Raw genomic sequence first — 72,089 nt, 5'->3', positions numbered from 1 at the left:
CGTTATTTTCTGCAGATTGATGTATCTTGATGACCACTGAAGTCAATCCACAAAAATAATGATTCTTCCACCATCACACAGACACTAGGCATGTATCCTGCAGTTTGTGATGCTAGCAATCAACCAACCAGTGGGTCAGATAGACACCAATCAGCCATGGACTCCATCTCACCCAGCATGACTGCCCATATCAGAGATGGCCGGTACCACCCACAGTGTGCCATCTGCTCTACATTTCATCTCAAAGTGCCTTTACCATCTATCTGCTCGTCTGGTTCACACTTGGGGGATTTTCGGGAGTCAGAGCTGCCGTTTGATTGGGACGCTCAGTGGCTTTGGTGTGGGGGAAATATTTTTGTGTTGCTTATGCCGATCTAAAGGTGTTATGGATTGAAGATGTTTTCTCAAAACTACCTTTTTCTTTTGAGCATTTCGCATCTTATAACTGTTAAAAAAGGACTATGTAATAACTGACATGGTCAAAAAATAATCAAAATAATCACTAAATAAAGGTTAGTATGATAATCTGTTCTTTTCTTGTCAAAAAAGCCTTTAAAAAGGCAAAAACACTGGCAAAACACTGTTTTGGCACGGTGTTTCTATAATAGGACTATATTATATCATTGTTAAGAGACATAACAGTTCCATAAAATACAGTAAATAAAGTGTAGGATTTAGCAAACATCACTTAAATGGGAAAATACTGCATTTTCTGGGGACTATTTTTATTTGTGGATTAATAAACATTTGGTTATCTTTTGATGAGTATGTAGAGTTGCAAGACAGTGTAAGTGGCACTGACTAAGACTAATACCCATGTTCAGCATAATGAAGGTACAGTTTAACAGTGTGGGTCAATAATAGCGTTGGGTTAATAGGATAGATGGATAGAGGGATAATTCCCATTGTCCACCTCAGTGGAAATTTATTTGGCTCCTAAGCTATATACAAACACAGAAGACAATATATCATTAAAACATACTAATATGCAATACAGTCATTCAAAGACTGACATTTTTTGTGTTTTGATTTTGTTTCTGTTGAATTTTAATGATTTGTGTTTTGAGTTAATCAATTTAACTAGTGTAAGTCTTAGTTTGCTGAAAGAAACTTTAATTCAGAAGGTGTACAGTTTTATTTCTCTGTTTAATGAGGGAAATGAGTTTGAGCATACGAAATTTCTTCACCTAATGTGAGTTTACACTGTTTACTTATCAGACTGAGAAGGTGTGAAAAACAGATACCATCTAAGCCTGGTCATAAATGTGCATACGCTGCTGGTTTGGTGCTTTTCGTGGTATTGGTTGACAATAAGAGAGACCCTTGAACAATACACATGGACCCACTAGATGGTTTTTATCAGAGCCTTGTCTCATCTGTTTGATGGGTGAGGCTTGGATGTATATGGACAAAATGACATTGAAGAGGAAAGAGATGTATTGTCTTTGTGCTAAGCACCGTTGTGAGAACTGCACTTCAATATTCAGCCTTTTACTTTTTAGCTACAAGCCTGATTGATTCTGTTGTGGCCTGGTACTGACATCATTTAACTTTTTTTTGGAGATTTCAAACATCTGCGCTCTCGTTTGAGTGTCCCATCACTGAAAAGCTCAAACCAGAGTCAGTTATCAAGCTCAAGCAAACTTCAAAGACTGCGTCTACAAACTGTGTTCACCTAGAAAAGAAAAATAACAGGGATTGGATCTAAAATCAATTTTCTTGTGCCATATTGTACACTTCAGGCTTCCAGCTTTTTAAGATGTAGCTTATGAAAACGTATTTCAAACCACATAGTAGTAACAGCATGTAAATAACATCAGATGAGGCACGTGTTCGTGTGTTTTTGTGTATGCTCCCATGCTCGAGGAAGATCATTGATTTTTCCTGTGACTGCAGCTTCGACACAACATACATTACAGTGACATTCATTCTCATCTTTCTCATACCAACTGAGGATTATGCTGTGTAAAGCAGATCCAATCAGCATGGAAAAACAATAGTAACATTGTCTGCCGCTATCCATTGTGCTGAAGATTACATTGTCCCTCGCCAAACCTACAGCAATACAGGAATACCTCAGAGTCTGCTGGCGGCCTTGACACAGGAAACCTTAGATCCATCATGCCATATCTTTGTCTTAGGGTGCTTTGTTACATTTTAGAGGCCTGCTCTCGGGTGAAGATAAATGCTGTAAACACTGCTTTATGAATGAATAAATTCCCCCAGTGCCGACACTGCTCCATGGCCCACCGTTAATAAACTGATTCATGGCGTAATCCACTCTCTCAAGCGTTCAGAGCCCCTTTTTATACCCCTATTTATGTTTGCTGTTATTTCAGAGAGTCAGCTGAAAGGAACCACAAGAGGAAGAAGATAAATCACATTTCCCTGGTTTAATTTATGGAGGTGAGCGGGTGTTATATGAGCAAAGTCTACCCCACAAAACACCACTGGTGAAGAGCAGTGGAGGGAAGCCTGAAAGGGAAGTCCAAGTCATGCACAGCATCTTTCTCAATAACCTGCAAGCACGAGAAGTGACTGGGTTCATTACAAATGCCATTGTCCGTAACCATGAAAGAAAAGAAAAGTTAGTCCAAAGGGGAGAATATATTGCACTTCAGCCTCTAGTAAGAGCACGTCTTTCATCATTGTTATCCACAGTCATGAAATATTGAAGGCCTTTTTTCATAGAAGTGAAATCATTTTGCAAAAATGCTGACAGAAGCATCGTCACTTTTAGAGCCGGTTCCCTGGGAAATATTTATGGCTTTAACAAATTTGTCAGAACAAATGATCGTTCTGTTAAACCTCTTACTTTGGGCAAATGCATTATATCAGTTACATTTATCATTTCACTGTGGATTGAAAAATGCAGTTAGTGATGAGATTAATCTTGCTTGACCAGAGGAGTACAGCTTATTTTGAGACAATTTTGCCATTTCTTCTTCCAAGCTCGGAGAGCATGCCAAACATTTAGTAGAGAACAAGATGACCTGCCCACTTTGTATTGATGCCCCGGAAACCTTGGAAAGGCAGAGATTTGTGATATCTTTACTGGATGGTGGAGTCAGGTTGATTTCTGGTTTTGCTGGCCTGTACAAGCTTAAACTGGTTTGATTTTATGCAAACCGGCTTAATTGGCATTTGCTATTATGACACTTATGGCGATAAAAAAGAAAAAAGTAGCCTACATCAGCAACGGCGCTAAATCCAACTTGAATTGCATTAGTAATAAACAATATCACAATGTGATGAATGGGGCTGAGCAGCCACACTCTGTTTACTAAAGAGTTCATGTGTTTTTTGGGGATAATGAGATGAGACGTGACAGATTTTGTCTCTGAAAAAAATGAAAGCCGCACCAATATGACAACACTTTGGATTTGACGCTGACAAAAGAGGCGTCCTATCTGGCTACAGGCGCTGTTTTAAGTTTAACTTTAAGCAGACAGTGTTTCTTTTTAGGTCTCTTTTTAGGAAAAATGGAAAAGACAACAACTTATTCCACCACAAAAAAAAAGCCCAAAAAACTGAATAATGTGGCAGCTGGCTGGAGGGATATTGCCATGGAGATGGACATTTTTGTTAAGCTAAATGACCATTGCTAATAAGAAGCTAGCTACTTGCTGTTGGCTATGTTGTATGTAATTTTTCAGCGAATGTAACATTATAAAACATGTCTTCTGTTTTAAAATGTAACATTACAAATGTAGGAACACAGCAAGTAGGTTACTGACCCATTTTTTCAGTGGTTACCAGTTCAGTCAGTTATCCAGAGCACAGCTGTTAATTAGGTGGTTTATTTACATGAAGTAACAGAAGAGCATAATTAATGGATTCAGTGTGGACAGAGAATTTCGATGTAACGCGATGGTACTTGATATTCCGATGCCTATTTTCTGTTAGGACACAGATGTCATTATGTTCTACTCAGGTGCAGCTGCTGAGTCGAGTGGTAAAATTTGGTAAACCAGTTTGGCCCAGAGTGCCTCCTGTGGGGATTTTTTTTTCAATTAACATTTAGTATAACACTGTATTTAAATATATGACACTTTATACCTGCACACAAAATATACCAACTGCTCTTTGAGCATGAGTGAAACAGGTGAGTGCACACTGAGCGACTCCTGCTCAGAGAGTGATTTGATATGCAAATAATGTTGACCCGTGGTCCAGGTCTGACAGAGTGGCCATCTGTTAGCAAGCCGCAGAGTGGCTGGTGGACGAGACCTCCAACAGTAATCCCCTCTGCATTCAGCCCTCTAAAAATAACCTACCTTCCATGTTTGTTGTTCTATTAAGGCAGCAGTAATAATGCAAATGTGCTTTGCACACTGCATTTTTTGTTTTCCATACACGTGGAGAGTCGGCAATACATACATCAGCACATGTCCAGAGGGCAGTTTCAGGAGTATACATGTATTGATTGGGATAGAGATTTTTGACTCTTGATGTATATGCACTACAGTATGTGGCTCTCTGCAGAATCTGAATTGTGTGTTTTTTTTTTTTTTTTTTTTTCTAACGATGAAAGATGAATTCAGGGCACATCAGCACATTAATGCGTGTAAATCGTTAACATTGTTATTGTGTTTTGTCCCACTGAAGAAATGGAAATAAAAACATTTTATGTACTTGACCCTTGCAGAACAAAACCTGCAGCCAACAACAATTAATAATTCATTATCATCATTACAGCGACCACCACTTCTGGAGAATGTCTCATTATGAAACTTAAAAGTCAGTGAACACACTGAAAAGTGCTTGCTGAATATTTTCAAAAATGGCAGGATGATGTGTATTTTTCATGAAAACACTGGAAACTGGCCTTGAAGTCTTTCTAGGATGAACCGCTGTGCTTTATTATTTAAATATAATATGCGCTTAGATGTGCAGAATACACCTGATATAAGATCATGGAGTTTAAAAAGCAGAGGCAGCTGAAAAAGAAGCAAAGGTATCAAGGTAGCTCAGAAAACCGCATTTTTAATCAGATTTTACACCACGGTCTAAATGCATACTGCAGAATATGCGCAAATGTAAAAACACTTTGAACAAAACCTGTAAAAAGTTAATTGGGTGATAATTTTAGAGTGAGTAACTGTGTGTATGAAGAGTTACGGTACAACAGTTAGATGCAATCGTAAAAACCTGGAACATGAAAAACAATAATTATGCCATAGACCAACGTCAGGTCAGCTGCATGGATATTGATTACAGACTCGGAGCTGCACAGCTGAACACAATCAGGCTAATTAGCCATTCTATTACAGCTGCTGATTGGCCACGTCTCCAGGACTCGAGCAGAGTGCCAACTTGGTTGAAATGAGGACTTAACCATGTCTGACCATCGACTGTAGCTGTCAAATTAGAAAAAAAAAAAAAAAACATTTCAGAAGAGAGGATTAAAGCATCAGGGAAGCTTTGTTAAAATGAACCCACAGAGCTGCCACGGGCCAAAACATTTGAAAAGCCATCGTTATAAATTGGACCTAACATCATGTTTGAAACAACCAAGTAAAAAACTGGCATCTGTTGGGTGCTTAAGCATCAAATGGGGAGTTGAGATTCAAAGCACATGATATTACTAAGAGGTCATAACCAGGACAAATGGAAATTTTCATTCAAGGGCTGAATTAACCTTTAGTCCAATAGTTGCTGTTTGTTTCTCTTTCTTTAAGTCTGTAAAACTATTCCAAAGATACAAATTACTGCGTACTATATAGAAAGCAAGGAGTTTTTGCTTGAGGTTATGTTTGAGGTTACTGGATGTATAGTATAAAAATCAGAGAGCTTTGGGTTGTAGTGGGTGTCTGCCTCTGAGATGCACAGCTGAAGTGAAAGCAGTGAATGCTTACTCCACCAGATCTTTCCGTAGCATACAGTAACTTGATATGAGAGTTGAGCTCAGGGTTGCGAAAAAAAAAAATGGAAAAGAAATGAAATTAAATGTTTTCCATCTACTCCGCCACCAAAGAAAAACCTTGTGCCCCTCATTTTCCGCATTGTGAAAGGCAGAAATAATGATTTCCTATTTGGTATGCATTTTTCTGCCTCTCTGGTGGAATGTTGATTCATGGGGAGCAGAAAGGCACTGCGGTGCCCGTGCCTTATTAAAAGTCAGCTCTGTGTTCGGTATCTTATCAAATACAGAGACAAAAATTACGAAAACAACCCACTATGTTAGATTGTCTGGCTGAATGGTAAATATCAGGTGAATAATTAGCTTTCCCTGTCGCTGTTTCCCTCTTTTGTAATGTAAAGTGGTTGAGCACCTCTGAGAGAAGGGTACTGTGTTGCTTCTGTAAACATCATTTCCTCCATTGCTCACGTCCCTGGGACATCCAGTATCTCGGCGGCATAAAAAGTAAACTGCATCTTCAATAAACCCAATTATGGGGAAAGTTCGATCAGCTGATCCTGGCCTTCTTGAATAACCCATGCATCTTATTCCCAGAGACAGAAATAGACTGCAGTTACTATAGAGCAGATTAGGCTATGTGCCGCCGTCTTGTTGCCTCTGGATAATTACAGTCTAACTTCATCAGTTACACTTTAATTAACGTGTATCAGCCTTGACAAACCTTAAATGAACCACTGATGATCAAATAAAAACATGTGCAAGAAGCAAATGGAGAACATTATATATATATTTGTAACTGTGTTGTACATTAGTGGAAGTGACAGTTAAAAATTTACATTGATTTATAATTCAATACGAAGCCGTTCATTTTTCATACTGATTTATAATTGAAGAACTTGATTAATAAATCTTGTCCAGCAATATCTAATGTTGATATATACAGTCAGTGTTTGCCAAGTTAATTAAACAATACTGAATTTAAATATATGTATATATATACTGTATATTTGTGTGGATGTGATATGTATATTTATTAGTTCTTGCACTGTTTCTACCTTGCAGTTGAAGCTTTTAGTCAGAAGTGTACTCGGCAGACTGAATCAGTTGTTGTTGAGCTACAATTGTATGATTATTAGCACCAAACAAAGCCTATACAGGAATTGTGGGTTACTGTTTGTAAGCAGTGTTCGCAGCAAAGTGAAGGCCAGTTACAGCTTTCTGTAAATTTGGCTTTATTTGCAATTTTTCATGGCTGTGGCCACAATTTTCATAGCTTCCTCTTGGATGTGAACTGCTTATGGTCTGGCACGTGTTTGCCATTTTATAAAGTCCCGAACTCACCTGTCTGCTGTGCACAAAGCTAAAAGAGAAGGAAATACAGGCAGGGGGCAGAAAAATACCCGTAAAATGATCAAATTCACATAGTGATGGCAGCAGGACACCATAAGGACAGCAAGAGCTGTAACAAACAGGAACCTCCAAGACAGATCACAAGCAATAACAAGAAACAGTAGAACAACAGTACCAAACAATAACACAGCAACATAAAGCATTTCTATAATGATGTTTGTTAGCTTTTCAAACATTTAAGAAGTGACACATAACACTTACCACTTTCTATCCATGTGGTCTTTCAGCAGCAGCACTCCATTGACCTGGTAACCTTAGATTTAAAATTTTTATTTTTATCGATCCAGTGCTTTTGATACCATCAACCATGGCATTCTTTGGGATACCATTTTTCACCCCCTGGATTTTGAGAGTACACATAGTAGTATGTTCCAAAACAGACTCAGTTTCATTAGTGTTAATCTGTTTACAGTCTTCCTAAAGTCTAAATTTATGTCAATGATTGCCTCTCTAAACAGAGGGATATTCCCTGTCTCCTTTATTCCACTCTCCTCACCATGCTCAGTTGCCTACCATCCTCACACGGGTATATATTAGCTCATTCCTCTGCTTTCTTTTGTTGTTGTGATTTGTGGTTTTGTGGTTCTGGCTGTCTGTGTATCTGTTCCTTTTTGACTTTTTTTCTGTTTAAATGAATAATCCAGAGAACCTCGCATTTGATTTGATACTATTTTATTTTGTCGATATTATTTTGCCCCCTATTTGTGCTGTTTGATTACTTATTAACCCCTTTAATTCATTTAATGCTTAAAAACTGACATCACCTCTGCAGTTTGCAGTCTAGACTGCAATAATCTGATACAGAATGTAGCTGCTCATATGGTCAGAGGTTTCTTCCTCTTTTTTGAATAGCACTGTATTTCTTAATAATTGTGATGCCGGCGGGGGAAGTAAAAGTAAACAGCTGTGCTGAAATGAAAACTGAAGTCAAATTTTACTCTGGCATTGAAAGTATGCCAAAATACAGACTGCTGTTTGGATTTGTCAGTAGATTGTTCATAAATGTTGTGATGACTTTGTCCTGCTGTTGATAGACCAGTCTTCGAAAAAAAAAAAACAGTATGTCAGTGTTGTGGTTTAACTATGTTGTGGGTAATTCTTGCATAAATCCAATAATTCTTTCCAAAGACAAAGTTCTGTCCATCGTGTAGAGGATGCTGTTTTCTAAAATGGTTCAAAGTAACATTAGCTGCAACCTGTCTATACCACACCTATATTAATGTTCAGTTGCTCTGTGTGTACTGCTTATATTTAAACTCAGGGCCTGTTTGATATCCCCTGAAATTAGTCAATCAATGTCACAGTCATCACCAACTTCCTAAGATTTCAAAGAAAACATACCCAGCTGTCACAGCGATATGAAAAGTGAAGTTGCACTGAGGATTTTCAGACCATGATTTGCGTTTTCTTTGAAATGTCAGTGACAGGACTCCATCTGTTACAGAACTACAGTATATATATCTAATGCTGCGCCTGAGTGCTTTGATGGATCCTGCCATAGATCCTAAAATCCCTCCAAGTCCTGTTAGAGTGTATGACAAGGACCATCTTGGTTCTTCTTCAAGGAAAAGAAAAGATGTACCATCAATCAGTTAGTAACCTTAAAAATCACAGTGCGTTTTAAAATGATAATGTGACATTACTGCTCTAGTGTGGCAGCTTGGCCCATATAAAGCAAGAGGGTATATTAAAGGTCCAGTGACATTCATAAGAAGCAGGTCCTTGTCCACAGAGTTCCCCAGGGTGGACCCTCATGTTGGAAAACCAAACAATGGCTAGTAGACCATTTGCTTTTTTGCATTTCTGCATCAGCCACCATTGTAATTTTGCCCGTCCATGTGACATATTCTCATCCCAACTCGTCAAATATCACTGCTTGGTCAGTGGACTTTTACATCGACAATAGATGCATGAGGTATCCTCCTGCTTGTTGGTGCACACAGTCTTTATTCAAAAATAGTATTTCCTTGTGCAACAAAAGCACATCATAAGATTTAGGCAACAAAGCTACGTGTTTCGAAAAAAAAACATCATGGTTTGGCTTAAAATTTATATGAGAAGCAAACAGCAGGCACCCAGATGAAAGTCCAGGGTTTATTGGACCCATCTACCTCCTCTACAGGGACTTTTCAGCTTCTGAACTGAAGCTTTTAAAAAAGGCCCCATCTGGCACCGTATCATACTGCTGTGAAAGTTGCCTTTTTGTGTTGGTGTTTGACGTTTAAATCACTGATCAAGTAGCGGTATTTGACAAGTTTGGAATGAAATCAGGCTGCCCTGCAACAATGTCGGAAAACAAAGATTTTTTATTTTAAAAAATCTGCTTTTTTGAGTGTTTTTACTGGTATAATGGGTGCGTTCGTTTAGGAAACGAAGACGCCTCTGTGGACAATTCGGATCTTTCAGAGAACAAAGGTGCGCTAAATCAGCAGGTGCTACGTTAGTGGCCAATCTCCAGCAAGCCAACCAGCATTGAAGAAACAGTGATTTGGAACATGAAAATGTTTTATTCATTTTTGTACCAGATTTAATCCCCAGGTTCATTTGTTTTAATGAGGAAGAGACCTCTGCAAAAAATTTGCTTTCTGGTAAAAATCTCCGGAACAATGAACATTGAAGGATGTCTAACTGGGAAAAGTTTCAGCTTGTTGCAGTCCTCACTGCTAGACCTTATACAATGCTCCTTTAAGTTTGTGATTACATTATTAAATAATATAAAAAATATTAATCTAAATCAGATTAACTGATATATGTATGTGCAAACATAACTGCATTTGTAGCAGACACTGACAAATGTTATAATAAAGAATTATAATATGAAATATTACTGCCCTTGCTGTGTAAGTGTTTACGTCATAAAAAAGCTGATACATTGTGAAAAGGCCTCATAAATACAGCAGTAAATACTTATCGGCGTAAAAGGGTTTACTTCTAAATGTATTCATAGTCCATAATTGGAGTAGCCTTTAGTTTATGTCATTGTGCTGTGGTTGTTAAATGAAGATGGTACTTTACATCAAAGGTCCTTCTCCTCTGGTCATGATGATGGTTTTCTTTTTTTTTTTTGTGAAGGCCAACCACCTGAACACTCATCTTACTTTGTGGCGTCACTTCATTTGGCCTTGCGGAGTTCATGTCGCAGTGATTCATTATTACCGAAAATACTTCTCACAGAAGTTTAGCATCCTTTCTTTTTATTTTCACATTTATGATTCTCCTAGGGCAGTTATGCACCTCCTGTTTTCTCTTTTTTTTAATAACACCCACTAATCTTACAAATGCATACCATTGTGCGTGTGCTTTTAGAATGTACGCTATATTCTCTTCATTAGCTGCAAAACGGATGTAATTGAAAATCTCAATTACAACAATATCAATGCGGGCCTCACATTGGCAATATGCTCCCAACACACAATAACAAGTTTATCATGGCATTTATATCCTTGGCAGCACAAGAAACCTGGTAAATTGCACAGCGAAGTCTTGTCATCTTGATAGCTTTTGTACTTGTGCATCTTTCTTGTTTGCCTCCTCTGGCTGAGATTAATTGCTCCTGCAGCCAGCACTGACAACAGCGTTTATGGAGGGAGGGCTACGGATATGGGATGCCTGTATTTCAGGTCCTCTCCCTCTCTTGCTTATTTTTTTTCGTTCTCCCTGTGCCCCTCTTATTTACCACTTTGCTGTGATTCACCAGCGGAAAAGCACAGAGGGAGCATGTAATGGGAATATGGTAGATATGGCACTACAGGCAACTGCCTGCAGGGGTAGAGAAGAGATGATGTCTCAATTTATGATCCGCCTCCCACTTTTTTCTTAAATTCATCACCCAGAGACCACCTGCTGTCCCTCTGCCACTATTGACGCCTTTGTCACCCAAGTACACTGACTGTTATACTCCAGAGAACCAGCTAGATGCTGAAATTGCAGAATTCTTAGCAAGACGAAAGCACAGATGCTGTCTTTAAGTGTCTTAGCAACCCCAGTGTGTGCACTTCCCACTCCACAAAATTCAAATAAGAGCTAAAAGGTCATAAGAACAGTTGGGCTTCTCTTGACTGTGACAGTGACCTCATCCTCTTGACAGCATGGTGGGAAATCAGATTGGTACTGTATAGACGCAATGGACAGAGACCGACGCCGACTATTCTCGGTTAATATTCATCTATCTCTCCTGCATGTGAGACTTCATCCGAGACACTGAAAGGTGTCTTTGGACCTGAATAGGTTTTATTCTCAGCTGAATTAATTCTCCTTGAGCATTGTCCTGTTGTACGGTTCTTGAGAGGGACTCACAGGGATGAAATGCTTTAAGAATTCAATGTGCTTCAACACTGGGATACTAGCCTAATGTCCTCAGTTGCTATAGAGCTGCGTGCTACCAGATAACTTAATAGACAAGGCCTTAACCCAACTGACCCTCACCGACTGTCAGTTAGACAGCCATTGACTGACTTATCAATGCACTCAAGTATTCACAACACTGGTTTTAACTGTTATTTTTTGTAATAATTTTCTAAATACAATTTGGGAAGCTCTTGAGGGTAGAAAAGAATAGTTATGATAGCAACAACAGCAATAAGGGATGCAATTAATACTTTGGATAACTGATTATTACTATATTACATAAAAAAAAGTTTTAGTCTATATCATGTTAGACAGACAGTCCTGCTGCTAGTGCATGTTAGCCCTTATGTGTGTATCGCTTTATAATTGCCACCACTCTGCACCATTTTCATTCAGTGGGGCAACAGTGTAGCAGAAACATAGCGCCCACACGCCGACTCTCGGCGAAACCGTTTGCTCTGTCAGTATTACTGCCATTGTGAGTGTCGTTTGCACTGTTAGCTGCTATACAGACTCATCCACCTCCGTGTTGAGAATCATGTGCAGTCAGCCTGAATCAGACTCTGAATCGTAGATCCGCTTTGAACCTTGTAAACAGTGAACCTCCTCAAAAAGTTTTGCTGAAAATTTGGGCTGTACCTGACCAGAGTTATGCCAGTCAAATCAGATGTGGCTGTTCACTACCAATATTCAACTATTCATTTTTTTCCATATACAGTATGACAGGGCTGAGCAGGATGACACCAGCATTCACATAATGTTGTTAACAAGCTAACTGGGCTAACGACAGATCAGAAATGTGCAACAACATTTTTTGTTGACACTATATCAAATAAAAAACGGAGACTGTGTCGTATTAAGTTGCTGTGAGCTGTAAATTGACCACTTCTAAGCAGAAAGTCTCTCTTTTGTCCTCCTCTGTGCTGCTGCCTCCATGTCTGCAGCTCCCTGTACTAAAGAGTAGCTTGAAAGTCAAGAGCACTCACTCTGCAGCAAAATCTGGGCACAAATGTCCTCACAAGTACACAGCACATTTTAAAGAAGCAATCTGTGGCTCTGTGAACTGCCATTTTTAAAATCTATTTTCAGACATTTTAGACCAAAAAAGCAATGGATAAATAGAGAAACGATTTGGCAGATTAATCTGTAATAAAACTAATTGTTAGTTTCAGCCATAGATGTATCAACTTTCTTATTTTGCTTAGCCAACAGTCCCAAAAAAAAAAGAAACTTTGGAGATTTGTGACAATGACATCAAAGAGAGACTTGCAAGAAATCCTCATTTCAGAGGCTAAAATCACCAATTGATAAATGCCACTTAATTGATTATCAAAATTGGGGATTGACTAAACACGTGATGAACTAATCCCCTCAACCCCCAAAATAACTATCATTGTATCTCGCTCTGAACGCGATTGTTGCTCATGTTTGCTTTTACCACTCACTTTGTCTATGATATGAGTCAGTCCCTGGGATTTGTAAGCTGATTCAATATTGTGAGAGCAAAGTACCTTTGGTGCCGTCATTTATCAGGCACAAAGAGCAGGATGAGAAGCAATTCCATTCCTTTGCCACCTGATGTTGTCTCTCAGGACTGCAATTTTGGTAGATAAGTGTCCTTATCCTCGGGTGATACGGGACCCACCTTGAGAAAAATCCCTCACATTCTATTGTGCCGCGGCCAACACCTAGAGCCACGGTTACTACAGACATCCATCATATCTCCCTGGACGCAAACGCAGAGAAGATAAACCAAGCCTCCTCCATGACCATTCATCTCTTCTTCTACTTGTGTAGTCTCCTCTGATCTTCTTTTAAAACAGGACGCACTGAATAACAATTCCCTTTGACAACACTTTCCAACTATTTCCCCTCTCTGCCTCTGAAAATACTGACACCAATATGTTTGACTCTCCAAGGAGAAATATGTTGCAGATTTAAGTTTATTACAAAAGATATGGGCCATTCAATTTGTTTATGAAAAGAGTGCAGAGAATAAAAGCACATCATCTTTTATGCTTTTGTCAAAGGCATCAGTGATTTCCAAATTGTCGCTGTGCCTCTTGAAAACATTTACTTATACTTTGCAGATGAAGCTCATTTCTGATCACAAATTCACTGAAGGCTCAGAAATCTGCCAGGCAGCCACATTAAGCCAGCAAATGTGCACTGCTGTTTACCCCCCGCTTCCCGCCTCCACCCACCCCGACCCGCTTTCAAGCCCCAGTGGCATTCTTCTATTCAGCTGATGAAAGAGATTGCTTGGGTCTTGCACTAATGAATTGGCATTATTATTAAATGATGTTTGTAAATTATGACCCAGTTTGCTCCCAATGAATGGCGCAGGAACTCAAAACCCACATCGTCAATTAGGAGCTCACAGCCACTGCGAGCAGTAAGTTGAGGAGTTAAACTGGAATTTGGATGCAGGTTGGAGTTTTGGAATTCCATCTGCAGCTCACTGGCGCTGCCTTGTGGTCTGAAAACAAACATCCTAATTTTTCCCCTTTAAGTAAGTGCTCTCTTAGAAGCAATACATTAAATAATAAAACATTATTATTTTTTTATTTTCATTAGAAATGATGTTTGAGTCAATAAAACAGCAGGTTATATGCAAAATAATTGATGTTCTTCACACAGAAATCATATTTCATGAGAATATTTTGTTGGCCAAAGTATCTAACAGCATGGATTAACACATTTAAAATAAGTGCTTGAAAATCTAATAGTGTCTCCTTCATTAGGACTGATTTTGTGTCCCCTCCTCAGCCACAAGGGGGAAGAAGAGTGGAACAGATGCAAGCAGAGAGCTTCTCATCTCAGTGATCAAATATTTCTTTTTCATTTGAAATTCTGCTTTGTTGTTAATGATGTTGACAACAACTTCAGTCAACTTGTGATGAATGAGCATTTGACAAATGCAAATGAGCAAATGTTAATTAGACTTTTGATCCAAATGGTTTTCAGAAGCATATTTTTTAAAACTCTGCCTGTAATGTGTTGATTATCTTGCATGAGAATGGTGGGATTTAACACTTGCCGCACATCTGCTGAGGGTCAGTGACACCTTGTGGAGGTTGGCTCACATAAGCATTGTAGTCAAATTCAAGTGCATCCAAACTTTGAACTAAATGATAAGTTGACATTTTAATCATTGTCTCAGTCTTTTTCTGCCATTGTAGTTATTTAACTTCAGAGGTTCACAAGGATGTACTTGAGAAGTGACTTCTTTTCTCATATTATTTCAATCTTAGTGTCCTTTTCCATCACAGAATATTTAGTATCTTTGGCCATGTTGTGGCTTAAATTGCCTTTTTAAGTATTCTGTTTATTTGACTCAAGATATGTTACTATTTTAATGATGAAGGTTATACACACATTTCAAACACTCTTTATGTAGAGTTTTATTTGATACAGTTAGACCCATTTTAGCCTAAAACAACTTGCATTTGGCACCTGTTCCAGGTGTCCAATTTTACGGTGTTTAGAGTACACGTGCCTCTGTGCTTTTTTTTTTTTTTTTGGGCAGTTTCCCTCCCGCAGCTTCCACAGCTGTGTTTACATTGTGTGTGACAAAAACAAATTAAGGACACTTTGGGATCAAGTGTTGTTTTAAGAAGTCTACAAATATGGCTCTTTCTATGTTGATAGAAACCACTTAGTCCAGTGGTAAACAACCTTTTTTGGACCGACATTAGGTCAAGGACCCTGACTTGATTTTGCTTCATGCATCTTCAACTGAAAAGATTTTATTATTTAGATATAAATAAATTGTGAAAATAAACTATGTTCACAATCTGCTTTCAAAATAAACTTCCAACCGAGGTTTACTTTGCTTTTAGGTTCTAGCAACAAGTTCTTGATTAGGTTTATAAAAAACTATTATGGTTTTGGTTGAAATGAGTGCGTTTGGGACAAAACCAGTGGTCTCCTGGGTGACAGTCCTGTGTTTGTTTGAAACATCTACCTCACCCTCCTCCCTTCCTATATGGACTTTCTCGCTTTGTATACTATGTCCGTTGCATTGAGCGATTATGATGCAGCCCAGTGCATTTTATACACACATTAGAGGGTGCCTCTGTGCTTTGGTTTTAGACAGTGAGGGCCACTGACAAGGCGTTGGCATTTGAAGAGTTGGCAGTGAGAACACCCTGATTATGCAACTAGGACTTGTATGTGCTGTCTCTCATAAGTCAAAACAGCATCAGCACCAATTGTAATTTTATAGATTACGAACAGACCTCCCGTGTGTACAAGGAAACGGCTGCTGCTCTTCCTTCAGGCGGTTTAAGTTGATAAATATAACATGAAAATACACTTATATAGAATTTCAACTACCATCATTATCTCTGTCTACCCTGGATTTTAGAAACACCAAAACCTCTTGGGAAGGTCTCGTCTTACAGCATTGCATGATTGGCTGCATTCCACTCCCATATTTCACTGACCAGATGTCTGTCCCACGCAGCAGGGAGAGACTATAGACTGTTTCCAGCCATAATGTATGACGTTCATCGAGCTCTCCCTCGCGCATAATTTTTTAACTTCGAGAGAAATTATCTGTCCTTATCAGCAATGAGTCACAATATCAGTGCAGGGCATGTTACTCTTGGAAAAAGATGTTGTTTGCAGGAATGTTTTGGCTTCTCTGTACGTATCTTCCTGATCCCTTCAGTGTATTTCACTCTTGGTATTCACATTCAGTTGTGCATCTTCCTCAGTATTTCATCAGATCGCAGTAAGAGCACCATTCAATTTGGCATTTAGCTTTATGCTCCATCCATGCCCGGGACATAATGGAAGAAAAACTCACTTAATGCCTATTTTTTGTGGCACTACCCTGCAATTTGACAAGGCTGGATTACAGCACATCTCTGTAAATAGCAGTCGGGGAAAATACCAAAATCATGCCATCATTTTAGGGCTCTTATTATTTCCTTTATGCAGCTTAAAGTGCCTCAAGTGAAATTACATTATCATAGCGCCTCCTTATCTGCGGATCCCCATGAGTTCCGAGGTTCCTGCTTTTGTCATGCTTGACTTCCACTCAGAGGTCTGGGTGTCGGCGAGTCCTGACTGTCTCCGCTGTGGATGAATTTCACAGCTTTGTCACATCCAGACATAGCGGCAGGAGGGGGCTGGAGGGCGGGTGAGGAGGAGGGGGTCACATTCCAGACTCACTGAGGCTAAGAGGAAATGATGTCACCCTTGCCCGCACTACCATGACTCATTAGTTTCAGGCTGCGCTTTAATGTTGCCCTACATTTGGACCTCTGGCTGTTACAAGTGTCTTGGCAATACCACAAGAACTCTGAGCAAAAACACCTCGGCCATTACATTTCTCTGTCAACACCGTTTTCCATGCGTTTTTCTGCATAAGAACAAGCCAAGTTTTGATTGTGCTTTTAGCGTGCAGACTACAGACTGAATTCTTTCTCATAGCTCCCTTATAGAGCACATTTAAATGCCTGGTTAGCACGCTGTAAATCTTTTACTCCAGGCGATCCTATCTGCAATAGTGCCGTGTGGCACAACTTCTGAGCATTATGCAGGACTGATGAATTTGGGTTTGGCACAGGAAGCAGTCCAGCAAGCTTAATGTTTTTCATTCCTTCATGGCTCACTTCAGGGCCATTTGAGATCATTATTGCTAATATACACATAATTTTCTCGCAAAATCTCCAGAGTGGTGAAGGTATGGAGAATGCTATGCATATAAAAACATGCAAATGAATGAGTACCCAGGTCACAGTTTAATCAAATGTATTGATTTTGTTTCAGTTATTTCCATTTTTATTCTACACAGTAGAACATGAAATCATTAATCCTACTCACCATACATACAGCAATAAGGAAATGCCTTTAAGTGTAGATTGTTGGACTTCACTCGCAGAATCAGCACATGGTGGGTGGGAGGGAGGGCAATCAAAACACCCAGCACTGAGTACACAACTATACATAGCTGGGTGGCCATATGTATACATTTAACTGGCTTCCTGTGCAAGTGAAAATTATAGGAAATTGTGTGTGAATATGCACGTAGGCAAACACACTGCAACCACTTATTGACCCCAGTTATTTCAGCCTACCGACTAAATCAAATGAGTGCCTTGAAAGAGTCTGTGCAGGTGAGTGGGTGTAGTGTAATATTGCATGTTAACCGCATATTCGTGCAGATTATCACGCCTGTATACACCCACTTAGGTATGTGATGTAATGATTTGCTCAAAAGAGTTGCAGTATATTCACCTTTTAAATGTTTTTTTGTTTTTTTTTTGCCGTAGGAAAGTCATCTCGTTCGAGTTCGACATTCTAAACATACTAAATCCTTTAGTAGATTAAAACAAACTGCGTCATATTTATGAGTTCTTCTTTGTAACTTTGTGTTTGAAATTTTCATAATTAAGATGCCATGGTAGTTTTTTACCCTTGAGAATATAAATTATATGCATACACGGAACATTGTCCTGTTATCTTGCTCATTTATTCACACAAATTGATCTTTGATAATGACAGCTAGAGTCTTTGGGGAATAACTACAAAGCTCCCTACAAAAATACCAAACTGCACACACTCCCACAACATTTGAAGTGCACGTAGGAAAAGCTTTCCGTGCTGTGCTTCTGCAACATTTATGCACGAGGTCCAATAAATTTATGATAAAGGATTTTTGGGGTTTGTTTTTTGATGACGGATGTTCCAGATTACCTGCTGGTTCAAGTCTGGGTCAATCACCTTCAGCTTTGTCAAGAAAGAGATGCCTAACCAGAAGAGACGAGTTTCCCATCTGCAACATGCCATATTCCAGCTGTTTTATGAGTCTTTTTAAGCACGCCAGCATAAAGACAAGTAGTGAATTATGAGGCCATCTCAAGAGACTTGTTATATCCTTGGTCGCGAGGAAACCTAGACTCCCACAATCCAGCGAAAGGCCAGCTGCACAGTAGAACTAAAGTTCCAAGTGACAGTTTATCATAATATAAACCTTAGAGATGAGCTCAGCAAAAAAGCTTCCCTAAAAAACTTTACAGAAACTTTTACTGTAGTACAAAAACAACTAGATGATGGCTTCAATTGCTGGAGGAGAGCAGGTTGCCGTCAGCTGGCGTTCAAATGGAATGATGTCATCAGCTTGTCCTAACGAGAGGCAGCAATCCCTTCAAATTGACAAATCAATTAATTTTCTTTGAAATGGAGATGGATATATGGATGGATGGATGAATAGATAAGTAGGTAGGTAATAAACTGTATTTGTATAGCACCTTTCATACATGAAATGAAATTACAAAGAAAATTACATGCACCAAGTGCTTCACATGAAGACATAGAAGACATAAAGACATGATAAAACCTGCATGTAAAAATAAAAAAAGATCAGAGTCGAATAAAGAATGCATCTTCACATGGTTAAAACCACTTGATAATACTAGTAAAAGTAGGATAAAAATAAGGATAGAATGCACAGAATGCATAACATAAGATTGAAAAATAAAACCCATTGAGATAATATTAATGAAAATAAAGCTAAAAGCAGTGTGTATAGAATGCATAAAATTAAGGAAAATACAACAGAAAAAATGTGTGGGAAAGCCTGCCCCCTGATAGTCCACCTCTCTTGCCAGCAAGGTTTTAATGTTACTGCATTTTGTCACATCACTGTTTTCAATGTTGCTTCACTTCAAAGGTGCAGACTTTAAATGGGCAAGCTGATTTACCTGCATTATTATTTATGTGCTTTGTAGGCCTTGTGCCTTTTTGCTGTGAGACGCTCTGAACTGAGAGGAGTGATAGTGTCTTTGAATAATGCTGCCACATTCCAGGGTACATTCGGGCATCAAGCCTCAGTGACAGAATGATAGCTTTTAGAGAGCGACAGTGTGCGTGATAGGAGGTTAGGGGCCCTGTGCATCAGACTTTGCATAAGTGAGGCTGTATGTACAAAAGTGGAAACATATGTATATGCTTGCAGTGTGCACATTTCCTGCTATAAATCATAGATATTGTGGAACCTTGCCACATGAATGAACTCACTGTCGACTCCCAAGCCACATAGCAGAAAACATCATGACTATTTTTAACATTTATAAATCAGTGGTCCCACATGCTTTTACAGCACTAGTTTAAGTGGAGATAGTGGAGGGGAGGGAAGAAGCAAGAAACAGAAAGAGATCCAAGAGAGAAAGAAGAGAATTTTTGACCTTGTGAACCAGACTCCGTCTTTACATTCTTGGGAGGTTGTGTTGCTCGAGAAAGCTGATGTGATTTTTAGCTTTCACAACTCCCCTTGGTTTCTAACCTCTGCGTTTGTGTGTGTGCATTGGTGGAGGAAGGGAGGGTGAGTGTGGGGGTGGGGCTCCCATGTGCGCTCCATAATGACCACCACTTGACTTTGGCATTGTGCTCCACACTTGTTTCTCAACCAAGCCCCGACCTTCAAAGACTAAATTTACTCAACCATCTTCCAGAGAGGGCCCACTGCTAAGTCCATGTTTCACTCTGTAATTGTCAAACCAACCCTAATATTACACAGAGCACCTGACCGATATAGCAGCAATGCACTTTATCTCCTGCCACCACAAACAATATGAAATAACTGACAGAGACCATGAAGTCATTTTCTGATAAGGAGAGAAGCTTTTTTTTTTTTTTTTTAGAAAAAACTTCCACTTGCCTGCAGTTTTGAGGTGACATTTTATTGTGTAAAATCTTTAAAATCTTTAAATCCTTTGTCCGTCAAAATGTCAGTTTTACTGATTCTCCATTCACTGTTGAGGCATGCAAGAGAAACAAAAAAATAAAGAAAAAAGTTTTCTTTGTGAATTAAACATAACACAGGGTGAGTACTTGATATTTAAATGAACCTTTTGGGGGTGGAAGTAGCGCTTGGTGATTCCCCAACTTGTCATCTAGCATCTGAAGTAGCTCAAAGTTTTCTCTTATTTGGTGAAATATTTCAACACCTACTGGGTGGATTGGCACACAGTTTTGTAAAGACATTCATGGTTCCCAGTAGATATAACCTAATGACTTTGGTGACTTTTTCTCATGCGCCACAATAAGGTTGACATTTGGTTTTGAGAGAGATGTCTCAGTAGCACACTGACATTTGTATTTAGGTCACTAGAGCCTCACAGAGCTGCCAGCGTGGCTTTAGACTCTTAGTCTGGTTAATTTATTTAACTTGGAAGTACGGTCACGCTCTAACTACAACGGTTAACTGCCCAGGTTTCAAGCCTTTCATCAACATTGGTGTTTAAAACCTAAAACCACTCTGTGGTTGCTGCCCTGCTCTATTTATGGAAAAACTGGATGTCTTTCTGCATCTCTTTTGAGATTTGAGGGTAAAAATCAGTAAAAACAAAAACTGATTGAATTGTTTTATGGAAACTCACACATGTAGTGTTTATACGTGAGTTAGTTGCCTTTTTAGGCAAATCCCTTTCATAAAATCTGATATTAAAGTATTGCATGGCAAGTCACACTCGACCAAGATCATAAATTATCCCTCTATGTAAACTTGTGAAAGTCGTAACCAAAAGAGGGTTATGGCTGGGTGCCCAGACGGAGGCAGAATGCCACAACACTGAGCTACAGACCACAGCGTTCAGTGTGCTAGATTTCCTTTGTACATGCAACAGAGGTATCCAAGGGAAAACAACATCCCTCACTTGTGGTTGGTCTTTCATGTTGGAGCCAGTGAGCCAATTAAAATGATTAGGGTGGATCACCACTGGTTTTGTCTCCATGTGCTGTGGTCACCGAGATTGCCAGTCTGCTGCTGTATTGCTTCTGGCTCTTTAGAGGGCAACAGGTTCACATGGAGGGCTCAAAACAAACACGCCCCTACTGAGGGACTTTTCGGCTTCAGTATCTGATAGGACTTGAACAAGAAGTGCTAACTACAAATCCAACCAGAGCCACACAAAGTGGAACATGCAATTATATCATACCAATGGATAGCTTTCTATGGCATGAGGTCAAGAGTGACGGTGGGAATGCTGTCATGTCACGAACCCTGTTCCTTTTTCTCTTTCTCAGGGAGCGGAGCACAGCCTGCACTGCTGCAACTACTCGTCCACAATTGAGCTCAGAAGTGGTATAAATATAGACCCAGACACCGGGAAAAATGACTGTGGTTGATTCACTTTGTGTACTTGGATGAACCTTGCTTATGCCTTGTAGCACATTCAGATTAGTGAGATATTTTACTCACGGTCTTTCATCTCCGTAGTCGCAGGTTCAGATGAACGGTTGCTACAGGATGTCAGTGTGTTGTTGAAATCTCCATGTAAGCTGAGGGCGTCTTTGATGTTTTTAAGGAGGTAATTTTTTGTTAGATTTTTCCCCTTAGGCTCTTAAACTCGCTGGTATTATTGATATACACTGTTTGTGGACTGTACTGACAGTTACTTCCTTCAGGTACCTGTCCAGCAAAACAACTGTCGTCAACTCAAAGTCCTTCATTTCCAGAGCCTTTCATCTTAACAACGCCATACTGATATCCAACATTATAATATATATAAATAAATATATATTAATATTTATATATATATATAAATAAGTATTTCTTCAGTTTCTACAAAAGGAGGAAGGATTTTAGGAGGATTATCAATCACAAATCTACCAAACAGTGATATAAATATAGTACCACTTGAATTATTTGTCCCCAATCACCAGCTTCTCATGATGTATCGTGGACATGGTGAGCGTGGGTGGCCATCTCAAACGCTGTGCCAAAAATGACAAGCTAACTCTGATGAAAGTAGCAAGGAAACTGAGTGCATATAAACATAACGGAGGATGTTACAAACATCAACAAACAGCTCAACAAGTAGCATCATCTGACCCCAGAGATTTTCTCTGTGCGTCCAAAGGGCACCGACCCAAATGTTATTATTACATTTTAACAGTCTCTCACTTTCTCTGAAGTTGCTGACAGAAAAGGTCCAGTGAATGAGCCCCTCCCAAGTCTGCTCTATTAATATCAACATATGGTAGGAAATTTGCAAGGAATGAAGTCATGTGGCCAGCCACCTGCCTATAACAGTTGTGTATAAAATAGAATAAAATAAAATTTAAAAAAAGACTGATACATTTTTACTAAAGCAACACTAAATGCAATGTTTTGTTGCCGTTGCTGTTTTAATAATAGTGAATATTTCAGCTTAAAATAAAATGTGGTCATGATTGTTTATTTATAAGATATTTAAGCCTGATTGATGGTAGGGCGCTTGACACTTTTGATGAGGGTCGCCTCGACTGAAAAACTGTAACTCTGCTGTAACTTTTTTTTATATATTGTTGATTAGCAAATGTACACATGATGATAATCGTCAAATTTCATATCATGGTGTACCTTGAAATATTTCATATATATTGCTGCAACCCTACTGTCCACAGAAACGGTCGTCTGTCAGCAACAGCTCCTTAGGGACAGCAGCCAGCCAAAATTGCCCTAACCACACTGACTAACAGCAGCGATTACTGAACCGAAATGCTTTTCTTGCCAGCACCACAGGAGGAAATGAATAGTCTGTATTTATTGATTCGTTAATTTGATGTGAAGTGAGGGGAATCTGCTGCTCACAGACCGGCAGGGAAGCTGATCAATCAATAAATCTACGATTAATATACTGAACATATTGGTGTGATTTGAACAGTTGTCTTCACAGATTATGTTTGATTTAATTTGACAGAAATAGAGCATAAAACAACAACAACTAAAAAAATCAGAGTGTCTGTGGTTACCATGAAGAGAACTTAAAATCTTAAATTGAAAAGGATGTGCAACTGTTAATTTCTCCGTGTTCGCAGCTGAGACAAGAACAATCTGTGTCGTTGTTGCAGAAATATTCGTAAATCCGTACAAACAGCATATTTTATTTGATACAACAGCTTATGATGACCTGTCACGTCAGAATTTCAGTTTTGCTTCTGGTTTATTGCTTCCTAAGGACCTATACACAAGTATTTGCTCTTCATTACATCATTGCTCACACTTGTCGTATTGATTGATTGTGATGGGTCTTGTAAGCTGAATCTTTTCCAACCATCATATAACATTCAGACTCCTCACTTGAAAGTGGGAAACTGCCCACACGGGGGCTCTGAGGGTCTGAACACCAGCCTCCCCTTTCTCCCCTCTACACCCATATTGACCTCAGGCACGTAGCTACCACGTACACACACACACACACACACACACACACACACACACACACACACACACACACACACACCCTGACACTAGAATACTCTACGCTCCATTCTTTCATCTGCAGTTCAACTTGGAAAGTACTTATTGAAGGAGAAGACTAAACACACCAAAGGATCATTTAGAAGACCCCGAAATAGCTCATAAAAGGCACTTTTGCCACTTATATTTTTCTTTGCTTACTATAAACTGAGCTCTTGTGGCTTTTGACAACTCCCCATCCTCCGCCCGTGTCCCACTCTGCTTTTGTCTTTTCCATAAATCAATATCTGTCTGGGAGTGTGGGGCTGCTGATTGTTTTTACAGAGCGTTGCTGTATAATTTGGCTAAATAGTACTTGCACCACGTTTACTCTGAGATGGTAAACAGTCTGGCTGGTAAAAAGGGAGTGTGCTGATAGCCTCGAAGCATACAATCAGCTGTAATTGGTATTGTGGACTGTGGATGTACTTGATTACTTACCTGGGAGATAGGCGTGATGGCAGGCCTGTGATAATAAGTGCTATTTTGGTTAAATTATATATGGATCACATTCACTGCATCAGGTTTTACCTGACACATCTAAATCCATTTTTGCATCCCATATAATCATAGATATTAGTGTCATCGTGCATGAGAGATTCACGGCACAGAAGTGAACTGGGACTTTGCATGAAGTTTCCTAAGAAATAAGAAAAAAAACAAAACTTTTATAATGTGTTGGGGCTGCTTCTGTTGCCAAAGACTGTGGTTTTAAATTGTTAAAATTAAAGGATAAAAGGATCCTTTTCTTCATATGGTAAAGCATTTAAACTCACCACATGATGTTGCAAATTTAATCAAAAAGCAGATTTATTCAGAATGTGGTTAAATGTTGATTCTTGTAATTTATCCATAAACTCTTTTGAAGTTCTGCTTTTTTGACAGAAAAAGTTACACAAATTGTTTTGCACTATTACACGATGATGAAAAGTGCTTCCTATGCATATGGGGCATCTTAAAAAGCATGTAATGGTAGATGCCCTAAACATATATTATTGCACCTTTAATTGCTACTACTCTGATGTAAGTACCTTTTATTGAACAAGGATCAAAACAACAGCAGTCCTCATACTACTACATCCCCATTTTTCAAGGAATGTTAAAAACGGGGACGCTTTGGAGAGGTCTCTTACTGCCAAGTAGCAAATTACACAAAGGGGGTCTTGTTTCAAGTTTTCAAACATTCCTCTATGAAATGTATCTAGCTCACACACACACAGCTACTTCAATGCTTTATCCCCTGAAGTCCCATTTGTATGAAATGTAAAGTCTAATAAATTTGACATCCTTTGAACTGCTCGCACAAGTAAAAATAATGGGCACAAATTTACCCGCACCCACCCACTAACACACACACAAACACGCTCAGTTGTATCTGTGCCCAGCTGTATTGAATGTTTCCTCGCTGTATTCGTCTTCCGTCCCAGTACTTTTCCACTGATGTCTGACTTACAATTGCACTGTGCCTGAACCCGGGTACCCCCCACCCCTCCGCCCTCTCCTCCAAACATAACTTGAGAAATTTACAGTGCGTAAGCCATGCAGTAGATTGTATATATCACACACTCATAGTTGGCCCACTTCTTGTGATGGTTTTTGGATCAACATGTTGGACAGTGATCCACACAGACGGTTTACTCCTCAGGAATGACTTTAGACTTAAACTAGATTAAAAATGACTCACTTATTTTTTACACACATATATACATACACTGTGTATGTGTCTGTGAGTGATGATATTTTAATATTTTTACTGGCAACACAGCCCATAAGAAGACCAAAGCCAGCAATACATTGATCAAATTAACCTTCCTGCATAGCCAAAACATGATGCAGTTTATTCATTTTTTCCCATAAACGTCCACTGTGTCAAAAAACTATTTAAAACACATCACTGAGCAAAAATGCTGCATGCTGTGACATTTTTCTTCATCATGATAAACATTGGCAGTGCTGTTTATTTAGAGTCAGCCCCACATACACCATCTTAGTGCTGCAAATACAAAGTTTTGCACCAAAGGGCTATTCACAGGCATCTTAAAATAGTTTTTTTTATTATTATTATTATTATTATTATTATATAGGCCTACTGTGCATTGGACTAACTTTGGTAAAAAAAGACAGTGCCCAGCTATTTTGGGAAATTAATAGGGGAAAAAAGGAAATTAAAATAAAACAGCGCAAATTGAAAAAGAGAAAACTGACACTGGAAAGGTGTATTTGTGACCTGCCTTCATTCCTTTATGTGTACAGTCTGAATAAATGACTTGGAGCTCAAATCACTAATTGCATGTAAGGTGATATATTGTTTAACTTGGACAGTACCTCATGTTTTCATCTTCTACTTAAAAATGTGAGACGAAAGTTAAAGGTATACTCTGCAGCATTGTCGGATACTGTTTGTAAACACGCTCGCAAGCAAAGGTGAATGCCAACCCCACACGCACTGTGGTGTGACATTTTGCCTCTCTATATTTAAAATCATGCATGGCATATCTTTAAAAATGAATTAAATAAAAGTGAGTGGGATAAATGGAGAAAAAGAGGGTTTTCGAATGGGCACTAAAAGACTTGGTCTCTTCGTTAACAGCTTTCCAAAGTCATGGCAAATACACCGTCACCAGGCAAGTACTCGCAGATTGATGCTTTGATTCGGGTAAATAGGTAAATAATGCATCACTGGCAGACTTGCTGGGAACTGCTCAGGACTGCCACATAGCAGGATTGCGTCCAAACCACAGACACCAGATATGACCACACATCAACCGGCCTCAGGCACTTGCTTCCTCGAATTATTGCAAACACTTAATTTAAATCCTTTGTTTAGTCAGGCCCAGAGTGAATGCCGCAGTAATGGCTAAATCACTGTATGTCACCGGGCACCCTGCAGTTAGTGGCACACTTGGATTTACTTTGGTGCAGGATCATGTTTCTCATCTCTAGAGCATTTGACCCCAAGCACGGTTATATAAACAGGGCGTTTTGGGCCTCCTGGTGTGTTCAACTTTGACTGTAAAAACGTGCACTCCGGAGCTAAATCTATTTTTTTTTTTAAATGAAATGATCTAAAACAACCTGCCTTTGCTTTTCAAACACTCTCTGTTTGACTTTAGAAATAAACCTGGCTGAAAACATTTGCCTTTTGATGGAGCCATTCTTGTGAGAACCTGCTCGTTGAGAAGGTATGCAAGTTTTCCTGCATGCCTGGCTGGGATCAATGTCACCTTTCAGAGGGTCTGAACACAGGGCAGACTGGGGGAAATGATGGCCACAAAGGGCTCTTTCAGCAAGAGAGAGCCTTTCCCCCATGCTGACCTAAATCTCCTCCCTCTCTCCCTCTCTCCTCGCTGCCTCACAGCAGCTACTCAGACATTCAGCCTTCATCGATGCTTCACAGGGAGCTGAAACGTGTGACTAGGCAGGGAGTCAACCTTGCAGGGTAAATAAAAACATGGGCCTTGGGGGGTGGGTGAGGCAAGTCTCCAGAGGCCGTGGGTGCTAAAAAGTAATGGGATTTGATAGGAAAGTGAGATTTAAGATTAGGGATGTCTCAATCACATTTTTATGCCCAAACCCGATCCAAGTCATTCAATACTGAGATGCCGATAATCCGATACTTTTGTTTTCCTAGATAACACAGCTGCAGTGCACACTTCAAGAAGGCTTCTTTAACATTATTTTAAAAAAAAACTTGTTTCTGAGCTGTTCCTTGGGTGTTTTTTAAGCTTTCTATTTATTTATTTATTTTACATAACAGAATACAAAATGACAAGCCCCCACTTAAATCTTAATGGCCTCCTCACCGTCTTCAGGGAAATATCTCTGTCCCATGGAGAGTCCAGTGTTTGTTGCTCCTGTGTAGCCTGTGACTACTTATCTGAAGGATTTGTTTTTTGTTGAGTTTATTTTCATGGTCTGCACATCTTTTGGGGTGGATTATTCTCTAATAATAAATAAGTCATGTTGGCGTTTTGCCTGCAGAGCTTTTTTTTTTTTACTACACAGTGGTCAGCGTGGCTGTAGTGAGCTGGGCACTGGTCTCCTCTGCTCTCACCTCAGAGTGGGGCAGAGAAACACCATGCGTCATAGCTGAAAGCAAAACACGTAACTCTCACCCTGAGCTGAAATGAAACAAGTGTTCATAACTTTGGGAAATAACATTAATAAACAGTCTTAACTTGCGTTTTTGTTTATGGTTTGTGGTGTTTTACAGTGGGTAGGGCTCAGCTGCTGCTCATAAGTTCAGCCGAGAGCAGAGATGGACAGCTGAATATTGCACTCTGCATTGCTCTGCATAAAAGTAAAAACATCACTGTGGCAACTGACACAAAACAAAGGATCCGATACTCTTTAAGCTAAAAATTCCCAATTCGGAACAGTCAAAAAATGCCTTAATCGACCCCCCAATCTGATCTCAAACATTGAATTAGGACATCCTTACTTAAGATGATGTTTCGTAAGTGAAGCAGTGATCTAAGTTTGAGATTGTATTTTGTTTCTAGTTGTTACACAGTAACTGCGCGCAGTTTTCTTGGTTATCCATCTCCAGCACTCAAAAGTTCGGCCCTGTTGCTCAATCCAGCACTGGCGCTCCCTTCTAAAGGACGATCGGTTTTCTGGAGGCCCCACCTCCCAAACTTTCCCCCTCTGCTCCATCATCAGTCTTTCAACCACCGTCTGCGCTCTTTCATACAGTTGCGTGTACATGTTTACATTGAGTCCTGAAGGTAAACTGAACTACATTTGCACTGATGTACATCATCACACCACACCCCAAACACTCCAGTGCTGCTCCCTGCAGCAGAGCAGTACTCCAGTCCAGACCAGGCCTGATTGTTTGTACATGTGACGTGTTCCGTGGAGAACAACTTGACAGAGCCTGAGATGAACTGATACAGTGATAACACAATGAAAGGTTGTCTGCGGTGGAGCGTGATCTTTTCCAGACATTGCTTTGCCTTTGCCAGAAGAATGAGCACAGAGGACTGAATTTCTCGGTATTGAATTCTGAGTGTCTGAATCTATGGTATGCTTAGTCAGTAGAAAAAGACTATTGTGTGCTTTGAATGCAAAATCACATTTTTTTCTGATGCAGATAATAATCAGAATAACACACTAGGAAAGATTTCATTTTTTATAAAGACTTTTATTAAATTCTGACAATAAGTTAAACAACTTGCTGAGTTTCAAAATCCATTCACACAAATCTCTCAGAAAAATATTGCAGAAAAATATCTTCAGAAAAGCAAACGAATGTTACCAATTTGCCAAAAAAAGAAGGGAGAAAAACCTTTCAAGTAAAACAGAATATTGAACTTCATTCGAACAAAATTCATGTTGTATCCTGCTGTCTTGTTTTCTGGTGTGAAAAATTCCAAAAATAGAATTCTTTGTCAAACTTTAATTTAATTACAATCACAAATGGAATTTAAAAATAGATTTCTTTTTCACTGGGCATGTAAAAAACTTCAATTAAAATCACAGATGGAATCTGAACCATATCAGGGTAGAAAACACACTCCACCACATTGACTGTTTTGACACCAGGAATAGTTTTTTTAAACAGTGAGAAGTCTTTGTAGTATTAAAAATATCTGACATTTTACCTGAAACACAGACAGAGACATAAAGGGCATATGCATGCTAGCATGGTTCAGCTAACCGCTAGCAAATCTACCAGTGTGTGCAAATGCCAGCTACCTTATCGTCGTTAAACCAGTATTGTGAAAGCCATGACAGGCTACAGTACAGTTATTAGTAGTAGAAAGTTGCTTGTAAATGACAAAAAAATGGTTTCAATGGAAATGCGAGTGCAGCACATTGTGTTCCCTGCTTCCTTGTGTTACCTGGTTCCTTTTTCCGTATCTATTGTGTGAATTTTGACACTTTCATTTCCACTTTACACTCTGTTTGACAGAGATTCCTTTAATGCAGTTATTTATTCTTTTAAAGCTTTTGCTTTGAAATATAACTGCATCAGCAAAAACATTTGGGACACGAAACGTCAAATGACAGAACAAAACAAACAGGACGAAAAAAACGCAAAGCATGGCCAAAAGACTAATTTACGGTAAAATCCGATAGTTCAAGGGTCGATGAAGGACACTGCAATGTAGCGGGTGCCGTTGGTGGTGGGCAGGCCTTCGTGGAGGTGAGTCAGTCGTCCTGGGTGCATGAAGCTCCAACCTTTCCTCGGTGAATCTATGGAGCAGTTGTACCTATGAAAACGGCAACCTCCACCCTAAAACAAGAAAAGGACAGGGATAATAAAGGGTTAAGATTTCCCCAAAAAAGTCATTGTGTTGGCAACTACAGCAAAACTATGTCAAAACGTTTGTTCACTCTCACACAACAGCGCAATCCAAGTCTCATTTATCCAGTCGTCACAGTGCAAATGCGTTACACGTCTCTGCATGCGACTGTTTGTGCAGAAGTGTTTTAAATAGTGAGTTTTTGCCAAAATACACGTGTTTGCCGAGTCCTGAATATACCACTGAATAAATGACACTTTGATTACACTGCATGAGTTGTTTGAGAGTTTGTAAATGTAAATGTAAATAGTTTTTCTGTTGTTAAATGTGGACTTCAACTAGTCAAGAACGTTAGTCTGTTTTTGGATTCTTTGTTCACCAGAAAGGCATGTGAGAACAAGGTTGTCTTCCCGAATTCAACGTAATGCGGAGTGAGTAACTGACATTTAATAGATCTTTTGGGGGGTTGAGTTTTCCCTTTAATACAGTGCTGTAGTGGTTTTTAGCACTGTGGCCTCACAGGAAGAGGAGTTTGCATGTTCTCTCTGTTTTAGTGTGGGTTCTCCAGCTTCCTCCCACAGTCAAAAGACATGCAGGTCAGGTTATTTGGTGACTCTAAATTGGCTGTAGGTGTGAATGTGAGCGTGAATGTTTTTCTGTCTCTATGTGTCAGCTCTGCGATAATCTGTCCAGGGTGTCCTTTCACCCAATATTTGCTGGGATAGGCTCCAGCCTCCATGCGACCCTTCAGATGATAAGTGGTTTCAGCTAATGAATGAATGAATAATTTCTTACCTGAAAGTCCTTTTCTTTGTTATTAAGGGCTATGTTGATGGTGAAGGTGGAGGAGTCGTGATGGGGTCTCAAGTACGCTTGCCTCTCAGGCGTGTATTTTACCACAAAGTTCATTACAGCGTAACCCTGTGATGAGGCACAGAAATACATCAAGTAAGCTGACAGTTTGTGTATCTTTAAACACATCTGATGGAAAACCTGTAAGCCGTTAATAATCACTGCACATGTGAAGATGGGTTCCATGATCTGAGGAAACCTTTCCCTCAGTTGTAGCTTTTGGGCAAATAGAGGTGGTGTTCACTGTTTATTTTTCTTTTATTTCTCCACAAGGTCTCACTCACCTTTGTGTAGTAGCCAGAGAAAACTTTTAACGTGACAGGCGAGATGAACTCTCGAATGAAGTGTAGCCACTCTTTGTCATAGCCGATTTGCTTCATATGAATGTCGTCCGTCGGCACCGTCTCATAGCCGCCGGCGATCCGCTTGTCCTGAGAAAAAGGAGAGAAAAAAAAGCACACTGCAGTGTGATTAACGACGGAACAAATGACCCACCATCCTCTGTGTGCGATCACAAAGTGGTGATGATGATGACGTGTGTGTGTGTGTGTGTGTGTGTGTTTAAAACCGCAGGCTGTACTGTTGTCTGTCTGCATGAAGTTTAATGACCCATCCAGCTCAGCCTTTTTTCCCAAACAGAGGAAGTCAAAGTATCTTTACACTTTTAGTCTCCCAGGCAAACTTTTAGACACATTAATTACCAATTTCAAACTACATAAAACAGGCCACATGGAATAGACACCATAAACATAAAACACAACATCATAACCATTTATGTGGTTATATTTGAATGATGGACCTGGAGACGATGGTAATAAAATTAAGCATGTGTGTACAAGTACCCTAAACACCAGTCATGTGTCTGTGTGTGAGATTGTGCGTGTCATGACAGAAATTTGAACATTTAAACATTTTAAAGAATATTCCACTCACTACTCCCTACATCTGGCTAACATTTGACCCCTCTAACCCCAAAAAAGGGTGTAAGGTAGCTTGAAAGTAACAGCTCACCCAGGCATCAAAGACAACTTTAGACATGGTCGGTACAATTAAGTTTACAAGGCAACATAAGGGATTATTTCCTTTCTTCCACTTCTGTCTATTGATGTCTGGGTTGGATTAATTACAACAAACAATTAACCACAACAAGGCATTGAAGTTTACTATGACAATTATCTAACTCAGTTTAAAAGTTGTGAAAGTTTTTTGAAGCGTGCTGAATAAATTACAGTAAATGGCTTCTTCAGAAGGTTAGAAAATGAGCCCTGGGGTCTCCAACTGTGTGCAACTATTGCTGGGAATGATGTGTACAGTAATGGGCTGGCAACCTGTTGTTATTTAGTACTAAAATAATGAGTTTATTTGCAGTTTTTTTTAGCCATGTGAGCATTCTTATGCACTAAACTGTGGTGCACATGGTAAATATTAAACCTGCTTAACATATTAGCATTATCATTGTGGGCATGTAATCATGTGACGTTAACTTTTAGCTCAAAGCACTGCTGTGCATAACCTTACAAAGGTGCTAGCATTGCTGTTAACTCTTAAGGCCCCCTTTAACACCTGGAGGGCAGGGGCAGTGCAAGTTTCACACTGACGCGCTTGTCATTTTCATTGCAAGCACTCACAATGTATAAGAAGCACATGTACTTGCACCCATAAGATGCGCCTATATAGGTGGGTTCACAACATGCATACACTCTGCTTGTTACACACACAGGGACGTGCAGATGGATTGCGGGTGGGTGAAGAAATTAATCATTAATAAGGAAAATATTCTCAAAAATGTGAACATAGCAGAGAGCAGAGAAGAGCTGCAGTCCGACTCCCCAAAAATATAATATATAGAAATACATTCTCTTTTCTCTGTCAGGTTTACAACTACAGTTTTTAGTTTTTCTGCTTAAATGTCCCACGATATTTGCTGCAGTGACATTATTGCTCACACTGCATTTCTCTCAGCAGAAAAATGCTCACTTCTCCAATTTGCAGAATCCGCCTCTTAAATAGCAATGCGCCAGGTGCATGTGCACCACTGAATTCATGTTACACTGAAAACACACCTATGATTAGCTAAGGGGCTCAATAAAACCCCTTTGCCCCTGGCACTTTACTTAACACCCAGATTATGCACCTTTGAACTCACAAAGGTGGAGTTGGGCATGCCTTACATGCACTTGTGCAATGCAGATTATATTATGCGCTGTAGATCATTTATATCAGGACCATTAGTCTTGTGTAACTGTTAACAAAAAATTACGATTGGAGAAACACGTCTTTAGCTTTACATGATAGGCATATGTTCCATACTTTTTAATATCTATAGATTAAACAATTAATTCAAAAGTAGTTAAAGGATAATAACAATAGCAAGAATGTGCAGCCATAATATTATTCTTCACACAGTCTTGCCCTGACAAAGACGTGAACAGATCTGCAGAAAAAATATATGTGTGCCTGCTGTGTGTTGACTACAGCTCTGTGTTCAGTGAACCGGAGTTAACAGTACTGACCTCATGTTTGCCTCCAGACCATGAACCGTAGTTCTCCATCTCCTCAACTATTTCGTCACAGGCCTTCTCAGAAAAGACTGGGAACCAGAATACATCTGGGCAAGGCTGCAATACACACACATGCACAATGAGACCTCTGAGAATAGACTTGAGTCACACCTTCACCTGGAGCTGTAGCGACTGAAATGTAATACCCTGAGATGTTAAAAACAGATGTCTGGGATTTCTCTCCGACGTTATGTCATTGTCTTTCACTGTCTGTATTTCCAACACATGCGGATACTCGAGCATAATAAATACAAACCTCCTCCAAGTAGTTCTCAGTGAAAATTCGAGTGTAGTTTTGGTGGATGTACTTCTCCTTCCAGTCCTGCAAGGAGAAAGAATTGTGGATTAGATTTTTTTTTTTTTTTGGACTGTTAGCTGACCTACATACCTCACAGAGCTAATCCCCTCTCCCCACAGGGCAGGTCCCAGCGTGCCAAATACAGTAGTAAATCACAAAGCCTTATCAGTCAGGAGTCTTATCACGCTGAAGTAATTTCTTCAAAATTATCTCACATCTGTAATCTTTCCATTATGGCTAATAACCTTTACAGGTGGCTGACGTTTATCTCAGCTACTCAGAAAAAAATGACTTTCTTTGTGTACGGAGAACACTGAGAACACATAATGACTTACCACAGGGTTTTCAAATATCTGCCACAAGTCATTGTTATAATGAGAAATGTTATAATTGGCTGTGGAAATGAGCCTCCCAAAGTCGTGACGGTTTGTTATGTACATGAAGACTCCCTGCAGCAAACAGGAAAAAGTTGAGTTAGTTTCATGAAAAGTTGGAATCTCTTTATGTTTCACAGGCAGGATTTCTAACACATCTGTATCTACATACCCATAATACATAAATTCACTGCAGGTTATAATTATGTTAACTTTTTACGGCTTCAACACACATCAATGGTTAGCAATGGCATAAAAAGTTACTCACAAACTACTTCAAAGCTTCATTTGCCCCAAAATGATATAAAATTGAGATTTAACCCTTCGAAACCTGAGCAAATTTGCTTGATTTCTTGAAAAACATGGGAAGAGGGCAATGAGCAACAAAAGAAAAAAACATGACCCAAAGTTTAGCAAGGAATTAGTAAAAAAAGTACAAGAACATTATCTGAAAATTATTTTTAAAAAATGAAAAATGAAAAAGAATCATAAAAAACAAGACTTGAAAAAAATCCTAAAATATTACAATAACTTTGTAACATAATATTACATGAAGAATTAAGATAATTCTATATGTATATTTTTCTTTTTCCCCTTGACATTTTTCCATAGCTTTTTTAAAAATATTGTAATAATTTCTTGCCCCCCTTTTTTTGGACAGAAACCACACCAATTTGCTCAGGTGTCCAAGGGTTAAATACTTGTGAAAGGTATCTAAAAGCAGCACAAGAACAGTGATATCACTAAAGTTTAAAGGGTTGAGTGTGTTTGAACACACTGAAATGAAGTAGGTTTAACTTAGATAGAACCAAAAGAGAGAGATAAATAATCTAAGATTATTTATGGGTGGTGGGGCTGCAGGGTGTTGGTGGGTTGGGGACAGGACAGGGTGGGGCAGTGAGGTGAGAGGAGTGGGAGAACAGGGACAGAGGGGTGCTGGGCAGCTTGGGACAAAGCAATTCCAGGAATGATATTCCATCTACAGTGAAGCACGGGGAGGGCGCCGTGTGGGGGTGGATTTGGACTCAATCAGACTAGGCTTTGAAGAGGAAAAGCGATGATGCATTAGACATGGTATTGCAATATCCAAGTGCAAGTGTCCAAATTGCAAATGTACAAAATGATCTTGTGAAAGCTGTGATTTAGTCGAAGATGGATTACACGAGTGAGAGGAAATATTATTGGAGCCTAGTCTGAGATCAGTCGGTGTGTTTAGAGGGAGCAGCTGGTTACATATGTTTCCTGGAAAGTTTGGCGGTTTTGGGGGTAAAGCATCAGGACAGGGGACTTGCAAGTGAACTGTCTCTCCAAACTTCTTTCTCCTCCTTGATCTCCTCTTGAAAAGCATCATAAAAACAGGACAGAATACAGGTCTTTCTCTGTCTACCTCAGACAAATATCTGCCTTTGGACCTAAACTGGTGCAAAAATATCAACATCAATTTCCAAAGAGCTGCCAGACATCCTGTTATCTTATGTATGGATATAGGCAGCACCACAGACAGCAACTCAATATAAAATTTTATTTATTCTATAAATATGTAACTGTCCAATCTGATATGATTGGTAATTGTCATAAAAATTCAAATGGAGAAGCATTAAATTTCATGGGCTTACTTTACTACACATTTGCAGAATTTAACTCATCATGGCCAAGAAATCCTCAATCAAATCTGGTCTTTTTCATGCGAAAAAGAGTCTGCCTATAAAATGAGCCAAAACTGGGATTGGCTTCTGAGTGCTAACCCATTGGAAATGGATGTTTCAGAAAACAGAATAATCAAAACAAATGAAAAACCTTTGGGGGCCTGAGCATATGGAATGATTCCGGAGAGGGGGAGTCTTTTTCTCTGTGACTGGTCTAAAATAAAGGAGAAGCATTATGTACATATGATAACATAAATGACTGTTTGAGAGTAAGAGACAGGGTGACAGTTAATATATGTCACATACATAGCAACTCAGGAGGAGAGGAAATGCGCCTGCATGAAAAAGGAGCAAGGTTCCCTCTGAAGCTGATGTTTTTGTGGGTTAACATGGGAGGCATGCACGCTGGGGAAAAAAAAGCCAAGCAATCCAAAAGTGCACCATGTTTGGATCAGGCATGGTAGTGTTTAGTACAGAGTGCAGGTGACATGTCAGTGGCATAAAACACAGCTGGATGGATAGTTTAGGAGTGGACAGAAAACACATAAACAACACAAACTTTTGTAAGCAAGCCAGCCAGGCATTGAAACTGGTTGCTCTGTCTGTGGTCATATGACAACAAAGGCAAGACAAAGTGAAGGATAATGAAATACAAGTGGAGCAGAGAACCTTAATGCACCATAGAGCAACCATAAACAAAGGTTCATGCCTTGATGACAGACAAAGACATTTCAGACCGCTTATACTTGCCAGGCTTTGGTTTCCGTTGAGCTGTTGACTTTGTCAGGGTTAAGAGATTCTAAACTAGCAGTACTGAAGCTTTTCTACATGTACATACAGAATTAACGCCTCATTCCCACAGAGCTCTGCGTACATATGCGAGTCAACCAGAGGTCCATTTGTTCCTATAAAAACCCTCAGGAAAGCCTTTAAACCTTGCTTCCTATTTTTCCCAGTTGCCACATAGTAGCAAAAAAAATCCCCTATGGCCAAAAATGCATTTCCCCAAAGGACCACCATTATTAAAGAGACGTCTGAAAAACTGTTAACAGGAACCCTTAAAATGCAAACGAGGCCAATTATGACTCTTTCCATTACCAATGTACAGGGTGTCTGCAGGACCTTAAAACGTCTTAAATTTAATATTGCGAGTTCTTAATTGCCACAAAAATGTGATCTAATTTCAAAAAATGGATTTCAAACAGGCTGTTTATACTGTGCTACAGGAATTTACCATAAAAACGATTTCCCTAAAAGATTGATGAATGTAACACAGCTCTATTTATTTTAATTCAACTAAATGTTTCACAAAACTGGCTACACATCTGTCAAGCCAACCTCCTGATTTATTTATGGACGCTAAAGAACACTCAAAATTAACTTTTCCGGCATTTTTGCAGTGGCGTTTCAATCCATTCATGAAGACATGCATGTCCACATTCCTTACTAAAAAAACAAAGTGTGTACCCTGTATACAACACTGAAAAATGGACACAAACTAAAGCTGTGTGGAAATGAGGCGTAAATGTTCTAATGTAAATATCCACTGTTACTTCACACTATGTTTACAATACTGAGACATGAATCCCTGAAGATGGAGGCTGAGCATTCTTACCATTTCTCTGGCATTTCTACAAAAAGCCATATCTGGGTCTAGTTTCTCCAGCACAAAGTAGTTCCTCTCTTTCAGCTCATTCCTCAAAACACTGCCCTTCACAAGGTATACATGTGCCATGAAAGGAATGTTCCACACACCCCTAGAAACAACAAGACATAGAGAAACAAAGTGCTCATTTTGCAGAAACCATTAAAATTCGCATTCTTGGAGTGCTGGAGGAGATTTGTTTATTGTAAAGCTCATGCCAGCCATGACTACAGGTGTTGTTGTAGGAGTTGTGGAGGGATGTGTTGAAGAACTACATGGTAAAATAAGGCAGGATGGTAATAAGGCTGGTTAAAGATATTTTCAGAATCTTGTGTATTTATTCACAGTTACATAGCAGAACATTTGTGAACTTTTTCCTAAAATGTACACCCTTTTTCTCCCACTTTGTAATGGCCAACTAATATCTTTGCCGGTCCCAACCGTTTCCCCTCATGCACACGAACCAACCGGTAGGAGTTGCTAGTGCAGCGACAATGACCTGATCCATTACTGTCTTCCTCACCACAGTTAGGCGGGTGATTAAATCTGGGTTTCCACTGTGGTGGGTGAATATTTACTCCTTTACGCCATCTGGTTGCCATTTCAACTTATTTTTAAACACATAAAAAGTGAGAGAGAAGAAGTGAATTTGACGACAGCTTCAGGCTCGGTGCTAAATTACTGCACAGGTTGATTGTGGCTTTAATGACTGTTCATATGTGTATTCTAGCATGTAGCTCATAATGAGGGTATCTTATGTGTTATGGCTTAACATGAATGGTTTCAGCACAAAAGGCAAGATTTATTCTAGTCATGGACACGCTGAGAGATGCAACACAAGTGTGTGAGCCATAGCAATGCCAAGCCAATGCTGTGTGTGTGTGTGTGTACCCTATTGCACTTGTGACTTACACACGTTTTCTCTGCACAATGTCGACATAATCTTCTGAGCGAGCGTAATAACCATCCAGACTCAAGGCTCCCCAGAAGTTGGACCACAGCTTGCCGTGACGAGTGACAAGGGGACCAATTATTTTTCTGTAGGGAAGCACGAGGCAGAGTGAAGAGATGGTAATTCTGTCAGAGCAGAAAAAAATCAGTGACATCTCACAGACAGGCAACCACCTAATGTACTGGGTCTCGCAGCGGTGCTGCATCCAGGCGATCAACCTCCATGGAAAGATATGATCACTGCCAAGTCAGTAACAGATCGTAGAAGTGCATAATGCAAACCAGAGCTATAAATCATGCCCGACTGGATTAGGAATAACTGCTTGCTGCAGCAGGCCGGTTTTCCCTCAATCTGGTCGATTCTTTGAATTTGTATAAAATGCAGCAACACAGGATTGTTCCACTGCCGTTCTTTTAGTCTTACAAACCCAAACCACAATGAAAGGGATTTTTTTTTTTACGAAATAAACTGGGCAGACTTAAAATAATTGAGCCATAAATCACAGTGCTGGTTGATATGGATGCAGATGGATGCACCATGGTATACTAATGCAAAGCTTTCATGGCTCAGATAGATTGGACTTTCCTCCCACAACTTCAGTGCCAGCAGAGAATTCTCATGCCGTCTTTAAATATCCTAGAAAGGGTTTTTTGCATCGCATGCCTCCAACAGGTCACAATGCCACGCCACTGCCACAGTGAAATCTAGTTTATGGGGAGTTTTCTTCCCAATCACAAGCTGCAGAAGGGAAAAAAAGGTTTGCATGTTTGTTTTTTGTTTAATGCAAAGTGGCATTTCGGGGTTAGAGTAGTAGACTCTTTCACCGTTTCCATGTGGCCAAGCAAAAAACAGGAAGCCAGAGCAGATTATTTTTAAACTTTCATTCACTCCGCTGTAATGTTCCTGCGGTTTTGCCACTTTCAATGCTTCAACGATCACAACAACTACCAGGGAGGCTTGCTAGTGTGTTTTTATTTCAGCTACCTTATTATTACCTGTTCTGCTCAATGAGGAGCTTCAGCGTCTGACTGTTGGTGAGCATCACATCTGAATCAATGCTGAAGTAGTAGTCGCACGTGGCATCCTTACGGCAAAGGTCCCTAATGAAATCAAAAACACAGACATGCCAGGCAGAGAAAGTAGTGATTATTCAATTCAGGGCAGATAACAGTCAATGAAATATTTGAAAGTAATCATGGTCGCAAGTTGAAATTTATCAGCTCCTAAGTATAAGATGTCATTTTCAATTGCAGAGTCAGACTCTCACTGACTATCTTTAAGCCTCCAGTGGATAATGTGATTTAAGGAAGATTAGAGGCTGCTAATAAACCTTAGACTTCTTCATTATAGGGCTGTTCTGACCGATGCTTTTAGGCAGACTGTGTTTTTGATAGGATCTCTGTAATGAGGCCCCACAGATTGAGTTATCACCGTGACAACAGACTATTATTTAACACAGAGCAATGAGAGGGAAAGGGCCCTTATGAGAGGGAGAAATACAGCACCTTTTTGGCTGCTGTGTAATACATCACAGAGGCTACACAATATCTGCTGTGATCACGAGCCAAGAAATGACACATTATCACAAGTCCGGAGAGCTAACTATTGAAATGACAATATTTAAATCACACCACATATAGGTGCGTAAAACTTTTAGTTTAAAATAAACACCTGTTGGCCAAGAGGGCCCATCATTACCACCTGGGAAACAATGCATTAACATTTTCTGCAATATAAGAAGACTTTTATCAAATAGAAATCATGCAAAAGGTTTCTCAGTATGGAGTTGCCTGAGCTGGCAGCTCACATCCAACAGTGCTTAACAAAAGCAACACAACTGACAGCTAACAGTTTTAATCAAGGGGGGAGTGGAGGGTGCACACTACACTTCCTGCAATCCTGATATCTGTTGTAACTGCTGTATGAGCACAATATAAAGCAGCAGCGATGAACTAGCCAATGGGACACACACATGCACTAACATGCACACACAGTCAGACCGTCTTACCACAACAAACCACAGAGAAGTTCGGATTACAAAACGCACAGAAGTAGCATGACTGTATTGTCTGCTCAGAACAACATTTCACTATATTTCTACAAAGGAAATAGTGGTTTAGTCTTAAAAAGGGATTCACTACTCCAACAACGAGGCTAAAAAATTTTAAATCAATCTTTCAAAAGTCGAAATCTCAAAAATAATTGGAAAAAAAAAAAAATACAGAATGTCTCTCACATTATAATCATCATCCAAAGAGTCCCGTTACAATAAATATGTGGGCAAGCCCTAAGTAACTGATGTTGGTTAATGTTTTTTTTCCTTCAGAACTGTTTTTTGTAAAATTGGTCAAAAATTCATCTGAGTGGCATTTTAAAAAAAAAAAAAGTCTGAAAAAGTCTTCAAATCCTCTCGTCTCAAGCTGTAGGAACCATGCATTAGTTTTTCTTTAGGTTATGATTAATCAGGACCAAAACCACCATCATGTAGCTTAATCAATTCTGATCTTCAAACCCTCTGAGAGATGACAGATTTAGAGACATACATGCCCATGTTTCTGGCCTCTCCTTGGCTCAGATTTTCTTCTGGTCCCACAACCTTGAAACTGCTGAACACATTCCTGTTCTCTTCCCAGAACTTCTGGATGTGCTTCTCGTGGTAAACCTCCTGAGCAGGGAGCCAATATTAATGGATTAGAAGCCACATATGAGGAGCCATGCATGGTAGAGCTCTAGAAGATAGCCAAAGGGCGGCTGCAGCTGCAGACACTCACATTGTTGTGGATGAAAACTTTGAGTTTATCTTTGGGATAATCCAGGGTGAGCAGCCGCTGGAAGAATTCGGGAAGGAATGGAGTTGGCTGCTCGATGAATACTCCAACCAACACATTAGGGTGCTCCTGTTTAGATTAGAGAGGAGACAAATGAGTACTATTGTACACAGAACAGGTTTCAGAGAAGGAACATTGTTTAAGGTTAATCATGAATGATTTTACATTTCATGTCAAACATAAGCAAACAGTGAAGCTGCGGCAGATGGTGTCCATGACAGCATTCTCTCTGCGTTACCATCACTTGATTAACTGATGCGGTCTCCATTCATTTTTGCAGTGATTCAACTGTTAGCGTTCATGATGAGTGCAATCAGTGCCAAAAAATATGAGTGGTTCTTTTGGCTCTACGGGGACAGTTGAAATCTAAGTAGGTATGCTCTGCTTTACGGAAATTCTAACTTCGAATCCAGATTGCCACGTATGACTCTTTTCAGAGAACAGCCCAAAATGTAAAATAAATGATGGTTCAGACAGTTGGGGCAAAGAAGATATATAGAGAAATGCAGCAAGAGGCGCAGAGAAGAAAGGAGGCAACATTTTCCCATGACACTCTGCTCCAGCCCACACAGTTCAGTCTGGACTCCTCATCTTCCAGTGACCAGTTCACAGCAAAGGTCTGGGCCAGGGATGAAAAAGGATCCGAGCAGAACCGTCTAATTTGCAAGTTCCGCAATGACTGTGTTGCAGGCACAAGCAGAGGGAACTTGAGCATCTTGCCAATCTGAACTTAAATTGTTACACACATACAGCCGGCAGTGAAAGGAAAGGAGTGGCAAAAAGGGCAGAGGAAAGTATAACTAAAGCTCCCATTAAAGCAGACAAAAGCAACAAAGACTTTTATTTGAACAAAGGAGACAAAACTTGGTAGTAAAGGGATCTGGATAGCTCAGTTTAGCGTAGTAATGTAGCACTAACAGTATCTTTGCAAAACCCAAGCTTATTCCTGAAACCAAAGTACACAAAGAAGCACGCTACATGGTCAGTGACCTGGGTTTACAACCACAAGAGAGGCTGGACACAGTGTGACCAGTGTTTTCACATGATCTGATCTCACAGACGTCTCTGTCGCAAACACACAGAGTGGCACAGCGGAATAAAATGTTTTTACTAACTCTATTATTGAGAAGCAGCATTTTTCAGCATTCATTATGGAAGGTCACTGAGAGCAGCTTTCACAGAGATGCCTTTCATGCAGCTGGGTTTGCATTGAATCGGCTCCAGTTCAGCTATTTCAGCACATTTATTGATGGAGCCAAAAGAATAACATGAAAGGATTTGTGACTCACCTACATTTTGTGATAGACATTGTGCTGTTTGTGCAGTGCAAAGATGTTTTTAATTGCAGTTGCACTTTTGAACAAGGCCGACATTTCTTTCTTTCAGAGGCTAGTATGCTAGTATCATATGAAACTTAAAGACCTGAGGAATCCAGTGGTACCAACCATGTCATGTTCACTTGTCGGGAAGAAGAGTCAATAAGACTCCAAAGTTAGGTTAAATTTTGATGATGGAAAAACAGCTTGGTCATTTCACAGGGGTCCCTTGCCCTCTGAAGATATCTGAATGAAAATATGCATACCCATGAGTCCTTACTTTAAAGACATGCCTACTTTATGTTTGTCCCATACAGTTTTTTTTAATGTCATTTGATTCCTAATCAAGGCAATCAAAGATTTGCTTTACCTTATCAAATCTGGGCTTCATACCTATTTTGTAATGCAAAATAATGGAATTGAAAATATGATTAAAAAATGTCATTAATCGCGATTAGCTATTGAAAACTTGTGATTAATTATGATTAAAATATTCATTGTCTGACAGCCCAGATTTGTGCCAAAGTAATTAGTAGACACAAAATAGATGAAAACAGGGATAAAAGAACAGATTAAGTGAGATCTTATGCATGCTTCAGTGCTTTGTCCACCAAGAGAGAAGTAAAGTTGCACAACATTGTTGACAGACACATTTTTTAAAGCCTGTTTGTGATGTCTATACGTTGCCAGCCTTGGCTGAACTCTGTGACAAATTCTCAGCGTAACCACTATAACTTACTTTTGTGGATAAAACCCATACTGAGAAGCCCACTAAAGGCAGGCTGGTCGACAGTGACACCCCTTTAAATGAGCCCTTCTAAAAACCGCAGAAGCCATATCCTGCACCACAGCAGTACAGAGCTTCCTCTTCCCCGAGTAGTTTCCCTGGCACTTATGGTCTTTTAAAAGGGTCCAAAAGGACCAACGGGCACATAACCTATTATCATTGGAAAGGGAGTGTGTGCAGCACCAACAGTCTTGCATATCTGTTGAAAAGCTGGGCCTCAATCCTGCTGTCTAGACAGTCACTGATAGATGGATGGTTCACGCTGGAAGGCCAGGCGATGTTTCATCCTTTCCTGTGTCCAAAGGGAGGTGGCTTAGGAAAAAACTTTCCACCGCAGTGCTTTAAAAATGGACTAAAGGAGGACAGCAAATTGAAGGGAAATTACTTTATTTGAAGCGCTTACCTTTAACTGAGACAAGTCCAGAACGTCGTCATCACAGTGTTTACAGCCACGTTCGTAGTTCCATGTATCAGGGACATAGTTGGCCAAGTAGTTCAAGTACATCTGCAAAGGAAAGAATTCAGAGCAGGTGAATGCCAGGTTACAGAAGATTAATAGCAGCATAAGCAAAAACTTTCTGTGATTCAGCGGAGATCCGTTTTATCATCGTGATGTGTTTAGAAAAGCTTGGAATATGACTGTGGATATGAAATATACTTCTTTATTGTAGGAATAAATGACCAGGTAGGATGACCAAGCAGAATCACTTCAGACTAAAGTCCGACTGACCACACGGCTCTAATGTCATTATTATCTCTGCTCTGCATTTAGTGTGCAAGAAAAATTTGTGAAACACTTGTGGCAGATATAGTTGTTTTAGGCAGTGGTGTAATGTAATAAAGTAAGAATACTCTGTTACAATACTTAAGTATTTTGTGGGAGTATCTGTACTTGAGTTTTTATATTTTTGTCAACTTTCACTTTTACTCCACTGTATTCTTACATAAAGTGTATACTTTTACTCCAATGCGTTTCCCCATAAACATTTCAGTTACTTAATGCAAAATAAGGAAGGAACTGAGGAAGAGAAAAAGGGACTGATGGACAAGGAAAAACTTGATTTTATTCTTTAAATCCTTTTACTTGGAAGAAATACCTTATTTTCCTTAAAGTGTACTATAGGCTTCATTTAATAGGCAGCGTATGGTACCACTACTACTACTACTAATAATAATAAGAATTCTGACCGCTTGCTTTTTTGTTAATAGCATTTACTTGTACTTTTACTTTCAATACTTAAGTACATTCAGTATAATAAAATTGCTTAAGGACTGCAAATATCAGATACTTTAAGACGTTTGCTCAAGTAATATTCTAAAAGGGGACTTTAACTTCTACTAGAGTCGTTTTCTGGTAAGAAATCTGTGCTTTTACTCAAGTAAGGCTTTCAGGAACTTCATCCACCACTGAGCTCAGCGCACTGCTGTTTATGAATCTCATTAACATTGTGATCAAGAATTTCTAACCCGGTATGAAATATGGAAAATAATAGTGAACTAATGGTCAGGAATCCAACCAGGCAGCCTAAACGGTAGGAACCACTGCAAGGACGCAGACTCTGTGATCTACCATTTAGAGCTTCTCCTCCAGATGCTGAGACTTCTGGGAAGAATGACTCAACAATTTGGTGGGTTTGGTTTATTACCAAGTAAGGCCAGAGACAGGCGGCTGGTGGTGGAGCGAGACTTGTGAAGAGATGGAGGAAGGAAAAAGGCCAGAAAAATACATTGAGGGAAGGATGATGGTATCATTCGGACATCCTGCTTTTTAGCTTGCTGGGCTTGTCACTCTAATTTACAGAGAGCGAAAAGAAAATGGGGGACACATGGGCAAAAGAAATACAGACTAGTTTTGGCCAGACCTCTATCCTCCACTGAATAATGAGCTGATTTTTATGGCTAGGATCACTGGCAAGTGAGCAGTATGTATATTTCCTAAATGTGTGGGAATTTATGCACTGAAATTAAATCTGTGGTGATTAATGTCACTTGGATAAAACCTAAAAGACATGGGCCAGCAGAAACTCATCGGCAAATGGAAAAGAAAAGTTCAATAAGTGAACTCAAAGCTAGTGTCTCGATGACTACCTTAAAGGTGTCATGCAGTGCCATAAGTACGTTACGTGAGGTGTGCCCAGGGGTTAAACTTCTTACTCACTTTGGTGTTTCCGTTGCCATGGACAACCACTGGCAGGGAGTCGTACACTGTGTTTCTAACTCTTACGCGGTCTGTGCCAAACTTGAGAAGCACTTCATCTGCCAAAAAGGGAAACAAGAGACATTTTAGGCCAGGTTATGAAAATCGACTTACCACATGGGCTAGAGCTGTGAAGGTTTATAACTTACTGGGTGCACTGCCAAGCCTGCAAGTTCTCTGAAAATATGCAATCGTTCAGAGTGTGGGAGCGAAACAGCACAATGTTGGTTGAAGTTGGAGCAGCAAAAGCAGAGTTTCCCACAGACTTAGAATCTATATGTGTTTATGTGGTGTGAGCGGATGACATAGATGTGTGTGTGTGTGTGTGTGTGTGTGTGTGTGTCTGAAATTCTGTATCACCTCTCAAAACTGGGACGTTTTTGCCATGAACACAGCACAGGCAGAGCTCTCCAGTGGTTCTTTTTCAATATTGATCTGAATGTTTAGACCCAACACAATTAATGTCTTGAGTTTTACTCTCACTGCGACTGATGTTCTGCTGCCCCATCTGTGCCCACATTACACTCTGCTCTCTGAGAGTGTGGTGCAATGCATAACTGCATAACTCCAAAAATATCAAATCAGTTTGAGGCAGCAGATGTTTTGACCGTGCAGATCGCCTCAATTAACAGAGTTTAAAATATTTGACAAAATTATACAGATTAGCAGCAAATTGAATTATGCAATTCAGTTTCTGTGATGTCTCACCAACAGCCCCATTTAGGTTCTGGAAAATCTGGCACTTGTGGTCCAAAGTCATATTGAGAGTTTGCTGAAAGACATGAAAAGAATATCTTAGCCATCCAAGATAGGTTTTACAGGGATGTATTTTGACATTAAGTGTTGGCGTTGACACAAGATACTTACTCGCTGTAAAGGATCCACGTATATTTTTGTGTAGAAAAGCTGGTCATCATCGTTGTCATGGAGGTTCCACTGTGAAACAATTCTGTTTACGTATGGGGCGTAGCCGATTATACCTGAAAGTAATAAACAGTGTGAAATACATCACCAGTGGTAAAGTACAGGGTTGAGCAAAGTTAACAAGGTCATATACAACTGGCAGGCTGTTGGTGATAATTACCGTATGCTGCTGGAATGTCTTAAACAAAATGTGATTTTTGGCAATAATCCCAAGCACACAAGAAATGGGCAGTGACTGTCTATTCCCACAGTGTGTAGATGGAAAGGAGTGCAATCATGGGCAGTAAGAAATGTACATTATAACCATCTCCCAAAAGTATGTATAGTATCTCACACCCTCCCTAAATGTACATTCGCATGGCAATCTTAACTCCAGTTTTCCCCGTCTCCTCTTTTTCCATCTTTTGCTCAAGGACACTGACCACAGTGACAGATTGCAGGGTTTGGTGATGTCGCTGGTGAGCAGCGTTTTGCATCCCATCATTTTAAGCCGTAGACACTGTAAACAAGTCGGCGGGTAGACATGACATAATCTAAATGGCAGGAGCGAGAAAAAGTTCAAAGGAAATCGTGACAGTTTATGCAGATCACATTGTCGGTAGCTTATCCACAAAATGATGGTTTTAAGGAATGCTGAGAAGTGCGTGCCTTTTTGACCCTATACAAACATTCACTGTTTTGCACCGCTCTGCCGGAAAACACACGGTAGAATATTCTGACTGCAAAGTTGTAAAGAAAGCGTGTAACATAGAACAATTGGACTTGTCTTCATAAAATGTGTCTGTTTTGTCAGACTGTTGAATTGATGGGTTTCATGTCTGTAGTTTCAGTAATTCTCAGCTTGGTTTATGAGCGTCATTTAATGTACTTCAGTAAACACACTCAGCCATACACAAACACAGCCCTACTGTATCTCGATTCTATCCCCTAAATACAGTACTCTCTGTGACACAGTAGTGAGAGTCCAGATGCTATAAAACATTACCCATGGTCACTTGGGCGGTAGCCGTAGGAACATAAACAAAACCTGCAATTTTATACAAACTGTGGCACATTCTAGGGGCCAAGACAGATCCACATGTCATGTCAATGACAATGACTGCTAAAAACAGTCTGTGATCAGTCTGAGACAGCTAGGCTCCAATATGGGAGGTCAGACCAGACTGATGACCACAGAGAAAGCAGTAATTCAATGTCCTGAACAACTGGCAGGATGCAGCTGGCTATGGATTACGGATGATGACTCACTGTTACGGTTTCTTTTGTTAAAAACATTTGAACACATTCAGTACTTTTTTACCTCTATCAGCATATTTGTGTACATTGCCCTTTAAAACCTGAGCGAATTGGCTTGATTTCTTTCAGAAAGAATAAGTGACTTCATTCTCTGCTTAGGATGCCATTATTTCACTATATCCTCTGTTTTTTTAATGCTCTCAGTGTCATCTTCAGCTCCTTATGACAAAAATCTTCATTTATAATGTAGAGCATGCAAAATTTAGAAAGGGGGCCACTTAAAAATGGTTGAAAAGGTACAAGGTCACATTCAGTATTCACATGAATAGGCTTCTGTCACCTCCTGTCTACTTGGACAGGAAATTCCTCATGAAGCCAGCTTACAGGGAAAATAAACTTCTATTTTACGGGAAAGAGCAATAACAAAAGTCCAGTGGTTTTATATTTTAAAACTAACCCCAGTCTGTTGTCATTTCTTAATGTTGTTCCACTACTTTTGACCAGTAACACTGAGGCTGAACGTCTCCTCAGCCCCCTGAATTCCAAGGCCTGCAGGTCTTCAAACTTTGACAGCTGATAGTGGAACTTATGAACCCATGCACGCCCAGGTTGTTGCTTAAGACAAGGTTTTCAAATACTAGTCTACCCCAACATCAAATTGCTGTGCACATAATATAAATGAAATAGTTATCCAACGTTAGTTTGTAAAAAATCTTATCTTCATGTAATTAACGTTACTTTTTTACAATGTCCCATATTGACCCACATAATAACCACCACTTTACTCTGGGATTATTCACTCTGTACAGATTAGTGTATGGGAAATGGTTTAAGTTCGGGTTACCCCATGACAAGAAAACTTTTTGTCACCTAGTAGTTAAGTAATTTAAGGTCACTATTGCATTATCTATACCAGCGGTTCCCAACCGTTGGTTTGTGGTCCAAAAGTGGGATACAGGTCCATTCTGAATGGACCTCAAGTGACTCACACACATGTCAAGTTAGTAAAAACACACTTTATTTTGAATTTCTGACACAGGGCTTTTATACTGAAATGCCATTTCCTGCTGCCGAGCTACTTTTAATGCCCTGGTTTTGGTATTACCAAGTTTATTAACATGCTCTGCCCTTGCAGTGTTTTTATGTCACTGATCTTGAAGCAATAACATGCACTTTTTGGTTGCAGTACATGTTTACTAATTTGAAGTATTTGCACTCAATTGTAAAGCCCACATGTCGTATACATTTTGTGATATGAAATTGAATGTGTTGTAATTTTTCTTATGAGTGGACCTCTAAGGATAAAATCTAGAAAATATGGCTTGACTAGCTGGGAAGCACTGATCTGAACATGTTGAAACAGAATACTGTTAGCCATGACAGAGGGAATTTAACAGGTTAAATATTTCAGCATTTCGATCATATTTCAAATATTTGAAACCCACCTCCAGAGTTGAGGTAGCGCTTGCCACTGCGGATTGAGGGGTACTTGTCAGCGAGTCGTTTATCTGGCCATATCAGTCCCTCTGCAGCAAAAATTACTTTGTGATTGGCTTGCTGGAACTTCCTGAGAATCTCCTCTGGTCCCCCAGCAAAGATAAGATCATAGCTAAAAGGGGGGAGTAAAGAAGAAACACAAAAGATTATTATCTTTTTTTCCCTTTAGGGACAGTGCAGCAGTTTTCTTAATGTGTCTTGCATCTATGGCCTAGGTTTCTACTTGCTTGAGACAGATATAAATCTAAATGTAAACAGTAAGCGTTCCTTGTGAGCATTGTGTAAAAAAGCATTGCTTTACTATAAGGTCTTTACAAAAGAGTCCTGCTTTGACAGACATAAGCCCACACAGTTCTGTGACGGACAGAGGAAAAAGTGCCTAACCCTTCAAATAGGCCTTGTGGTGACTTGTTAAAAAGCTTGCTCTTATTCAAAGAGCAGATATTTTGGGATGTGGAAACTCCTAATGTTTCAGACGACGGTGCTTGGAGGTGTGAAGTCATGACAGTAAAAACGCTGATTCATTTTGGCGACACAATTTCCAGAGTCACTGACTATAAAACAGCCTCTTCTGGATACGGCTTTGGTTCTGTGCTTCTGTCTTTGTACGCTGCATACTAGTCTAAAATTGGCCCACCCACCCCCCAAAAAATCCTTCACTATATACACGCAATTTATATTAAGTGGCAGGAAAAGTAAAAGACATCTTGAACCACCACGGTCAGGCATGTAATGAGAGGAAGAGAAGTCTAACGTAGGTGAGAAAGCCTGTAAGCTCTACTGTTTCCACATCTGGCTGACACATGTTCATAGAAGTACTCTCTGTTCCTTGTTAACTCATCAATCACAGTCATTGCTGCAGTATCAAGAGGACCTGTAATACATGACAACACATTCATGACAGTGTATTTAAATTAAATAAACAAATATAAGACTAATGTGGCCTTACAATGAACTGTCTGCTTTGCATTTGTCTTTTGGGTGTTGCCTATATTATCATCAAAGATTGCTACATCTCTTTGCTTCTATAACAGAACTTAAAGGTGCAAATTAGAGTCTGACTGTAATATTTGCTTTGATTTACTATGTAAGATCACTCGCAGTTTTTAACTCTTGGTACTCGGAATACATTTAATTAGAGGACTCATCCACATATGTTACCAGTGGAGTTATGTCAATTGCTGACGAGACAGAAATCGCGGTTGTTGCTGCATGTAATGCAGATGTATGTGTCCTCTTTAAAGCTGGAGTGTGACTTTTACATATAAATGCACATCTTTTACAGTCATGGCCTTGCCAGACGAGTCAAGACATTCTCACTCCTAACTTATCGAATACCGATTCTTGGTAAGGGTACTAAAGCTGCAGTTACAACACATGATAAATGATGCACAATGCACTCAGTGGTGTGTTTGTATTCTGTATGTCACCTGGGTTTCAACCATGAATCTAGTGGCCTTAACCCTTGTCACACCCAGCAAAAAAGCAAGAATATTTCTAAGTTTTATACCATTGAGAGGAAACATACTTTGTAAATTTAAGAGTGGGAACAAACACCTTTTCATACTGGCATTACAAAGGTGTGGCAATACTAATTACATTTCAATTTTAAAGTTCAGAAGTCATTATTATAACCACTTACATTTCTTTTGCTAATTCCAAATGTGCACAAAGCAAAAAATGTTGTGACTGTGACTTGAAGTTCAAGGTATGTGGCTTTTGAATCGCATGCAATCATTTTCTTTTCATTTTTGGAATTTCAGACCGCCAGCGCTCAGAAGCTCAACAACAGAGTTAATTAAATTCAATTCCACATGCAATCCATTAAGTGAATGAAATATGTACATATTAGAAAAAATGTATAAGGCTACGTCTGAATCAGACACTGTTTTTCAAAATACGTTTGAAAGTCTCATAATCTTCTGTCAAGTACAGATACAGGGTTTTTTATACCTGTTTCAAGGGTGTGACAACTTTGCATAGCAATTATAGGTTGCATTATTCATGTGACATGGTGCACTAAGTATCATCATCTTCTGCTCCATTTGAGGAAATATGGCCTGCAAAGCTGTTATTATTCTAAATCACTCACATTAACTCTGTGAAACTTTCCTTTGGCTCTGAAAACTCATCATTCAGCTACCTGCATGTGAAAATTACGCCCCTCATATACTTGCCGATGCTCTGTAATAATGCCTGAACATGAATGAGCAGAGGGCGGTTTAGAGCTACATGAATGAACAGGACCACCTCTCGCTGAGGAGGCATCGCTTTCAAAGCAATTATTACAGTCTGCGATTGTGAAACTTAGTTTAATTTGTAATTGATAGATTCACGCAGCAATTAAAGACGCTTTGCGCCCTGTTCTTGTTATGGAACATTTAAAATCAAAGCTAAATCAGAACAAAGCTTAATGTCTGAGACAAGTAACATAAGTGATAAAGAAAAATAACAGTTTGATCTTTGTCTTTAGCATACTTGTTGGCTGCAGACATATGGAATCAGAATGAGGGACTTTACCTCTCTTATGTATTTCAAAGAAAGAGATCCCTGCAGAATATAAGATAGTGAGCACATATTGAAATATGCCATCCACAGGGGATCACTGAACACAGATTGATTTTGGCTTTGAGATATTCCCTACTGAATCTGAGTTAGTCAGACAACAAAGAAAAGGTAGTGTTGGTCTGAAGTTACCACTAAAATTGCAAAACCATACTCTTTATTAAGCTAAATACAGAAAAAAAGCAAAAGGCTTTATTCATCAACATACCTATCCACGGAAAGGACAACAAGATCTTCCTGGTCAGCCAGAGCCTCCATGGCCTCCTTCAGTAGTCTGACTTTTTGCCCTCCACCGATAGAGCGACCCACGTCACCACCCTTCCACGCTTCTCCCATTCCCAACACCTGAGACAGAGTACATGAAGCTCTAAATCTCAACATGAACTGGCTTGACACCTCACCAGACAGCAGCACTGTAAAAACACCCATCTTCAAGAAGTCTTCTTCAGTTTCTCACTCTAATTCTTTTTATCTCATAAACCCAGTTAGCAGTTTTGCCAGAGACGGGGACATTTTCACTTGTCTTCTAATATGAAAGACATTTACAAGAACTTTCCTGGGATAAGGCACAGTGAGATGGTCCACTAATACTAACAAGTAGCTAAAACGGCAGATTTATAGGCTCATAGTGCTGCCAAAATACACTTCCACACTATCTCAATTGTTGGGAAAACAACTATGAATGAAAAATAAGCACACAGCTGTGGGAGGCGATGTCGATAAGAGTGAGAGCCTTGGAGGTGAAGGCAGTTTCATACTGATAATCCAAATGGGCTAAGTTAAAGGTCCAGTGTGAAAGAGTTAGGGGGATATATCAGCTGAAATGATATTTAATATGTTAGGTACGTTTCCTTTACTGTATAATCACCTGATAATAACAGGGTGCCCCTTGAAAGTCGGAGATTTAAATCATCAGTTGGAGACTCCACAGTCCCCTGACATTGCTTCAAGTCGAGCTGTTTGGTTTTTTTTAAATGCTAGTCAGTGTGCTGTGCTTTGATGGGGCCATTTTGGTCCCTAGATTTTGCTGAGGAGTGAACACAGAGAACAGAGAGCCATTTTCGTTTTAGCATTAACCACCATTGTAAGCAACCCCTTTGCAACAAAAGTGTTGGAAAAAAACATTTTTTCTGATGTGAAACTGCTTTATTCAGTGTTTTTATCAGTTAAAAACACCAGGTTTGCTTGTTTTGGAGAAGATTTTGGCTCCCGCTTTAAACTTCCTAAATGTCTGGAACTGAAATTATCAGAGAAAAAAGGTGAGCACACATTAGCAGGTGTTAGATTAGTGGCCTGTCTCTGACATGCCAAACAATGTCAGAGAAACACTGATTTGTAACATGAAACTGTTATTCTGTGTTTTTACCAGCTTAAATCACCGGTTTGGTTTGTTTTGGAGAGAAGGATACCTCAGAAAGATAATTGGTAGAAACCTCCTGAATGATTAACACTCAAGGAATTCTGACCTGGAGAAGCTTCAGCTTGCAATCTGCAATCTTCATCGATAGCTGCCACTAAATCCGCTTAAATCTTAAACGCTGGACCTTAAACACTGAGTAACACCTGAGTTGCAGTCATATTATCAGGTTGTTGGTATTCTTTGTTTACTTATAAGTGTCATGGGATATGCTGTACAAAGATAAGTGCACACCAAGCCCCAAAAAACAAAATAACCAAGCAAACTATAACAAGAAATTAACTCTTAGAGAGGTTTGCAAGTATGTGTCTGCACAAGATGGAGCACAAACAGGTGCAACAGAGTCACACGAGAGGCAAAGGACTGAGCGGGTGGTGCTCTAACTCTGACCTCCAAGCATGGGACTATTTTTTCCTTTTTTACTACTGGTTTCGACCTCAGAGGGGAATTCCGGACCGACACGGAGAAGTATCCCTTTAAGATGGATGTTTTTACAGCTTGCTCCATTTCATTGTTTCCTTTAACAGGCCTAATCAATCTTGGGAGGTGCCTGTTGAAAAACGTTTGGCTGCTTTGCGAGTGTAGCTTCGTTAGCTGGGACAAGCTGCGCATTTGTGGGTATAATTTAAAAATATGAGAAGACAATCTTACCTTAACAGTGTACTTGAAATAGTTTGCAGACTGCATAAAGCGTAGGAAGCCATCTGTTTCCTCGGTGGCAACAGTAAGGACGAGCAATTTTTCTGCAGGAGAAAGACACACATTTCCACAGCCTTACTTATGGGACTTATAAAGACATCACATATTTTTTGGCCTGCAAATTATAGGGATGTGCAGATATACTCTTGCAGCTGAAAATTGTGGAATTTTAAGTTGTGAATTTAGAGCAAATTCTTGGTTTCCACCAAAGGATGTCCACAGAAATGTGTCTAGTGTTTGACGCTTATATATAGGTATTGAGATTCCCAATTCTGTGAACCAAGTTCCTTGTAAACCTCAGACCTATGTCAACAAACTGGTAGCCAAACTGGTTTAACGGCCTAAAGCTACATCTCAAATTAGGACCATACTGTAGTTTGGATTTGACTCAGAAACACTTTTTTTTCTTTTTCGGTGAAACGAACTTATATAAACTTCCAGGACATTTCCAGTGGCCGTGAGTGCTGATGTCTGAGGTTTAAGGAAGGGTTAGACCAAATACAAATTAGCACCATAGTCTCATGTGAAACTAGACAGAGGCGGACTACACCCACTACAAGCGTCTTTTCACTTGTTCTATTATGATTTGTAAAACCAACAGGGGATAGCCTTGATTGAAAAAACAAAAAGCTGCAATTTGTGATTGTGAGCCAAGGAAGGAAGTACCCTGGATCTCTGAATCCGGTTCACCAGACTGTCACTGCATGAAGAGGGAGTACTCACTTGATTTAAGCTTCTAAAAGATCATTTCAAAAGTGCAAAAGATTGCTCCGGCTCATACACAAGCAGGCTGACAAAACGTTAATAACACTTTAATATGGCTTTATAGGACCATTTAAATACTAATCCCACTTTTCAAGTTTCAAGAGCCCGTCTGCTTTCTATTTAATATACGACACTACGTTCCACTGAACCCTTGTAAATGATTTATTGGACATTGGCAAGTAGGATTGGAAGTGTTCTGGAGAACAAAGCAGGGTGCTATAAAGGGTCCAAATGTGTACTCTGCCCCAGAACACAGTTTAAAAGCTGTTTTACAGAGATTAACATGCCATTATTGTTTCATTTTTGTGAGAATTTGCCGATAGCCTGATGTTCATTTATAATTTATCTCGCTGACTGCACAGCAAATCTCAACATGCTCATAAAGATTCAGGCTATTAAAAAGACATGTGGTGATGTCAATTTTCATTTGGCGCAAACAAAACTCACACAAACTGGTCACCATGGAAAGGAGATGTTGAGATAGCGATATATACACAAATCCTCCAAAAAAGCTATTGGAGACAAAAATAATATACATGAAGTACGGCACAGACAGTGCTCTGCAGATGCTGAAAAGTCGGACATGAATTGAGATTCTTGACATTCACTGTGTCTGCACTTTATTTCTACACTGGAGATGTAACTAAACAAAGCCTGAGGGCATACAAGAGCCAAGGTCCTATTCTAAATCGTTATGTGTCAGTAAAATCAAAATCGCCCACCTCCCACCCACTCATCCACACTAAAGTCCATTACAAGCAGACTCCTTGCAGCTCTTTTCCATCCATTTCCTGTCAATGTGACTTAGCCGTTCTCTCATCACAGTCTAGCCTGCGGCCCTGTCGTCGCTCTAATAGCCATACCAGTTCTCCTCTGACACAGGAGTTCTGTTACAGGTTAGAAATAGTTCCCAGTCTGCCTCTAACCTAACAGCATAAGGTGACAGATAGCAGAGAACTAGGCAGATTCAGAACGAAGGGTTTTAAATTAAGCACTGCACAGTGGGAAGGTGTGTCTGCAGTATGTTCTTGTTCTTGGCTTGGGATGATGATGTCTAGTGCAGGGAGGGGTTAGTGTCTCACATATTTGGGGAACATAATTTCTGGCAAATAGATATGCCAAACGTGATGTGTGCATGCATGACGACCAATTTGTTTGGCAAAAAGAATCATTTTAAATCAAACCAATCACTTTTTCTCCCCATTTTTGCTGTGTGAGGCAAACACTGGGCAAAACGAAAGGAAACTCTTTTTATTTTTTGGAATTAAAATACATATTCATATTATTTGATATTGTTTAAATATGTGGGTAACGGAGCGCACTTTCAGGCAATCTCTCCTGGAAGCCATTCATAGTGTTATGTTCATGAAAAGAGACAAAAATAGTTGCATAACAAATGGAAAAAAAGAGTTTCAAAATGAGTTCAAACACAGCTTACTTTCTGATCTCTGTTCATCGGGCCAATGACAGCATGAAGTGTTTGTGAATGTTGGAATGTTGTAATTGGAAAGTTACTGAAATTGTCGGTCACAGCCCCCTCAATTCAGTGTCTGAAAGGTGTGGTGGGACGGGATGTCCGAAACTATTCTGCTGTCCGGCAAGCAGTTCAGACAGCGTGAACTAGTGCCTTAAGAATGTTCTGCTGCGATTTCTTGGCAATACATGGAGACCTTCAGGAAATTTCTTTTTTTCATAATACTGTGATTACAGCCAGGACACATGTTTTTTATTTCTGTCTGCATTGAGCTTGATTTTTTTGTGTGTGTTCTAATATAATGCAAAATCATCTCCAGTAGCTTTGTTTGTATTTGTACATAGAAATCCAGTGGTGAGCTGGATGTGGTGATCCCTGCTTTATCCAGTTAGTATGACTTAATTATTTCAATTTCCTAAACACTAAACTATTAGGGCTGTGCTTGTGCTTTTGCACGCGTACTGACAAACAAACACACTGTGTGCCAGTGATGTGGCAGGAAAAAAAATTGCCTTAAGGAACAAATAGGCTGACGGCTCACTCCAATTACCCCTCCGTGACTTTGCCCTGACCTTATGGAGCCACACACTTTCCTACTGTCGTAAACATGCGGGCCACATCAGTGCATCCAAACAAGCAAGCTCCCAGTTAAGTACAGCCTGAGGATGCCAACTACCTTTGATTTAGAAAAGATGAGACAGACACTTTTGTTTCCTGCATTAAACTAGTTATTCAAACACATCAGCAAATCTTTCATGGCTTTTCCATACACAATTCTGGTGGAAAAAATCATCCCTTAGGATTTACAGAGGCCTCATGTGAACTGCGACTGGAAACCTTGGCTGGATGTTGTGACATTGTCTCCAAATACAACTGGAGTGCCTGAGGAAGAAATGTGATCTGCAAATTTTCTGCCAAGCCAAGGCCACACATCTATTTTTTTTTTACAATATGTTAAACTGGGGGTTGTCAAAATGCTGCTTTGAATCCTTATTTTGATTTGGCTTTCCATCACATACCTGGTTTTCTCTCGTAATCAGTTTAGCACAATGTTCTAAGGAAGGTTATTAAAGGTCCAGTGTGCAGGATTTAGAAGCAGTTATTGGCAGAAATTGTATTTGCATTGAATGTATTCTATTTATAACTACATTTTTACTAGTTAATCATCACCTAAAACTGAGAATCTTTATGTTTTAGTTACCTTAGAATTTGCCGTTCATATCTATATATGGAGCGGATCCATGGAGTCCACCATGTTGTTTCTACAGTAGCCCAGAATGGACACACTGGGGAGAAATTTTAGTTCTGCAATTCAGTTTCACACACTGGGCCATTAAATTGTAAATCTTATTATTAATAGCAGGCTGAAAGCGACCAACTGTGCACGCTTTAAGAGTCAAGGTAGCAATTTCATGCTGAAAAAGTAGCAGATTATTTTAAGCCAACTTTGACCCACACTTTATGCCATTACACACACTGATGATGGGCTGTAACAATTTTGTAAGACCAGGCTAGAAGTTCGTTACAGCTGAACCAACCTGATGGTGAAACATAGCAGATTTAAAACATACATTGTGTTTATCTTCTACTGCTATTGTATAAAAGGTAATGGAAGAAAATTCATCTGTTACAAATCCATTATGTCTTTGGGGTGAAAAAAATGTGTATGTAAAATTTTAATGCATCAAGATGTATAAAGATGCACCAATAATCATTTTATAATCACATCATAGCCCTCTGAACTGGAATCAAATGAGGTGCATATAGAGATTCCCACCAAAAGTTGTGCTCAGATGACATCCGATTATATGTTACACCAGATGATTTGCGCCAACTTACTTTATTATTGCATATTAAGAATTAAAAATAAATAAATTAAAAAAAAATCTTCATCTTAAATCTTAAATTTTTGATATTCAAAAGTAAAATATAACCAGAATGTGCATGTATTATTTACAAAATCTAGCCAAGGTACAACCTACACCCCACTGTCATATTCAATAAGCTCATGATTCTACAACTGTGCTGGTTAGTTTTGCTTTTATCTCTAAAAAAAATCATCCGATTGAGCCAAAATGGCTCACTTAATTTCCCTTTTCTGCAAATTAGATCCAAAGAAAAGAAAACAAGTGTGGATAACAACAGTACAAATCTACTTTCCAATCTAACGACAAATTTAAATCCTGAGGCAACTGTCCAATCCTTTGATGTGTTTTTTTTGTAAATCAGATGAGTAATGAAATACAACTGTGAGACAAGATGGCAACACTTTAAAGGAGAGGGTTTTTGATCGCAGTGATTGTGCAGGATAAATGTCTAGTCAGAGGGAACACAGGACTCGCTCATGTCTGTGCTGTATGAACATCCCACAGCAGGAGAGGAATGCAGCCCATAGAGCCCCGCTGTAACTCTTCCCAAAGAAAGGCATGAACGCCAAGTGGTCTTTCACTCCCTCTCACTCTGTCTTTAGACCACATGGGACTCGCCGTCTAGGTAAACTTTCACACACCAATGAGCAAAAGTTCTGACTCACTGGCTGGGGCCTAAACTTAAGTAAGCATTTATTGTAGAACGGAAAGCGGTATCATGGGAATGTTCCCCGGCCTCCAGCATAAGGATAACAGGATCTTTCCTCTTCGACGAGACAGTCCTGGGCAGTGAACACAAACCGCTGTTCTTTCTATTTTAGTCATTCAAAGTAAACGATGTTAGCCAAAGGTGTCGGGGGGGAAGGAAAGTGCAAGAAGTTCAATAAATGGTCCACATTCCTTTGTCCTAGCATCTATTTGACTGCGCCAGCCTTTAATCTCAAGGTGAGGCAAAACATTATGACGTGAAGGGGAAACAGATTGCCTACAACCAAATCAGATCTGATTTATACCTGCTAGGATCACACAGTAATGCTTAATTCTGATTTTTTTCTTTTAATTGCAAACCAATGTGCCATGTCTGGACCTGGATATTTGCCTGAGGATGAGCTCCCTCCTGCAAAGCCTGCCCCTATCATATGAAATGTGACTTTAACTTCAACTCAAGCCAGTAGGCTGAAATAATGAAAGGTGACATCACGATCAGGGTACATGAGTACTGGTTAGAAATCGTTTAGATGTGCTGAGTGTAACACTCCCAGGTGTTTACACTCGATAGATGGGCCTTGGCGTTCAAGCTGTGCCAAACTCTCTGCAGTAATGTGCACTGCCACGTTGTACAGCTGAAACCCCTCACTGTATTAGTGAGTGTTTTCTTTTAAAGGGAATTTTGAGCCAAGTTGTGTAAGAATAAATTCACAGGAAGAAACAACACTGAATTTTTTTTGACTATTGTAACTCTTTCTTGTCTGGTATCAAACAAAAACCACTCTCCCGCCTTAAACTGGTTCAGAATGCAGCAGCTCGGCTCTCACGGGTTTTAACAGATGGCGTCACATCACCTAATCCTGATTTCTCTCCATTGACTTTCTGTCCATTTTAGACATGCTTTTAATAATTTATCGATCACTTTTAAAGCTGGCATGGATCTGGCCCCAAGGTACATATCAGAAATGTTGACCCCATATTAACCAGTTCGCAGCCTTAGATCCTCTGGATTATCTTTCTATTCTTTGATCGTGATTATTATTAGTAGTAGTAATATAATTAGTAGTAGTAGTAGTAGTAGTATGTAATGCACAGTGGATGTTGTCATAGCTTGGCCACCTTAGCCAGTAATACATGTCCCAAGTAAATGCAAGGTCATACATAAGCAGAGAGAAATAAAAAGGCAAATAAGGCTTTGGCCTAATTTTTCATCGCTGCAAGGGGAAGACCTGAAAATTTTGAGGACGTCAGTGTGTAAGCAAAAACACATGCACAATCCATACTTTGGACACTAATCAAGCCTAATGAGAACAATAGTCTCTCTGTCCACGGGGGCCTGCACAGCATTCCTGAGTCACTCAGATCCATTTTTTGTTAAGATAAAAGGGCAAGGTGTCATGTTCTTGTGTGATTTAAAGGTTTACTGTAACTCTGGCACTATATATACTTTAGTTTATGATTAAAACTGGTTGTCCATCTTATTGAAAATCACATTTAAATAGTGCTGTAATTGGATATTGGGTCACAGCTGGAACCAGGAAGGTGTTAATCTTGCCATCAGTGCAAACGTATATTTAATCCAGATGTAGAACAACGAAAGACTACTACTCTGGACTTCGTCAAATAGATGCGGGGAAGTGGGGAGAGGCAGTTTGCTTTTTTAAGCCTGCAATAAATGATTTTTTTGGCCACTTGGGGGCAGGATAAACAGATTGTGAATATATGTTAACCTAACATCACCTTTTAAGTTGATGTGGTGAATTTGTTTGCTAACAGTTGCTTATTAATATCAAGCAGTGAAGAAGCAACATTATTTGTAGCTCTTTTTCTTGGCCACCTGGTGTAAGCAAGTCCAATATTCCCTTACAGCTCTGATTTTGGTTCTCTACCAACTCCCAAGGGAAATATCTTGCTCTTTAGCTGCTAAATGTGTCTGTCTGCTGTTTGGTGCTGAGCAGGTAGAGCACAGTTGGTTTTTAAAGATTTTCCAGTCAAAACAGCTGCCTGCTGCTGCTGAAAACAATTTTGTGAAACCAAAACATTTAAATTGCAGATGAACAGCTTAACAATGAGCCGAAACTCTGTAAATCCCTGTAAAGCAGAGGGGATGTGCAGATTCAGGTGATAATTCTGCATATTCATCACCATGAGCAACCCCTTTCATGGTGTGAGATCATATAGCACGACTGTAAAAATGTAAAACATAGCCAGTTTAGGGTTAAAAGGCTGGGATATGCTCGGAAAGAAGTAGTTCTTACTAGAATTCGCCACTGTAATCTCGCTCCTGCCAGCTGGATTTGTGCCAGTTACCCCATGTTCCTGCAGTGTGCTTGTCCGTTCTCACCTGCACCCGCAGCCTGAAGGCTTGATAATGGCTGATAACATATGTACAGCCTATAACAGTCTGTTACAGTAGGCAGGGGTTTAATGTAAATACATTTGTACTGTAAGAGCAAATGTTTATCACAATCTGTGTCATATTTTCAGGTAAAAAACACTCCAGAAATGGTTGTTGTTACACCTTTTATATTGTCTTTCACTGAATGGAGAGAGCATTTGCAACAGCTGACTTGACACACATCGAGGGCCGGTAAAGAGACAGACTTGATGTATCCCAGTGAATGACGGGACGCACAGCACAGTTTATTTATTTTAAGTTTATCAGCTCTGCAAAGTTAATGTCCTGCGAGTTTTGCATTGCCAATGCCAATATAGTCATTAGATCGTACTGTGTTATCCAACAACACTGAAATACAAATGTGTTGATAACATAGACTGTATATAAAAATGGACAACATTACAGCTCCCGAAAAGTGAAGCCAAAGAACTTTAATTGCCCCCTGGTGGCTAACCCCGCCCCCTCCATGTTAGTGGATGGGACATGGGCCAAACTAAAAACTAAATTAAACTAAAACAGTTTTTTTCCCAGAAACTTTTCCCGTCATTTTAAGTAGTTACTATCACGCAGATGTTTAAGTTTGGTTTTAATTAGTTATTTGTTGCAATAAAAAGGGGGCGTGGCATTATGATTGACAGCTGTGCATGTCTGTTTCGATGTGATTTAGTCGGGCCATTGGAGCTCAGTCGGGAGTGTGTATGAGTGGGACCTTGATACCACAACTTCGCTCCCTGATCACTTTTATGCACGCTCTGGCTCAAAATGATGCCACCAGCACAAGATGGCAGAGCCCATATTTGGATATTTTAGCTTCTTTTTTGTACAGTGGGAGGAAGTGGAGACACTGCACTCATCTTAATATGTAGTCTGTAGTTTATATCTGCTTCGAGCAGCACAATTGAAGGTGAAAAGCCAGTTGACAAAAGGACAGAACAGATGTGATTATATTTGTGTATGGCACTGAGTGTTTGTCTTTTTAGACATTTTGATTGCTACGTCCTCACATAAGTACCTCTATCATCCCTTCATTTCTCAGCCTTCAGCCAAATATAGCATGCTACTCCACCTACAGTTGCTTTAAAGATTTTCCAGCTTTAGAATACATTATACTTTTAATGTAAATACGAGCAGCATTGGCACAGAAGTAGCACTTCTGATGTCTAAAAGTCGGAAACCCCCAAACCTGCAGACATTCCTTTTCGCCTGAAACACACTATTCTTGCTATCTCTGTGAGTCATCCGTATGTTTGTAATTATCTTAGAGATGGATACGCAGGGGATAAGAAAACCTACAGCTTACGGGTTGGTTAGTCTGACATTATTTGAGCTGTCCGCAACTAATATAGAGCTTATTTTCTATAATTCCATAATTGATAAAACACACAATTTCCGTAACACTCGAGTTGTGTAGTGCATCTGCAGAAAACATCTGTGTTTTCAATTACACATGTCAAACCACAGGCACTTCAGCCCCAGGGATGTGGCATGATGTCACCAGTATTGGGCCAGGAAACAATTTTGTAGGCTCATCACACGTCATTTTAGATCAAGATTAACTTATTTATTTCACCCCACAAAGACAACTATAATGCTAAAAGAAATAACTAATTTTGTCTCATGCAGTGCTTTTGTCAGGGGTAATGATTACAGTTTAGGCATTTCTTCTGTTAGTCACAGTCTGGTTGTACTGCAGAGCTTTAAATCCTTCATTGTTGACAGTAACAAACCTAGTTTGACTCAGCATAATGCATTTAGAGGTTAACAGTTTAGGTTTAATCAGTTTGCTGTCATTTTCAATCTGAAATTGCTGTAATTGGAAAACGGAACTCAATATGCGAGAAACTATTATATTTTGATAAAAATTCCAGCAAAGGGGATGTGAGCCAAGTCTTGTAATGTACAACCACATGCTGCTTCTTTGAAACAGCTCCTGTTTTTCTACCTGGAAAGCGAATTGAAAATGCTTTAAAGAGGAGCAGTGAGCGACTCCCAAAGTACATGCTTTGGCACCTGCATGTTCCTCTCCACTAGCTGATGTATTTGAACAGGCTTCAGTGATTACAAAATACAAACTGAAATTGCTGGCTCATAAAAAAGGTAGAAAAAAGGCTGTACTTTGAAATTTTCTTGTTGAGATTCCTGCTATTTTTGTAAATCAGTTGGATTATAATCACATAAAGCAGTGATACTCAGCTTGTGTCCCATGGGTCAAATCAGGCCCCTGACAGTGTGCCGGGTGGCCCTCCAGCCATTTTCTAATTCACAGTTAAAATAAATACATTCACACTGGGATATTTTTTTTGTCCTTTGAATGTAAATAAGGTGTCAGAGTGTATAAAAGGATCAAAATTGAGCTTTTAATACAAAAAAAAAACAGGCCAGGGGAGGATCCTCCTGACCCCACAACAGAAGTCAAATCTTAGAAATGGACACTTGACCTGACTGGCTACTACTACTACTACTACTACTACTACTACTACTACTACTACTACTGCTACTACTACTACTACTACTACTAAAGATGAGTAAGGACAGCAATATTTGTTTATCAGCTGGCCCCCAGTCTCCTGTCAGTTTGCAGAAGTGGCCCCCTAAGCAAAGGAAGTGAAGTATCCCTGACCTTAAGTAATGAACAATAACATTTTAAAAACAGTAAATGTCTTTGTTTTATATGCAGGGTTCTTATTGTCATGGAAAACCTGGAATAATTATGGAATTTCACTATCTCATTTTCTAGGCCTTGAGAAGTCATAGAATTAGTAAAAATCATGTAAAGTTTCGGAGAAAGTCATTGAATTTTGATGTGTATTGTGAAATTAAATAACCTTCCATGCCATGTTAAAAACATAACCAACATTAACAAACTGGAAAGTTTAGTTCACATAAAAAAATGAACATTTGAAGTACAATATAGCACACAGTTCTGTACATGTTATACGTTGCGAGTGGTCATTAAATTTAATTATGGGTCCTTGGAAAGTCATGAAAAAGTTATGAAATGTCGTCCATGAAAATGTGTGGGAACTCCTCAGTAAAAGCTACATGTTGGTCCTGCCAATGACAACTTATTTACTGTAGTAGTTTTATTTTCCTTCAGCTACTTCTGTCCCTTTAAAAACTAAATGAAACTGATATGTTATGATAAATATCAAAGGTTAAGTATATTTAATATGTTGACAATTACTAATGACTACATCTTAAACGTGGAACAATACTTGGCAGTTTGAACAGTGCACCATGTCAGCTTTATCGAGATTCGTGCAGCATAATTCTTGCCAAAGATCAGCAGCTGTTCATTCCCATTTTCACGACGTCATTTAAATGATCAGGTAATACAATAGGATATTTGTATTATAACCTCGGTCTTGACAACTTTGCGAAAACCTCATCTGTTTTCAATTTTGTTTAAGAGGAAGACATTGCATCATGGCAACTGTCTGCTTGATATCGTGCTGATTTTATCTCTTTGACAGCTGGCAGAATACCTCAGACACAGCGAAGAAAAAATGGGACAAAAAAAGCAGACGACTCAACGCATATTTTACTTAAACGGAGGAACAGAACCAACCTTGTGGTGATATAGTGACAATGTTCTGAGGCATGATTGCAGGCTTGGCTTGCCAACAGGGTTTGTTAGTTTGTTAGACTGGAATTACAGGCAATACAGAGCATCATTTTACAGAATATACGGCATGGGTAACTTAAGGTGGGGTTTCCTTTTCTTCTCTATAAAATGCTCCCTGCCAACACGTCAGTGTTGTCTGGGAAAGGTCTAATCTTAAGACGCCTTGGACATGTGGAGCAGACCAGATCATACTGAGTTATGGCATTTATCTTCTCCCAGACACATATTCACACTCGCTGAGAAATATGCCCCGCTAACTGACAGGGATACAGAGTTTTTCTCAGAGTAAACAATGTCAGTCTGTTTCTTCTTTGTCTTTGAGTTTACCTACACTTTTACCATTTTCAGACAGAGGCATCATCATGTTTAACCCTTTGAAACCTGAGCAAATTGAGTTCTTAAAAAACATGAAAGAACGGCAAAAAAACAACTTAACAAGACATGGCCCAAAAATGTGCAAATAAATAAAATTGTAAAAGAGTCACAAGGAAATTACCTAAAAAAAAAAAAAAAAAAATTCAAAAAAAAAAAAAAAGCAAGCAAGAAATTGGCCTAACAAAGTGCTAAAAAAATATATATATATAATATTTATTTATTTAGCATTTTAATATAGTTTTCTGGACATTTTCTCTATTTCTGAATAATTTTCAGATCATCCTCTTTTTTTAAAACTAATTTTAAAATAATTTCCTTGTCACTTTTTACTTATTTCTCACAATTTGTGGGACATTTCTTGCCAAGTTGACCATTGCCTTTTTCCCTGATTTTTTTGAAAGAAATCAAACCAATTTTCTCAGATTTCTTGTTTCTCAAGATTTTAAAGGGTTAAACTGATAACTGTCAGTTTCACTTATTGGGACACAAATATTGTAAAGTGAATTTGTACATTTTAAATGATCTAATAAAAATAATAATGCAAAAAATAAAATGTAGGATTATGTTTTTTAGCAGTCTATTCAGATTTGCGTGAAATAACCAAGACTCACACCACAAGAACTACATGTTAAATTAAACATATATTCTGCTGTTCACGTCAGTGAGAAATAAGTGAAAGGCTCCTTTCAGACGCCCGGGACAGTGGGGGGCTGCTCTGCCCACTTTTTGTAAGTTTTCCAAAACTGACAAACTAACAGCCACGTCCGCTGTTCACAGTGACTGGCAAGGTGCACATAGGTGAGAAACGGGCATCGCTCTGCATTCCTGCTTCTCTCACTATCCCTTTTCATGGCTGAATTGTACCGTCTGCTTCTGCGCTACAACCAATGAAGAGGCATTATTCTGTTAGAGAACAAATATCAGAATCTGCATTAACAGTCTGAATTAACGGAAAAACACTACACATCACCTTTCACAGCTGGCATTTAGAAAAAATCAGTGAATATGAAAACATGTTTCCTACCTGTACCTGTAATATTTTTTTTATAATTTGTAGCCTTTTAAGTCCTTTCAACTTTTTCTGCTTTGTAACACCCCGTTGCTATGACAACCAACATCTTGCCCCACCTAAAAATGAAGTCACTCAAAAACAGCACACACAACTTGCTCTTTTCGACGTGGCTTTCTAAAGGAGGACACGTCAACAAAGTTATTCCCTTCACTTTTCACCACAATACTCTGCATCCTCCTTTCTTCAGGAAAGAAAGGGAAAGTGTTGATTGAGAATTTTGGGGAAAAAGATGATTCATTAAGTTGCTATTCCAAACTGTTAACACCTCATACAATAGGTGCAATACACAAATGTCTGTTACATTACGACCCACAAAGGCCCCAAATGGCTGGAGTGTTTCATCACTACGTCACACTTAAAAACAAATGGCTTTTATTTGGAAAGGAAAAATAAGAAACAAAATTATGTGCGTATAACGTATAATGTGCAAGGCTATGCCTCATGCAATGAGTTTTGGCTCTTGTGCTTCAATAAAAGTTATGCAGTGTAACACATCTTGGAGTTAAACTGCATAAACAGTTAATTGAGTCAGTAGAATTACTCACCAGTGCCTTTTTTAGTGCATTCAAACGCATTTATTAGTGAAGAACAGTTTCATATAAAGAAAAGGTCTAGACCCCGTTTAGCTGTTTTGCACACTGAGGGAGTTTGCAGAAACATCTGTGCATGATGTTCCTTTGGCAATGAAACATATAGGAAAAATGGGGAAAAAAGACTCAATTCTGAATGTATGTTTTTGACCCCCACCCATTTTTAGACAGAAATCAGTTTGAACCTGAAGTACTTGTATTGCTCTAAAAAGAAAAGTGCTTTTAAACTACTGCAGCAAAGTAGCAAGGTGTAAAAATGTAATTTTACTAACATCAGTGCACCATGTGTTTTCAAACTTTCTCTCTATATATGGCGTCTGGTTAAACATTGTGAGATAGAGCTTATCAGGAATAAAATTAAACAGAATGCAATAATTCACAAGTTGACGTCATCAAATGAAATCATTGCACTCAGTCTGCATCATGTAAAGTATGAAAGCTGTCATTCACAACTGCTAATTTCCTCCATTCGTGAGAGATTAAGTAGGTTTAGTGTATTAATCCCAACAAGCTGCATCACTTTAACCTCATGATCCTTCCCAGGTGAACCAACAAGTCTCTCTTGAGCAAACATTTTAACCCTTGTAAAGTTAATGTGGCTGCTGTGTGGGAGACACCCAGTTAGACCAGGACAAAACGAGTCTGTGGAGAACTGAAGGCAGCTGTTGTACCCTGATAGACTGCCTCCCTCCAGCAAAATGCATCATTAAACAGATTTCCAGACTGAACTTATACACTGCAGCACTTATAACACCAACACTGGTATAAAAAGACATATGTGCCCACTTATGTTGTTGTTTGCAGTTTTTTACAAGATGCCACAGCTCCCTTTACAGGAGAAACATGGCCTGTGTTTAACTGAAATTATTTTAGGGCAATTTAGAGCAATTTAGCAACAGAGACATACCAACAAGTCAATAAAACCGTGACACAGAGGGGGCCATAAACCTATACATGTCCTGTATGTTTTAACAGCTGAGCACTCAAGCAGGTTTGGCTCTGCTCCACCAACCTTCAATTATAACAGGTTTACAGCCGCCCCTGTGTTTCTCAAGCACATAATTGCTTGTTTCCTATTAAAATCAAATACTGAGGGATTTCTCGCGCATTTCGATTCATGGTAAATGTCGGCTAATAACTGTCTGATTGTTCTGGTTTTCATTCAAGTCTAAATGTAGCCCTAAAGCAAGTGTAAACAAGTGGAACCAACCATAGTTTTTTCTCGCGCTGACATTTTACAGCGTGACATGTGTACATAAAAGTGAGAGCTGCGCGCTGCCAGACAACTTGAAATAAAAACAGGATTGTGAGAAACCGCAGACGGTTCTGTTGTGTTAAACACTATCATGTAATTTAAAGATGCAGCATATGTAGCGCTTGACACGCTCACATTTACGCACAGGCATGCAACTTGCACCTCTAATATGTGGCTGGTACTGACTTCTCCGAAAAAATATAATTTAAACATCTCACAACTAGCACAACAGTTAAAAAAAAAAAAAATCAAAAGTTGTTGAGCAAACCAGGAATAACATGAACATGACAGCAAACAAAAGGAAGAAGAAAAACGTTTCTTACCTTTAGGAATAGGTGTAGGAGCTTGAGGTGTATCAGTAGACAAGACACAATTTGCAAACTTCACCCAGCATGAAAACACAAAACAAAACTTGAGGTACTCCATTGCTGTTACTGCGCGAGGACCCGGACAAAATAAGTGCGATCGGACTATTACCTCCCAGCCCGAAAGCAGTGGTCAGGATCGGCCCCGTAGGTTCGTAATGCACGGTCTCGCGATAATAAAATAACAGACTAAAAAAAAAAACATCCAATGGATATGAAGTTGACTGGTCGGGCGGCTCCAGAGACAGCTTGAGCTCCAGGGAATGGTAGTATAAGTACTGCAATTCAGAGAAATTAGAGCGCAACAGGCGTGGTTCCTTAATTGCAACTGCAGCCACTTGAGTTCCCGGTAAAGTTACCGCCCATTGAGGAGGCAGCTGACGAGAGATAACGGTGCTCACCCCTGACACAGGCACGTCCTGCGCGAAAGTTTGACTAAGCACAGCTGTATTTGAACCCCCACCTCCAGTCATTACCATTACATATCCCTCCCCTGGTCCCCTCCCCCTGAGCTCCAGCGCCTGTCAACCAACACTGCTCCCCTTCTGCAACACACTCCTGACAGACTCCTCATTCAGCCTCAGTGGAATAAAACTGCAAAAACACACATTTAAAATGCAGCAGCTCAACACACAATAAGATACTTTATTCTGTGTTTGTTTTGTAGTTGTTTTCTAGCATTAAAAATGCCTAACTGAGCAGTGGGAGTGTTCAGATGTCTTACTTCTGTTAACCATTTGAAACCTGGGCAAAACGGCTTGATTTCTTTCAAAAATATGTAAAGAACGCAATGGGCAATTTAAGAAATGACCCAGAAAATTGCAAGAAAGTAGTAAAATTTGCAAGAAAATTTCCCAAAAAAGAGAAAGAAACCAAAACAACAAACAGAAAACCAGAAAAGAAAAGCAATTTTTAACAAACAAACAAAAATGAAAAAAAGACAAAAAATGTGAAATTTAAAAAAAAAACAAGGAAATGGCTTAACTCCTTAAAAATGATAATATTTTAAAAATATTTTTAACAATAAAGTTACAATTATTTTGAATATAGTTCCTTGGAAACTTTTCCAAAACTTTTTAAAAAATAATTTTCTAATTCTATTAATTTCATGTGATTTACAGGATTTTTCTTGCCAAATTGTTCACTGCCTTTTTCTTACTATGTTTCTGAAAGAAATCAAATCAATTTGCTCCAGGTCTAAAGGTTTCAAATACTTGTGATTAGCATCTGAAAGCAGTACAAGAAAAGTGATGTCAGATAAGGTTTCAAAGGGTTAAATTAGATTAATTAGAAAAGCCACAGTGTGAAATTCTTAAACACAGTAAAAATGACAAATTTAGACAACAAAATGTAAGTATCAGAAGTGAAAATTATTTGGATGAATTAATGTGTAGACAGCTTTCTCAAGCTGTAGTCAGTGGAGGTGGAGCTCATTTTAAGTGCCTCGTATTCTGTTAAACAGTAAAAATAAACTATTAAAACTATAAAAAGTTAGTGTACAGGCTTATAAAATCCCCTCAACTTCTCTTCTCAAACTCAGTCGACTTAAAACTTTTGAAGCAGCCTAGACACTCACTTTTTTAAAGTTAAAACATATGCTTTTATTTATTTGTAACAGTGCATTCGTTTTTAAAGATGATCATATTTTTCATTTAAAAACTTAAATCTGTGGAAATACTCATGAGCATGTAAGGTACAATCAGTACTGGGGAGTAAGTTATATGTACTTAGTTTGCAAAAAAGATGTAACTGTAATGGATTACAGTTACTGAGAAAAAAATTACAGTTACTAATCAAAATGTTATTGTTTACAAAGGAGTTACATCCAAACGTGTTCTTTATAGTAAGACGTTTATATTAGAGTAAACCATTCAACTTGCTGCTTTACATGTTTTGGCTGTGCAGGAATGCCTTCTTTTGGCATATTCCCAGACATTTCAGCACTATTGCCCAGTTTAAAAGTTGATATAAAAGTTATCAAGAAGTAATCAAATGTAATGAGGTGCATTGCTTTAAAGTAAATAGTTAAATTACTTATTGCACTTTTAACAGGGTAACTAGTAATCTGTAACATAATACATTTCAAAAATAATCTTCCCAACACTGAGCACCGTTAGGCCTGTGTGTCAAAAGGCTTCAGCCCAGGAATACTTCATAAATAGCCCTGGATCTAAATACAAAGGTTATCTCTTTTCAAAAATAAAAATAGACCCAATAATAATTTTTAAAAAAAAACCCACGTCTGTCACTCCATTCATTTTTGTAGGTGAATATATGCACTAAGATACATTCCACCACTGTTATCATGAATACATTTAACTTTAAAACAGGCAGCCTTCAAGAGTGCATTAAGAAAAGCATAAAAATAGAGCTTGCTTTTCAAAAAAGAAGTTCCTGAGGAAGGATCCCACTGGACCTCTTTACCAGGGTCCATTGGAACTTTCCAGTGGGGCTGCAAATGCCAAATCAAAATTTCTGCCCATTAATTTTCTGCCGATTGATTAACCAACAAATCACTTCAGCTCTACTTTCACCTATTTCTATACAGCCTCATTTACATATATATTTATATATACAGAGCTCATTTAACCAACGTCACTTTATGAAACTGTAAACTGATACTGCAGATGTTAGCTGTTAGTCCAGCTTCTTGACAGCCGTAGACGTACACACACACACACACAAGGGAGAAATGAAGAGGAAAAACAGAAGCCAAATGTTAAATCCAGCTTCAGTCAACCGTTGGATTGTACTTGTGTCTCCCAGTGTGTTAGCTGACCCTGAGACCAGTGCTCTATCCCATTTGTGTCTCCAATTCCTTATTGGGAGCAACAGATTTGCCCCCCAGCACAAACCATCTCTGTCTGGTAAACACTTCACATGGCAGCTGCGATGACTGCCAGTGCCCAGATTGTTTTACTTAATGACATCACCGGCCCCATAGTTTCTGCATGCAGAGGGAGTAGAAACCAGACGTTTTTTACGAGATAAATTTCTTCTTTCCAGAGAAGTCCTGATAACCCCCTGAAAAAGTCGAGCCAGGCCAGAAAACACAACATAGAGTACTTGACTTGGACTTGAACTATTCTTTTTTTTTTACTGTAATTCAGCATGAAACTGACACTAAAGTGAGCACTGGGACGGCACATTTATGGAAATTAGTGTGTCATGAGAAAATTGCCACTTTGCTTTGCTGTTTAACTTCAAATATAGAAGGCAGCCCTCCCTACTGTGCAGCTCAGACAAACACTAGTTAAAACAATACAGTCCAGATTTGCAAAGGTATTGATCCTATTATTTGCAATCAAAATGAGCCTTAAAGAATGGTTAATTGCATGACTCAGTGATAAATATCTAAGAGCGGTTTTGCCACATGGTTAGGGAACTCTCTGCATCTGGAAAGTGTAAGTGTTTGTGGTACAGAACCTCATGCATGCATCTTGGCAGCGTGCAATAGGGAATAAGCTATGTCTTGCTTCAGTTCACTGGCTCAAGTCTGATCACCCACCAAACGTTTGGAAATGCCAGTGAAATGTCCTCTGGATTTGATTACACCCTGACAAAATGTCCAGGGGTTATATGAGGGGTTTAATATCCCATCAGAGGCACGCACTTGGAGAAGTAAAACACAGTAAAGCCAATAAGAAATACAAGGAAATTTGCAGTCTTCTACCTTTCTAAGCTAAGCAAAACT

At 39.3% G+C, this 72,089-nt stretch overlaps 1 protein-coding gene across 2 annotated transcripts; it reads right to left on the bottom strand.

Moving 5' to 3' along the window:
• Positions 1-28,980: 28,980 nt before the first annotated feature.
• plod2 (procollagen-lysine, 2-oxoglutarate 5-dioxygenase 2) lies at positions 28,981-68,839 on the bottom strand. 2 transcript variants are annotated; one of them, XM_042510147.2, is made up of 20 exons: positions 68,354-68,838; positions 53,853-53,944; positions 51,993-52,129; positions 49,168-49,331; positions 46,430-46,542; positions 46,271-46,334; positions 45,524-45,621; positions 43,769-43,870; positions 41,206-41,331; positions 40,978-41,099; positions 39,430-39,534; positions 38,395-38,520; positions 37,453-37,594; positions 35,989-36,051; positions 34,153-34,266; positions 33,776-33,841; positions 33,472-33,576; positions 31,243-31,389; positions 30,902-31,027; positions 28,981-30,096 (listed from the first exon to the last, which is right to left on the bottom strand). In XM_042510147.2, the coding sequence occupies exons 1-20, from the start codon at positions 68,454-68,456 to the stop codon at positions 29,941-29,943; spliced, it is 2,271 nt and encodes a 756-aa protein (XP_042366081.1). In that variant the 5' UTR covers positions 68,457-68,838; the 3' UTR covers positions 28,981-29,940. The 2 variants fall into 2 exon arrangements, with proteins under 2 accessions (XP_042366081.1, XP_087927982.1); XM_088071856.1 differs by lacking the exon at positions 35,989-36,051 and having other exon boundaries at positions 68,354-68,839.
• Between the last annotated feature and the right edge of the window lie 3,250 nt (positions 68,840-72,089).

The sequence above is a fragment of the Plectropomus leopardus genome, chromosome 21 (assembly GCF_026936395.1).
Source record: "Plectropomus leopardus strain MGB_pleo_1.0 chromosome 21, ASM2693639v1, whole genome shotgun sequence".
Taxonomy (NCBI): Eukaryota; Metazoa; Chordata; class Actinopteri; order Perciformes; family Serranidae; genus Plectropomus; species Plectropomus leopardus.
The sequence above is the reverse complement of the archived record's forward strand: the minus strand, read 5'-3'. Positions and strand labels throughout refer to the sequence as shown.

Bases quoted from the DNA above. Each gene is read 5' to 3' on its own strand.
- plod2 (XM_042510147.2), bottom strand. From the start codon at position 68,456: ATGGAGTACCTCAAGTTTTGTTTTGTGTTTTCATGCTGGGTGAAGTTT. The intron at 33,842-34,152 runs GTAAGTCATTAT...TTCTCCTTGCAG, and splicing joins AGATATTTGAAAACCCTGTG to GACTGGAAGGAGAAGTACAT. The intron at 30,097-30,901 runs GTAAGAAATTAT...TTCTTGTTTTAG, and splicing joins ACAAAGAAAAGGACTTTCAG to GGTGGAGGTTGCCGTTTTCA.